The sequence below is a fragment of the Lynx rufus genome, unplaced genomic scaffold, assembly GCF_022079265.1.
Source record: "Lynx rufus isolate CCGP_SWC_20201006 ecotype Redwood Valley unplaced genomic scaffold, mLynRuf1.p SCAF_5, whole genome shotgun sequence".
In the NCBI taxonomy this organism is placed as follows: Eukaryota; Metazoa; Chordata; class Mammalia; order Carnivora; family Felidae; genus Lynx; species Lynx rufus.
This window is the reverse complement of record NW_025814867.1, coordinates 93832041-93904129: the sequence shown is the minus strand read 5'-3', so window position 1 is coordinate 93904129 and position 72089 is coordinate 93832041.

Genomic DNA, 72089 nt, shown 5'->3' with positions numbered 1-72089 from the left:
GAAGATATTTACAAATGACATGAAAAGGCTTAGTATTCAAAATATACAAAGAATTTATCAAACTCAACACCCAAAAAACAAGTAATCCAGTTAAAAAGTGGGCAGAAGACATGAATAGATATCTTTCTACAGAAGACATACCAGTGGCCAACAGACACATGAAAAGATGCTCAACATCACCTATCATCAGAGAAATGCAAATCAAAACTGCAATGAGATATCACCTCACATCAGTCAGAATGGCTAAAATTAACAATACAGGAGGGCTGCCTGGATGGCTCAGGCAGTTAAGCATCTGGCTTTGGCTCAGGTCATGATCTCACAGTTCATGAGTTCAAGCTCCGCGTCAGGGTCTGTGCTAACAGCTCAGAGCCTGGAGCGTGCTTCAGATTCTGTGTCTCCCTATCCTTCTGCCCCTCCCCCACTCAAGCTCTGTCTCTCTCTCTCTCTCTCTCTCTCTCTCTCAAAAATACATAAACATTAAAAAAAATTTTTTTTAAATACAGGAAACAACAGGTGTTGGTGAGGATGAGGAGAAAAAGGAATACTCTTATACTGTTAGTGGGAATGCAAACTGGTGCAGCCACTCTGGAAAACAATGTGGAGCTTCCTCAAAAAGGTAAAAATAAAACTACCCTATGACTGGGCACATGTACCCCAATGTTTAGAGCAGCGCTTTCAACAATAGCCAAATTATGGAAAGAGCTTAAATGTCCATCAACTGATGAATGGATAAAGAAGATGTGGTTTATATACACAATGGAATACTACTTGGCAATGAGAAAGAATGAAATCTGGCCATTTGTAGCAAAATGGATGGGACTGGAGAGTATTATGCTAAGTGCAATAAGTCAGGCAGAGAAAGATACCATATGTTTTCACTCATATGTGGATCTTGAGAAACTTAACAGAAGATCATAGGGGGAAGGAAGGGGAAAAAAGTTACAGAGAGGGAGGGAGGCAAACCATAAGAGACTCTCAAATACACAGAACAAACTGAGGGTTGATGGGGGGTGAGGGAGAGGGGAAAGTGGGTGATGGGCATTGAGGAGGGCGCTTGGGATGAGCACTGGGTGTTGTATGGAAGCCAATTTGACAATAAACTATATTTTTAAAAATAAAGTAAAATTTCCTAAGTAAAAAACAAAACAAAACAAAAAACCCTACCCTATGACCTAGCAATTGCACTACTAGGTATTTACCCAAAGGATACAAAAATACTCATTCAAAGGGACACATGTACCCCATGTTTATAGCAGCACTGTCAACAATAGCTAAACTAGGGAGAGAGCCCAAATGTCCATCGACTGATGGATAAAGAAGGTGTGTGTGTGTGTGTGTGTGTGTGTGTGTGTGTGTGTGTGTGTAATGGGATATTACTCAGCCATGAAAATGAATGGTAAGAATGAAATCTTGCCATTTACAATGACATAGATGGAGCTAGAGAGTATTATGCTAAGTGAAATAAGTCAGAGAAAGGCAAATACCACATGATTTCACTAGTATGTAGAATTTAAGAAACAAAACAAATGAACATGGGGAGAAAAAAGAGATAAGGGCAAACCAAGAAACATCCTCTTAACTTAGAGAACAAACTGTCAGTTACCAGAGGGGAGGTGGGCAGGGGGATGGGTGAAATAGGTGATGGGGATTAAGGAGTGCACTTGTTGTGATGAGTACCAGGTGATGTATGGAAGTGCTGAATCACTAAATTGTCACTCTACTAGCAAACAGAGTGATTCTCAGGAAGGAGATGATTATATCAAAAGTCTATGGACAAACTGTGGTCATTATGGGTGTTCCAGAGATTGGGGAGCATGAGACGAGCTGCTAAAGGGAAAGAATCCTAGGGTGAGAAGAGGGGCACTAGTGAAAGGTCCATTGTATTGAATTTGGGCAGATTTTAGAGCCTTTTATTGTTCGGAGTCCCATTCAAGTAGCAGCATAAACTGAAGCAACATTAATGTAAACTATGTTGTCTCCCAAAGCCAAAAATACCTAAAAGATGTTGAGCCCATTTTAACATTTGTGGATGTCCTTGACATTGGGGATGGAGTTGCCCCCAGACTGCCAAACAATTTTCAGTAATTTAACAAAGGTAACACTGCACTATATGTGGGGCAACGGCTCATGTCCTTTGTGAATATTAGTATGTTTTGAGGGAATTTGTCAAGTGAATCTCCCTGGAGGAGAAGTCATCAGTGTGATGTCCTCTTGTGCTTCTGGAGGAAGCTGGATATGGTTAAGATCTTGCTAGAAAGACTGTATGCAATAATAGGGCTATTGTATCCCTTGGACAGCTGGGTAGAGGTGTTTTGTGTCCCTTCAAAGATGCAGGCAAGCTGCTGCTGAAAGGGTGGAAACAGGCTCTGAACAGAACATATTAGCCAATATGACTGCAAAGTATTACCCGTTGCTGATTACATGGTGTCAGCAATTTCAATAATATTGGGAAGGATGCTTTAATGGGTAAGATTATTGCATGAAAGTTACGGTAACCGACTCTTAGGCACTATTCTTTCTTTCCAAGTTTAAGAACAGGTCAAATTGTGCTGTTAAGTGAAGAAAGAGTAGGAATAATTACCCCTTCTCTATAAAGGTCTTATTTATGGGTTTTAATTCTTTAAGACTCTATTTCAATTTACATTGGGCAATATTAACTATTTTAATCATGGAGTAGGGAGGAGGTCAAGGAAGTCCCATGTTTCCAAGCCTTTTCTAAGTGCCAAAGATGTAGTTTAATTTCATTCATTACACGTTGGGTCAGAACATCCATGCTGACTATGGGATATTTTAGAGCAACAAATGCTATGAACATGGGAAATTTAAGCAGATAATAGTTCAAATGGTTAAAGTATGGCATTCCTTTTTGTTCTCTGTTTTACATTTTGTAATTCCCTGTTGACTGTAGGTGTATCTTATTAAAATGTTGTAGGACCCCATGTACATACAGGGTTACCTTGTTTAAATTTATTGGGATCCTCAGGTATAAGTATAATTTGACCCCAGCATCAATTAAGGCCACAAAAATGCATTTCAGCAGATGTTAAAGTTAATTCAGAACCTATGTAGTAAAAGTGCAAAAGTCAATCGGTGTCTTCTTATCTTTTTGTTACATAAATTCTTTTAGTACAGTTTGGCTTTCCAATTGAGTCAAACTGTAGACTTCTGATTCAGTACTGTTACCTCTCCATATACCCAAGTACTTCTTTGTTGGGAGTTTTTTTGGAGGTTACTACATATACCTCATGGAGATCCTGTCTACCCTGCTTATATTTATAAATGTCTTCCTCCAAAGGGCCTCAAATAAGTATTATCAAGACTAGGAGCCTGAGGCAATGGTGGCTTAATTTAGTCAGCTTTGAATTAACCCCTTTGTTTTGCCACAAAGTGCCATGGGTGTTTTTCTCTATAATCTTGAAGTATTTGGGATGCACCTAAACTATTGGGATGCTTAAAGAGACATTTATAGCTCTAACTGCTTGCTACTGCTATCACCAGAAACAAAATTAAAGAATAATAAATGTTCTTTAAATTGACGGATTAGCAAGAAAGACTATTTAAGTACCAAAAGTAAATACGTCTAACTCTTGTAAATAAGATGAGCTATAACTTCATATTTTGATGTAAAATTCATGAAGTATAACACATACCGAAAAACGTTCACGTCTCAGGTACACGTCTTTGTGGACTTCACTTCTGGAGAAGGGATGCATTCATTTTGTATTTCATCAATTAATCTGAAATTAATTTACCACTAAGAGTTTATTGTAATCCTCAAATTCAAGGCTTGAAATAAATTACATTAGGTTAGGGAGGTGAGTGGATAGTTACCAATGCAAAAGCTTAGGAAACAGAGAAAATATAAAGAACTAATCTTATATTTATTGAGTCAGGAATGGAAATACAGATCTGTTCAGAGAAAATAGGTAATCCCCCATGACACATATAATATTTGACACTACAAACTCTTCCTAAAGAAACCATAGCACATACACACACTCCCACCGTGCTCTATGCTTTCTCTGTCTAAGGAGAAACACATGAGTTCTACGTAGCATAAATGGCAAAGAGATATAATACCATTCACTGAGGTAAACAGCTCTAAGGGATTTGATCTGTTCTATCAACCCACCACCATCTTGAGCTTCCTCCAGTTAAGTTTTAACATAGTGAAAATTCTTCAAATCACCATTTGATTAAAAGTGTGATATTTCCCATTACACATGGTAAAGCAGTACTAGCAATAGCAGGTTTTCATCGCCACCATGAGATACAGTACCATTAGGACACAGCTTAAAAACTTCTACGGCAATACATAGTTTACATATTTAATAAAGAATATATGAAGGTTAAAGTTTCACAGTGATATACTTTTCGTAGTGGGGGGAAAATACACACATACACACATATATACTCCAACTCAACTTTCTCCATCATCCCTAGAAAGGCACTAATAATGTGTCCTTTAAAGTTTGGGAATGGGGGGGAACCATCCTTATTATTCCCCTACAAAACTTTCTCCTCAAACTGGAGATTCACCTAGCGTCAGAAGCCTAGAGTCACCGAAGAGCTTTTAAAAAAGTTCTTCAAAAACAAACTTATAAGCTACTGCTAGAGAGTAGATTAACAGCTGCAGATCAAGCAGGGAAACAGCTCCACCCAACCCCACACTACTATGCACTACTAGTCTACTGCCTATGGCTCGGCCATTTCTTGCCAAGGTACACATAAGCTTGTAGAGAGCAATGAGTGAATATTTTTATAAGCCATCAGATCAGCTCTATCTGATGTAACTTTGTGTAATAATGAAATGTTGTATATCTGCACTATCCAATATGGTAGCCACTAGCCACATTTGGTATTAAGCACCTAAACTGTAGGCTGCAGAAGCAAAAAAATGGAATTTTAATCTTAATTAACTTAAAAGCAAATATCCAGGGGCGCCTGGGTGGCGCAGTCAGTTAAGCGTCCGACTTCAGCCAGGTCACGATCTCGCGGTCCGTGAGTTTGAGCCCTGCATCAGGCTCTGGGCTGATGGCTCAGAGCCTGGAGCCTGTTTCCGATTCTGTGTCTCCCTCTCTCTCTGCCCCTCCCCCGTTCATGCTCTGTCTCTCTCTGTCCCAAAAATAAATAAACGTTGGAAAAAAAAAAAAAGCAAATATCCGCATGAGGCTAATGGCCAACATACTGGATAGCACAGTTTTCCATTCTTCATCTTTTTATGGAGCTAAACTACTTATCATGCATGTATTCCTCACACCAGGAACTGCAAACTGGTGATAGATGGACCAAACTTGGCTGTCAAATGAGTTTGGTTTGGTGATCAGGGCATTTTTTACTTTTAATGTAAATTAAATACTTTTAGACAGGGTACTCATCAGTTGACTATTATATCTAACATTTCTTGTTCTAAAGGTTTCACATGTATTAGCTCAACCTTTACAACCTTTATGTAAGTACTATTATAACACACTATTTTCCCTAGCCTGCAAATAAGAAAAATGATAAACAGGGATTAAAAGATTTGCCAACTTACTTCTAATAAATGATAGAACCAAATTTTGAATACAGAAAGTCTGGTTCCATGGTCCATGCATGCTCTCAATCACCAGGCTCTCCACTCCTTGCAGGTTAGCTTTTTTCTTCCAATCACTTTTAACCTCACAAGCAACATATTTCAAACATAATTTCTTCAAAGTAATTACTAGTCTCCACTTCACCCTTGTTTTAAGGAGTGAAAGTAACTTCTACTTTGAACCAACCGCCAACTACTAGCAAAGGTTACAGTGGAAAATGTCCTGTCTACAGGCAGAAAAAAAGAAGATGGCTGGTTTTGTTATGGATGTGAGTAGGGGGTCAAGTAACCAGCATTCCTTTCTTTAACTCCAAGAAAGGACATCACCCTCTAAATTTTTTTATCCTTCCTACTCTCTCTGGGCTACTGAACCTCTTCCAGGTTTCCACTTTGACTAGGAAGACATTAGCAAAATGATCTAGGTTTACAGCAGCTGTGCACCCCTCCTCTTAAATTCAAAGGTGCTAAAATCCAAAAGTAGAAATTCAGAAGAAAAGGAAATCCTAAACTTAACACTGCTTAGTCTACAATCACTTGCAAATCACCTCTTTTCTTATATTTCTTGAAATCACAGACATTGCTGCAATGTTCTCTATAGTATTTCACAGGAAACCTTTAAAAAATTCAAAGTCTCACTAAAGGAAGGGTTAAAGTTCACAATTAACATTGCCAATAATGAATGCCATTGTTGTTCCTTTATAAAGGAAAAAGAGAAATAAATCAAAGTTGACAAATGTGGCAGTGAACCAGAATCCAGAAACGATAATTACCATCACTGTGGCCACCATTCATGCTTTAGAAGGAAACACAAGGGGTTATGTCGGCCTATTTTGTGACTAAATTTGGTAATTTAATCTCTCCTTTTTCTTACTTTATCACAATGTACTCAGAGATGACTTATATGAGGACTGTGGCCAGGAATCTTCTAGTCATGCATTTCATTCGTCTCCAACTTTCCCTAGTTGTTGGAAAAAAGCAAGAATGAAGTTATAAGCAGCAACATAAAGAAAATCATTACAAAGGGATACATGCAAATTCACTACAGTATCATCAAGAAATCTAAACATTTGGTAGTTATGACTGTTTCTGCCACTGGAATGAATTTAAAAAATGAAGAACACTAGATTTCATTGCAGTGAGTAAAAAGCTGAGATAATGACAACTTCAGCCAGTGACCTGAAGGATTAATAAGTATATTTTATAATAGATGTTCTTCAATACATTACCACCATGAAAGGAATTATTATTATAATAAAATAAAACAGAAATGCAGATGAACAGAGAAGAGGTATTTACTAAGGGCAAATTCTGTCCTTAGCACTGAGTCAAGCACTGTGAGGAACACAAATACAGCAAATGAGACTCTCCCCATTAACAGAAGTCATCATCCCATTTCATACATTCCAAGAACTAACTCCTCTCTTGGTTCCTAGCAATTTTATTTCTGCTGGATGCTATGGACTACAGAGGCACCTGCAAAATATGTGTGGGGGAGACAAGGTCGCCTTACCAATAAATAAAGTTGGTCATACCAGATTTCACTGGATGTTAAAGAATGCACTTTGGAGGTATTACCTGGATTAGGCATGGAGTACAAATAGACAACAGCCCTCCAACAGGTATAGATTGTTCTTTAAACAGGGACCCAATTTTGATGTTCTCTACCATGAGTTGCAGGCCACAGGTCTCTGCTTAGAGAGGACCTAAGCCACTAAGAAAGATTTCTGATTTAGATTACATATGCTGCTGGTTGTGAGAAAAGGACAAGGCTGATATGGCTGAACTCAAAAGGGAAAGACTGGATAGTCTGAGTCATGAGTGAAACCTGAACAGGAAGAAGAATGATCAAACAGCAAGGAGGGAGAACCATACTCCAGACAGAGGAAAGAGTGATGAATTCCTCAGAGAAACATGCCAAGAATTACTCCTCATGGAACAACAGGTAAGTAGTAACAACCCAGGATAATGTGACCCCATCAAAGAAGTTACTACCATGGCCATTTTAGGTGTTTGTCCTTGTTGAATACATAGGAAAGCAACTCCTATGAATAGTGAAAGGTGTCTCCTCAAAGTGAAAAAATAGACAATAGGTGTACAAAATTTTTAGGACAGTAAGGTCAATGAAGTCTTGATAGATAAAACAGGGCTGTGTGTGTGTGTGTGTGTATGTGTGTGTGTGTGTGTGTGTGTGTGTGTGTGTGTGTGTGTGTGAGAGAGTTTTAGTTGTTGCTGTCATTATTAATAACAATGGAATGGAATGGAGTGGAATGAAAAGGTGATATACAGGTAATGCCATTCAGTCCTTTATCAAGGCTCCCAAAAGATCACGGAAATTAAAACTGTCTAAATATCTGAGGTGCCTGGGTGGCTCAGTCTGACTCTTGAATTCAGCTCAGGTCATGGTCCCAGGGTCATGGGATCAAGCCCCGTGTCAGGCTTCATGCTGAGAGTGGAGCCTGTTTGGGATTCTCTATCTCTATCTCTCTCTCTCTCTCTCTCTCTGTCTCTGTCTCTGCCCCTCCCCACCCCATTTGCACATGGGTGTACACTCTCTATAAAAAAAAATAAACTGTCTAATGCACTTGGAAAATGTTCCTATTATTAGGACCGGTAATATCATTTTAAGGAATCTACCCATCCCAAGGAAACAATCAAGAATGTAAAGGTTTACAAGAGACAATCTTTGAGGCATTAGTCCACTGTCTTCCCAGGGCTGGCCTCACTAATATCATTCCTCTCTTAATCTACCAACCCTTGTCTCTCTGCCTTTGGATTTTGCCAGTGGTGAGAGGCCAAACCTAGTTGTGTGGGACCCCAGGAGCCAGGTGCTCTTGCACCCCTGCACACCAGCTACACCAGGATTCAAGTCAGGCCAGTATCATGTGAAGAGCCTGGTCCTGAGTTATAAGAGCTGCGTTTAAGCCCTGGGAGCTCTGTACAAGTCCTCGAACCTCCATGGACCTCGTTTTCTTACCTGTAAGACGTAAGACAGGAGCTGCCTCAAAACTCACAGACTCCTTTCTCAAAAACTCAACTCTGCAGTGATTCGGGCCTTCTTCTGAAGAGAACAGCCTCTTAATGAGTGATGAAGAACCACCACCAGACACTTTATTTAGAGGACGAGACCTATGTGATCCAAAGACATCTGGTACAAATTTCAAGGGGGCTGTTGTCAAAAGGAGTTGTTCAGATGTTCTGTGCCCCATAATCTTCATACTGTTCACTGCTGGCTGCATTCCTTTAGGACCTGTGGCCTGGGTAGATGGCAACCCCAGGAAAGTGGCCTATCCTACAGACAGCAGGGGCCAGTTTTAAGGCCAGAAGGGCACCCTCAATGAGAATAAGACCATTTTGTTTTACTTTAACTTATTCAGCTGTACCAGCCAGTCCATGGTGGTAAAACTACAGGGCCCTACCACACAGATCTGTGTCTTCAAGTGCCCAGAAAAATTTTTAACCTACCTGGAAATACAATTTATATACAGAGCACACAAAAACTATTGAATATACCACAGCCAATTCTGCGAGTCCACTTTTAAGCCTGCAAAGACTCTCACACAAGTTTCCTGAATCATGATTGTCCAACAGCGATCTTCCCAAGCAAACCATTTCTCCAGAGACTCCCTGACTGCTCTACTAAAAATGGCACTTTGACAGTAGGAAATAAGACAACATTTGAAGATGGGAGTAGAAGGACAAGAAATGCTATAGAACTCCAAGCAGATGCAAATTGTATCAATAAAATCCTGATACAAGGGCAATTGGAATGAAAATATCTGAAGACTGTGCAGCAAGTTGGTATTGGATTCTCATTGGCCTATCACCATGTTTCTTGGGTGGGTGTTTGTGATACTCCTGAGGTTCATAGCTGGATTCATCTGGGTCTTCATGGTGGGTGCGAATGGAATTATAGGCTTTGGAATATGGCACTGTTACCAGGAATACAGCAAACTTCAGGGACAGCCAAATTCTCACTTAACTATATATGACGTCAGGATTCAGATTGATTTAAGCATGTACTTAACTGAAACAATCACGGTTCATATTTAGTAAGTGGGTTTTAAAAACCAATTTTATTAAAGTTATAATAATTAAAGAGAATCTTTTTGTCTAAAGGAAATCTTGGGTTCAGGTAATCTGTTAAATACATATATCACTGATATCATTAAAGTAAATGTGTCTATGAGCTTATGGGCTACAATAAATGGAAAAGTCATTAGGGGAATTTATTATATAATCTAAGAAAATATTACTTTATAATGATCTCATGCTTTTTCCCTTCAACTCAAAATGGTTTGGATGTGGATATTTATAGCCATTAACTTGACATCCAAGAAAGCTGTTTTAAAAGGAAAAAAAAGTTTCATTTTTCAAACTTATTTTAAAAACACATGAAAAAACTCAGTTTTTTTTGGGGGGGGGACCTGGGTGGCCCAATCAGTTAAGCATCTGACTTTGGCTCAGGTCATGATCTCATGGTCTGTGAGTTCAAGCCCCACATCTGGCTCTGTGCTGACAGTCAGAGCCTGGAGCCTGCTTCAGATTCTGTGTCTCCCTCTCTCTCTGCCGCTTCCCCACTCATACTCTGTCTCTCTCTCTCAAAAGCAAATAAACATTAAAAAAAAAACTCAATTTTTTCATAGTTAGGACTTTTAAACCATTATAGTAATTGGAATAAGTGACAAAATAAATTTACATTTTAAAAAAAAACGATGCAAAGATTTACTAATTAGGTATATTACAGGATTACTTAAAATAGTGACATTTTTAAAACAACCTAGATGTTCAGTGGTAGAGAAATGATTCATAAACATACTATTTACAGCTGTATTTTAAATGCTTTTAAGAACAGAGGGTATAAAGAGGAAATGGTCATGTTATAATATCAGGTGGTAAAAAGAAAAATATAAAATTCTATAAAAAGTACTGTATCAAATACTTACATGTAAAATGTATACCATAAGGCTGTGTCATAATGCATAAACATCCAATAAAGAAGTTATTCGTTTTTGCCAGTTGATTAATTTCTATTTTTAATAGCACCTGCTTCTCCTAGCCATAAATCATATAATTTATTTCAGGCAATTTGGGGGGAAAACCATAAAAGCAGAAAATGAAAATAAAAATCACCTGTAAAGTCACTACTCAGAGATGAAGACTGTTGGTGTACATTATTTCTAATCTTTTCCCCATGCATTTATTACATTAATCTTATTGTCACATAGTGAGGTTACAAATCTATTTTTGGCAGGGCTTATTTTTTGTGGTAAAATAATACTAATTTATTTTTGAAACATTAAGTTGGACAAAGGAAATGCAGCTTCTTTTATTTCTATAGCTGATCTAATCACCCTTAGGAGCCCCATCAGCAATCTTTCCATCTCTTCCAGTGTAAACAAAGCTTCAGCTTAAATATTTACCTATTCAAAATCTGACCTGCCAAAATTGCTGATTTATTACATGGTCCCCTTTGGAAAACTGAGTATCGTTAGGACAGTCCCTGGGGGCTCTCTGCCACCCAGTTCCTGCCTCATTCAGGAAGAGCAAAGGAGACAATACACGATGAGGCTCACAAGATTCTTCTGACCCAGTGTCTCCTGGATATCGCGGCTGTTGTCAGCTCCAGTATGGCTCTCTTCCTTGGACTGGTTCCCGCTGAGATGTGACTGGTCCTAGGCTCTGTGGGGATGGCCTGCTGGCACTCATCCTGGTGCCTGTGGTCTCAGACAGCTGGCTCTGGCCATAAAGCCCTACACAGAGACTTCTTGACTCCAAGGCTGGGCTTCTGCAAGTCTTGCACACTCCCACACCATTCTCATTTCTCAAAACTCTCTGTACTGTATGCTAAATAGTCAAGTTTACTATATATAATTACAGCTCAAAAAAACAAAAAATCAAAGCTGTTATTTAAAGCAGTAAAGGCAAATTTGCCAAAAATGTTCACTTTGGCAAAAAGTCTCCAAAATAATTAACAATCATGAAGAAGTCAGAAAAAGAATAGCAAAATAAGCTCCAAAAACAAAAGAAAAGGAATTTTTAAGTGATTCTAAGGTTTCCAGCTTGAGGGAAATATGTGAATGGCAGGACCCAGTGGTGTAGGAAGGAAGGGTATAGGAGTGACTCTGACAACACGGGGTGTGCTGTTTACATCATCAATATAAAAATAATAATAAAGTTGGGAGTGCCTGGGTGGCTCAGTAAGTTAAGGATCCAACTTGGGCTCAGGTCATGATCTCGCGGTTCGTGAGTTTGAGCCCTGCGTCAGGCTCTGTGCTGACAGCTACGAGCCTGGAGCCTATCTCTTCGGATTCTGTCTTTCTTTCTCTCTCTCTGCCCCTCCCCTGTCTCCACTCTGTCTCTCTCTCTCTCTCTCAAAAATAAACATTAAAAACTTTTTTAATAATAATAATAAAGGTAACTAAAATCCAGTTTGCTTCTCCTCGTCACCATGAAACCAACAATTCTAAACAATGTCACTGATAAATTTTTCTCTGAAAAAAAATGTGTTGCTCTAAGTTCAAAACAGGTGCTACGGTTGCTGTTAAGTTTTCGTAATAGATATCACCTCACGCCAGTCAGAGTGGTCAAAATGAACAAATCAGGAGACTATAGATGCTGGAGAGGATGTGGAGAAATGGGAACCCTCTTGCACTGTTGGTGGAAATGCAAACTGGTGCAGTCGCTCTGGAAAACAGTGTGGAGGTTCCTCAAAAAATTAAAAATAGACCTACCCTATGACCCAGCAATAGCACTGCTAGGAATTTACCCCAGGGATACAGGAGTACTGATGCATAGGGGCACTTGTACCCCAATGTTTATAGCAGCACTCTCAACAATAGCCAAATTATGGAAAGAGCCTAAATGTCCATCAACTGATGAATGGATAAAGAAATTGTGGTTTATATACACAATGGAGTACTACATGGCAATGAGAAGGAATGAAATCTGGCCCTTTGTAGCAACGTGGATGGAACTGGAGAGTGTGATGCTAAGTGAAATAAGCCATACAGAGAAAGACAGATACCATATGGTTTCACTCTTATGTGGATCCTGAGAAACTTAACAGAAACCCATGGGGGAGGGGAAGGAAAAAAAAAAAAAGAGGTTAGAGTGGGAGAGAGCCAAAGCATAAGAGACTCTTAAAAACTGAGAACAAACTGAGGGTTGATGGGGGGTGGGAGGGAAGGGAGGGTGGGGGATGGGTATTGAGGAGGGCACCTTTTGGGATGAGCACTGGGTGCTGTATGGAAACCAATTTGACAATAAACTTCATATATTGAAAAAAAAAAGTTTTACTAATATTATATGTAAACTTTGAGTTGGCACATTTTTATTCCACTGTATTCTCCCTGGGAGTTATTTCACAGAAATCACTGATTATAAGGGATTTACATTTACATAACCTACAGGCTGGCCTCCCATTCATGTTCCTTTAAAAGGACTGGAGCTGGCTTCTGGTGCAGTTCTGTCTCCAACTACACAGTCCTGTGTTTGGACAGTAGATGCTCCATAAAAATGATGCCTGTAGTGATTGTAACAGAAGAAACGCACTTGAATAATTGCAACTCTGTCCTTCTACCTTCAAATCATTCTCTGAACCTTGCAGAGTTCACTCTTGGAAGTGCTTCTTCACAAGCTTTCTCTCCTTTTCCCAATTATTACATCCCCTCAATTACATTACTATAAGTTACAAGTTTTCCTTTTTGTATTATAATATTTATTTCTTTTGTTAGTGGTTTGATTATATGTTTCAGTAAGAAAAATTTATTTTCTGATCATTACTACTATTTCTTTCATTTCATGATTATTACTGAAAACAGTTTTCTCATACAGGAAAGGGGGGTGTTACTCTGGTTCTCTAGTACTGTCAGTAAGCCACTGGTGGGACCGTTTACTAAAACAGGAAATACAGGTAGAAGAAGTGTCTGGGGGAAAATTATTTGGGCTCAATTTTAGACTCTGAGTTTGAAGATTCTGAGTGGCAAGCAGATAAACACGCCCAGAAGGTAGCCACAATTACAGGTAAAGAGCAATCTCTAGAAGTCTGAAACAGGTGAGCCAGTGAAATCATGCACTGAACAAAAGATCAGTCAAATAAATGACAAAAATTAAAAGCCAGAACTTCATGGTATAGCCACATTTAGGGGTAGGCAAAGGAAAGGGCACTGGGGAAAGGAGAAGAATGAATGAGTGCAGGGGTAAGACTAGTACCTGGAGTAGAGAAAAATAAGGGAAGAGTAAGTAAGCATAGGCAGAAAAAACTATAAAATCAAGTTGTATGTTTAAGTCAATTTATTATGAAACCCAAAACCCAACAACATTGGACTTGGCAACCAGGAGGTGTTCCGTGATCTTTATAAAGGCAGTTCCCAAAGGATGGTAGGTCTGGCCACTTTGATGAAACATAAATCTGCATAATTAGAATGCCACATTCCCAACCCTAGGTGGACTTCAGTGAGCTACATAAGGAGGTCCCTGAACCACATACCTCAGGATTATTTGAGGCCACTTGTTTAAAAATGCAAATCCAGGGGCACCTGGTTGGCTCAGTTGGTTGAGTGCCTGACTCTTGGTTTCAGCTCAGGTCATGATCTTGTGGCTTCGTGGATTTGCACCCCACATAGCTGGCAGCACAGAGCCTGCTTGGGATTCTCTCTCTCTCCCTCTCTCTGCCCCTCCCCCACTCACTCTGTCTCTCTCTCTCTCTCTCTCTCAAAAGAAATAAATAAACTTAAAATATACATATAAGTAAATAAAATAAAATTGCTGATTCAAAGACCATACTCCAAACATTCAAATCAGAATCTCAGGAGGTAAAAACTCAAGACTAGCTGTCTTTTAATAAGTCCCCCAGATAATTCTTATGCATGCTTAAATTTTTATAAACCTCTTTTCTTTTAATGTTTATTTTGAGAGAGAGAGACAGAGCATGAGTGGGGGAGGGGCAGAGACAGAGGGAGACACAGAATCCAAAGCAGGCTCCAGGCTCTGAGCTGTCAGCGGGCTTTAACTCCAGAACCATGAGATCATGACCTGAGCCGAAGTTGGACACTTAATGGACTGAGCCACCCAGGCACCCCTGCATGTTTCACTTTGAGGACCACTGGTCTAAATGCTCTTCATGATCCATTCTACCCCTGACATTCTGCAATTCAAAAGTTTTCTCTCTCTGAAAACAGGATGCTAAGGCAATGACCACTACAATCCACCCAGAAATAAGAAATTACCTGATGAACATACAATAACCAGAAGTACTCAGGGCAGAAATAATATTTTTGCTTTTCATGTACATCAATCTGTTTTGATTACGTAGTGCCACCATCGTGATGATCATTCTGCTGAGGAAGTGTTACAGCCATGCAGGAGAGCCACCTTCATGTGTAGCTAGGAGACCCACAGAGATGGGGATGGTGGATGGGGAAACTTTGTGAAACAAGAATGAAAGAGAAAAAGTTCTTTTTTTTTTTTTGAAATGTTTTATTTATTTCTGAGAGAGCTTGAGCGGAGGAGGGGCAGAGGGAGAGGGCAAGAGGGCAACAGAGGATCCGAAGCTGGCTCTGTGCTGACAGTAGTGAGACTGATAAGGGGCTCGAACTCACAAACCATGAGACCATGCCATGACCTGAAGTTGGACACTCAGCCAACTGAGTCACCCAGGTGCCCCAAAAGAGAAAAAGTTCTGCTTGGTGGACTGAGGTGCTAAAAAGAAGTCATGCAACCTAAAAGCACTACATTACTGTTATTAGATACCTTCAAAAGAAATTGTTATTGACTTTCTTTTGGTTTGGGGAAAAGAAAGCTGTATTTCTTCTATTCATCTATATATAGAAATAGTCCATTTTTTATCATATACAGAGGCAGAGAATCAATGTTTTTCCCCTTCGGGAGGCTACAATTTTAATTAATATTCCCTAATTGACATTGACTTTAATTGACTGATGCCAGTCTCATGATGGGTGTCTCTGCCAAGCTTCCTGGGCCAGGAGCATACCGCGCTCCATTATACACAGAAACCTTTTGTTTTCAGTGCTCTCTGATGAGGGCAACACTCTTTAGGTCTCAGAATACTGGAGCCAGAAAGATCTGGAGAAGCCATCTAGTTCAGACTTCCATATACGGTTTTCTAAAATCATTCCAACACTTCCCCAGCCCCCACACAAATATAGGATCTGCTCACTTGCTGCTCACTTGCGTCCTTCCGGTTATTTTCTCTTGACTCATTTGTAGCATTCTATACATTAGATTACCTTGGGAAAGACAGTCTTCAGGTATCATTACATTATATTCTTGGTTACATGTTTATTTTGCAGATTTCTTTTTCTTTCTTTCCTTTCCTTTTTTTTTTTTTTTTTTTTTTTTTTTGTAATGAGAGAAAACATGAGCGAGGGAGAGGAGCAGAGGGAGACAGAATCTCAAGCAGGCTCCATGCTCAGTGTGGAGGCCAACACAGGGCTCAATCCCATGACCCTGGGATCATGACCCAAGCCGAAATCAAGAGTCAGACGTTCAACTGACTGAGCCATCCAGTGCCTCTGCTTTGCAGATTTCTAAATAAATCAGCAAGAAAGTGGAAGAGAAGTTAAAAAGTTAGATGCATTCGGGCACCTGGTTGGCTCAGTCAGTTAAGCATCTGACTTCAGCTCAGGTCATGATCTCACAGTCCATGAGTTCAAGCCCCATGTCAGGCTCTGTGCTGACAGCTCAGAGCCTGGAGCCTGCTTAGGATCCTGTGTCTCCCTCTCTCTCTGCCCCTCCCCCACTTGCACTCTGTCTCTCTCACAAAAATAAACAGTAAAAAAAAATTTTTTTTAAGTTAGATGCATTAGATATGTGATTGTGTATTAACCAGAGCATTCCATAAACAGTAAACATACACATAGAAAATGGGTAGAGCAAAGGAGGAAAGGAAGGAGGCCCGGGTCCACCAGCATGTCACAGGCTGAAAAGCCCCTTTGAAAACACCACCTTACGGTACATATACACATTAGAGCAAATACACAGATTTCTTAGAGGAAGAAAAGCAGGGCAAGGGGAAGAGGTGCTAATGCAAAGAAGGGAAGACATTTTATACTTTTGACTAGCTATTAGGGTTTTTGTTTTGTTTTGTTTTTGTAGACTTTCAGCATATGGGCTCTTTCATAGATAATGCAACATATTTTAATTCCAAATAAGATCACTTTTAAACCATCTCACACAAATGAAATTTTTATCCATTTTATGAGGGCTTACAGAAGATTATACAAAAACTCTTTCTTGTGTTTGAAATTCTTCATAAAAAATGTTTCCTTACAGTATCTATTTGTTACCCAAATCCCACAGCTCACAGCTAGAATACAGTAACAACAGTTTATGTGGTTCAGATTGACAGTAAACCATCCCTTAACTTTTTTCTGACCCTAAACTCAATTTGTCATAAATTTATTTAATTTATTTTTTTACAATTTCCATGTACTCTGTGCACAAGTAATTTCTCTTCTTTTAAGAAAGGTTATGCGCCTTGTCCAGAGCTGACTAGCCACAATCAGATCTTAGATTTAAATCTTGAATCTGTTTCCTGGTGACAGAATCATTTGAAAAGCTGATGAAACTCAGGGACCAATTCTCTTCCCAGAAAGGCCCACATGTAAATATACTTTGGCATACAATTTTAGAGGATGTAGATACCCCTACGGCAGGAGCCTCTCATTTAGATGAATCGGTACGTCTTCTAAGGAGCCACACTGAAGTTCTAACTTGCGTCCCACAAAGCACCCCAGAGTTCTACTGGGGTTCCATTCCTTAGATAAATTCATAAGAAAATAAAAAGAAGGGGGTGCCTGGGTGGCTCAGTCAGTTAAGTATCCGTCTTTGGCTCAGGTCATGGTCTCGTGGTTCAGGAGTTCAAGCCCCATGTCGGGCTCTGTGCTGACAGCTCAGAGCCTGGAGCCTGCTTCAGATTCTGTGTCTCCCTCTCTCTCTGCCTCTCCCCCACTTGCGCTCTGTCTCGGCCTCTCAAAAATAAATAAATATATATTTTTTAATTTCTTAAAAAGAGGGGCGCCTGGGTGGCTCAGTCGGTTGGGTGTCTGACTTCGGCTCAGGTCATGATCTCGCGGTCCGTGAGTTCGAGCCCCACGTCGGGCTCTGTGCTGACTGCTCAGAGCCTGGAGCCTGTTTCAGATTCTGTGTCTCCCTCTCTCTCTGACCCTCCCCCCGTTCTGTCTCTCTCTGTCTCAAAAATATATAAACGTTAAAAAAAAAATTTTTTTAATTTCTTAAAAAGAAAAAGGGAAAAGGTAAGAGAAAAGAGAAAGAAAATGAACTATTTGTTGAACATCTAATATGTGTCATAAATTATAAATGGAAGAGCTCTTCTCTTGATTTCTACTTCCAATTCTTTTTTGGCTCAAAAATGAGCCAAGGTTAGTGTTCATAGTAATCTTACACAAGATGTGTTTAAAAAAAACACACCCACTTTCCTATAGAAGTGACTGTGATTCTTGGAGAGAAATAGTCCCAAATTATCAGAGATCATACATAAATATGTCAGTGTTATTTTCTAAATGTAGAAAGTCTATGTGAGTTGCACTGAAAATCCAACTGTTTACCAAATAATTTTTTAAGAGACAGAGAGAATATGCCAAAACTTTTAACAGATGGGACCTCTAGGTGCTAAAGTATGGTGGGTAATTTTAATTTTCTCTTTTATACTATCCTATATCTACTAAAATTCCCCCAAAATAGTGTAGTTTATGTTTTGAATTAAGTAAGCACCTAAGAATATGTTTACTGCATAGCAACAGAAGCACCATTTTAGAGAGATGGAAGAAAGGTGAGGAAAGGCCAACGTGCTTTATGCTCAGCAGCTGAGTTCTCAGGGTGGAAAAGGTCACAGCCTTCCAAAAAGACCAGACCAGGAGATTAAGAAAGGGGAAGAAAAAGGGCACAGAAAGGAGAATAAGAGAGAAAAGTGAGAAGAATTTCATGGACAGAACTGCAGTAGTGCCAATCAATGAAACTCGTGTGGTACAAATACAATCAGAATCCGTTTCACTGCACACAAAATCGGTCTCCTTTTGTGTACGAAATGCAGAATACAAAACCAGCATCAGGTGCCTCCCCTCTTACTAGATTTTACCTTGCCAGCCGCCCTTCAGAGCCCATCACAGTTTTCGGCAAACAATGTCCACAGGCTGAGTGGCTGCTGTGTGGCTCTACAGGCTCTCTTCCGCCCAACCCGATGCGGGTGGACTCACCCCCACGTCACCCACCTGGGAAGCAGCCAAACCAGGACAATTCCTGCACTCCCTGATCACGTGTGGTCCCGCAGCGTGGCTATACAGTGAGCTTCCTGTCACGTGGTCCACTGCCTGACGAGGGACCCTGCGAATGACCACCGGTCTGGCCACTGGCTCAAAGCATAGTGCGGAAACGACACTGCTGGGGCTTTTCGAACAACAAATGGGGCAACTACAAGGGAGTTGGTCCCCAAACTAGTGAACTGTAAACTGCGCAGGGATAGGGACCAGGGCTATCTTACCAGCATATTTAACCTTGCAAACATATGTGCTGAGCAATTATTTAATTAAGTTCACGTGAAGGTTAGGGAGCATGAACCACTATGCTGGGCACTTTCACACGTATCATGCTCACAAAGGACCTTAACCAGGCAGGTATTGTTATCTCCATTTCACAGGTGAGGAAACATCTCAGACTAAGTATTCAGTCCAAAATCACCTAGCTCATTTGTGGCAGAGAGCAAGGGTGTTAAAAGGCCCCTGACTCCACACTGCTTTCCCTATGCCACGGCTTCTTTAGACTGAGTTATTTGGTTTATCTTAATTATATTCTATACCAGCTAAAAATCGGAAATGATTTGGTAAGTCTACCAAAAGACATCTGGCGTTCCTGATTTGTTTCCCCTTTCTTTATCAAGCATCTGACAATGTGCTTACTAGGGAATTTAAAAGGCAACTTTCACCTCCGTAGCATGATTCTCCCATGATGTACATATAAGGATTTCCAGACTCAGGTTAGTACAAAGGCAGCATTAGGACAATATATCAAAGATTATATATTTACACAAATCAAAAGCAGCCAGATTACATGAATAAGGACCAGATTTACATTTAAGACAGTCAAGTGATAAAGTATGTGCCACTTCCTAGTCATTATCATCCAATTTACCTCTTCATAAACTGTATATCCACTGCTTAGCCACGCCAGCCCAGTACTCCTCTCTCTTTGACTTCCATTCCCAGGACATCTCTGAATGTACAGGGCTCTGCCTGCACAGGAGGTGGTAACACGGCACCATGTGTAGAAGAGGCAACTGCTCCCACCTACCTACCTCTGTAATTCTACCCAACAGATAAGCTGAGAAAGGGAAAGGAAAACAAAACAAAACAAAACAACAACAACAAAAAGAGTACACTCCAAAGTTAACTCAGGGCCGAAGGAGGGCTCTAACTCAGCCATACTGTTGTATTCTCAGTGAGAGAACATGAATTCTAAAGGTTACTAAAAATATGGGAATGCCAAATAGACTGAGTTTCAAGAATTAATGCCTAATCATCTAACTAAAACACAAAATATATATAAATATGAAACCTGTCAAGTAAATGCCTAGGTATTCCACTCATTATTTGGCAGTAAAAGAGGAACAAGTTTTTAAAAGCCACTGAGCATAGTATGATCTGTGTCACCTCTCTCCTCTGGCCTTCCTCTACATTCTCTATTAGGAGACATGACTTCATAGGATCTGAGGCCTCAACAAATTGACTACGTAAAACAAAGGATCTCACTTTCCACAGCTATATGTCAAACATGAACACAAAAATTATCTTTTAAAAATTAAATATAAGCATCTCTGAAGGAAGCTGCCTCCACCTCCTGCCTCCCTTACCCTCAGATGCCATGCTGCACGCCCAGCAGTGCCCAGCCTCCTCACCTCCACTGTCTGCCTCCTACTTAATTTCCAGGTCTCAGCTCAGACATCACTTCCTTAAAGACCCCTCTCAGAAAGGCTTCCTAGGCATTCTGTTTCAGGCACCGGGTGCTTTTTCTCCTCAGCACTTATTGAAACATGTGAAATAAGTAAGTGAATGAATAAGCAAGTAAATAAATCTAGTTGTACCGTTTTTTCTTTGTAGAAGTTTTCTATTTATTTTTTTTTTATTATGCACTGGCAAGCAGCACCACTGAGTGAGGGAAGGATTCCCCCCAAAGTTAATGCATGTTCTTTCTTGTTATTCTCACAATAAGGACACACTCTCCAAGAACCTTACCGTGACAGACTATTACCAAGGTCATTACCAGTAGGAAAATGTGTGTGTGCACGTCCACGAGTATAATTTTTTGAGCACTTCTTAATAAAAAAAAAAAAAGTATCTCAAATAAGATTGCCTTAGAGTATTACAAAGCTCAAATTACTTGTAAGGGATCATTTCAAGTTAAAAAAATATTAGATGTACTGTATGTTTTTATATATGAAGAAGGATACATGTTTTATAGGTAATCCCCAAAGAGGGACATATGACCTCCTTCTGAAAAATGGGTTTTGTGCTCTCCAATGGGACAGGGGAAAACCAATGCATTGTTGGGGGAGGGGAGGGCAGGGAAACAGGATAGCATCTCTGTGTGCCTGAAGCCTCTCAGGTTTCTGCTCCTTCCTTCCCTGGGTCTTCTGCCTGTCCTGGGCCTTCAGGGAATCATTACAGCCAGGGAAGTGATATGGAGAAAGAAGATCCAGCCTCTCTAACATCTAACACAGGAGGACCTTCTATGAAAAGGCTCCTAACATTGAATAAAAAAGAAAGTACAGAACAGAGCAGGAAAATACCTTAGTTTCTTTTAAGCAAACGTGTGAAACCCAGAACTAAAATCTGTGATGAATTTTCTTTTTAGTAGGCTCCAGGCCCAGCGTGGAGCCCAGTGCAGGGCTTGAACTCACAGCCCTGAGATCAAGACCTGAGCTGAGATCAAGAGTCAGACGCCTAACTGACTGAGCCACCCAGGCAACCCACAAAATTATTCTTTGAAGTTGTGTCAAAAAGGGACCTTAATTAATGTCAGATAAGTCTTCATAATTAAAAAAGTTAAGATGGAGCATTAGCTTTCTTTACCCTTCAATAACTTGGAGCGAGCATGAACTCAAGATGTTAAATCTGCGATGCCTATACTCCTAAGGCCTTTGTGCCTAAGTACACCACTGCACTAGAAATACTCAGAGTGCTTATTTAGCTACCCATTTTTAAGTGACTCTTGAAAAATGAGCACCATCAAGCTTTCTAAAAATAGAGCAAATCAGCTTTGTTTTACTTTTCAGAGACATGCACAGTACATCCACCCACTGCTTGTTTCTTTAACTACCAGAGTGGTAGAGATATAGAAATATATAAAGAATAAAACAGATAAAAGATAAAATTCATCTCATGCACAATGTAAGCAACAATGCTTTCTATCCTATTAATTAATGAATAATTTTTCACTATCTACTCTATGTTCACCATGTGCTAGCATTCAAGAGAATGCAAGAAAAATATGGTTGCATGGTCCATATTCCTAAGAAGCTTATCATCTAGTTGGATGTTAAAAAAACAAAACAAAACAAAAACCGAATGGCTATAGAACAAAAATCAAGGAACAAATAATATGTAACTAGGTGCTGAGTGGTATTGTAAATTTTTTGTTTAAACCAACACCATTGTGAATATGAAGATAAAGGCTTTTAAGAGGTAGCATAATCTGGGCTGAACCTTGAAAAGGGATAGGATTTAGACCAGCAAACAAAGAGAAGGGAAGGGGACCACACCTGTCTGAATGTCAGTAAGGAAGAGAAATATAAGCAAAGAAAAAAAGGCTGTGTAGGAAGCTAAGAAGTCATGTGTCAGACTGAGGCTAATGAGGAGACTGGCCTTCCTACAGTCTGAGCTGGAGACCATCGGGAAACAATGGGGTAGAACCAGATTACAAAGAATCTGGATATCCAGGCCATGTATCACAAACTGCCATGGTAGACTCCTCTACTAAAAGCAGCACGATTACAGAGGCAGTCCTGGAAAGGAACTCATATAACAGATACTCCTGCAAAGCACAAACAGATGAAATCATAGTTTCATAAACAGATGAAATCATAGTTTATGTCTGTATAGGTAAGCTTCATTTTCCATTTTAAGGCCCCATTCCACTTAACAGCAAAAACTCAATTTCAGTCAATTCAAGATGATCTCAATTTCTGGTCTCCTCTTTCTCAAGGGTTACATCTAAATTGCAGAGGATTACAAAATGCTAGACCTGGGAGTTGTGGGGACAGGACAGGTGGAGGTCATTTACCCCTGCAAACATCTGAAGCTCTTCCACCAGCAGGTCTACCCAGATCCTTCCTTCCTCGGTGCCCCTAAGTCATCCTTGCCATAGAAACTGGCAAAGCTGTCTCAGGTCCAACCAAGCAGACAGCTCTCATGGCCATCTCTCCTGTTCTCTAATCATGCTGGGCACAGGAGGTCTCCAGGCCACCATTCCAAGCCTGGCTCTTCTGAGGAAGGAAAGAACTGATTTGGAATCCTCCAGACCAATTCCCTTTATGCCTGGGACTCGACTTCTAAAATTCACAAGTCAAGAATTGGACTCTTTGGTGATGTGTTTATCTTTTTCTTAAAAAATAATTCAGACTGCCAAATTAGACAAAGTGTATGTTTAATAGGAAACAATTGGAAGAGGCACTGGTTAATACCTCAAACGTTATCACATCAAACTAGGCAGGAAGTAAAGAGGACCTGAACCAGGGTATCTTTGGGAATAGAGAATTAATAGGTGAGCTTAGAGACACTAAAAGAATAAACTGTCAGGAATGTTTGACAGAAACAGAGGATACTGAATAAAAAAGGAAATGAAAGCAACCCAGGATTTCCAGCCTTTGAGATTGGGACAATAAATGCATTATCAAAACAGAAGCCAGTGTAGAATGGAAAGGTTCTAAATTTGGTTTGGAATTATATTCACACAGGTTTTTCTAGTTCAAGGTGATGATTTTAAACACCAGCATCAAGCATGCACCCTCGTTCGTGGCTCAGGTCTTGATCTCAGGGTCATGAGTTCAGACCCACACCAAGCATGGAGGCTACTTAAGAATAATAAAATACCAGCAAAAAAGGCCTCAAGACTTATTCTAAGAGTTGGTACTGTAGGTACTGAGGTATTTCTCAGTAATACATTCACTACTATGGCTTTCAAATACTATCGGATTTCAAATACCTTATGAAAGAGAAAGCACAACTAATCTTTTAAATAAGTATTTAAAATTTCAAACACTAAAATACGCCCTTCCATTCACAGTTCTCCATTATGTGGTCCCTTCTTAAGTAAGAACAGGTCCATAGATTATTTTCTCTTTGAAAAATAACAGTTAGCTGGAAAATAGACTGAGAATATTGCTGTGCTATCTCTGCAGCATTTGGGCCGTTAGAAGCAGAATGGGCAACAATAATGCTGACAATAACAAACACTGGTCCCAGATTTACACACCCTCCCAAAGCCTAAGGCGAGTCCTGGTGAGCCTTGGAACTGACAGATGTACCTACTGACTGCTACCTCATTAACTCTGCCCAGCTGATAACTGGAAGAAATACAGGTAAGAGTCAATTAAAGCACAGGAATGACTGAAGTACACCAGAGGCACTTAAGGCATGCTATGTTGTTAGGGGCAGAGAGACATTTTTCACATTATAAATTATTAGGTCAGCGTCAGTCAGATTAGCAAACTTCAGGGAGTAAAAATTCAGGAAATAAAGACCCAAAGGAAAACATCTTAGGTTTATGCATGCACATGAAAAACAGAACATCAAAAATCCAGAATTATGTCAGGCCATGTTGTTTGATCTTAATTCTGAGATGTGTTTCCTCATTTCAATAACACTGATTATCCTAAAAAGAAGTGACTGGAAGAATAAAGTAAAATAGAAGACTTGAAAGTATAGTTAGGGGATAAAGGAAATTTACCCTTTCTCCACTCACCACCTTTTTAAGCCTTCCCTGGCAAATGAACATTTTCATGTATAAATAAAAATTGAAGAATGACATGTTTAAATTAACATGCTCCCCAAATAACATACAAACCGTAAGAAATTCTTAAATAATGGGGCGCCTGGCTGGCGCAGTCGGTTAAGCGTCCGACATCAGCCAGGTCACGATCTCGTGGTCCGTGAGTTCGAGCCCCGCGTCGGGCTCTGGGCTGATGGCTCGGAGCCTGGAGCCTGTTTCTGATTCTGTGTCTCCCTCTCTCTCTGCCCCTCCCCCGTTCATGCTCTGTCTCTCTCTGTCCCAAAAATAAATAAAAAACGTTGAAAAAAAAATTTTTAGAAAAAGAAATTCTTAAATACTGAGGGTTACTAGAGGGGTGTTGGGTGGGGCGATGGGCTAAATGGGTGATGAGCGTTAAGGAGGTCACTTGTTGGGATGAGCACTGGGTGTTATATGTAAGTGATGAATCACTAAATCTTACTCCTGAAATTATTACACTATATTACACTGGAGCTTCTTTACACTAAATTTTGGGTTAGATTACAGATTTTTCAGTTTGTTCCTATCCTTCTCTCCAGCCCCAAATGGCCAGGACTAAATGGTCAATTATATACCTCTAAGATCTATAAACAAGAATCTAAATGCCTGACACCTCATGGTCCTCTAATCTAAAAACACAGGAAAAGCCACAATCTCTTCAAATTATATTTGTTTCAATATAAGGTTTAAATGTATTCAAACTGAAATATTAAACTATCATCCCGTTCACATATTTTCAAGTCACTCCCTTACCATTCTCTGCTTTTTCTGTTCCCCAACGTATGTATCACCTCCTAACATACTACACATTTGATTTGTTATGTTCAATGTTTATTGTCTGTCTCTCCCTGCTAAAATGGAGGCTCCATGAAGGCAAGAATCTTCACATTTTTTAGATGAGAATACTATTCGATAAATAGTTGTTAAATGAGAGGATTTCATCATCTGTGCAAATCCTGACACTCTATAAATCTGACATTTGGAAGAAACAGAGTCCATGTGCCTGAAACATAAAGTATGGGCACAAGGCTGGACAGCTATGTCCTGGTCACTTTGGGCAGATGCCATCACTGAATTTATAAAAGCTATAGCTAAATGCTCGGGGAAGGTGGGGGCGGGTAATTCAAGGACAAATGGAACAGTTTCAGATATGCAGACCATGGTCTCACTGTCATAAACTAAAGGCAAATTAAAGAGTTCAGGAGCCCCTGGAGAACTAAATAAATTCTTTAGTAAAGAATTAACACTTTCCTCAAGTAGGGTTGGGATAAGGCATAAGTCATGCCACAATGAAATACTGAAGCCAGAAGCCTCCAGGTGTTGCTAGGACCTAGGTAAAGGTACATTACAGTGTGAAAGACATCACAAGCCTGGTCTACTCTAGCCATTTATACCAGTAACCCTCTATTGTCAACACCTCCTTTTCTTTCTGCTCCTACGCTCATTCTCAGTCCCTCGTTCCCAGTGTTTTGTTCTTTCTGCTGCTCTCTCCCGCAAGATCTCTCACCCAGGCATATGCTCCACCCCACAGCAGCAGAACTTGTCATATGCAGAGAGGCAAGCAGGCCTCTCCTGCCCACCACCATGTGCCAAGCTCAGCGGTGGCCTGGCACACATAAAATGAGTCCTGGTCTAAATAGAGTAGAGCATGGACAGCCCCTAGAACTAATTGTTCCATGCATACAGCACTGGGCACACACCCAGAAGCTAACCACACTCAACGCATCCGGGATGAATCCCCTCAAAACTGGAAAAAAATGGCTTTCTCTGTCAACTGCGTGAGCATGGTACACTTCAATAATACCAGGACTCTGACAGCAGATTTTAAAAAGAAATGAAATAAAGACCCAACTCATTTCTTTAGGCTGACTTGACTACCTGAGTTCCCAAAGACCTAGTCCTACCACTACTCGAAATTCAAAACAAGATGGGTCATCTTGATCTCTAAAGTTTCTTCCACTTCTAAAGTTCTATGGTTTAATCACCACCAGCTTTTCTGCATCCACTACATCACAAACAACTATTCTGAGCACCGTGAAGACTATACAAGAGCAAATAGTGGTAGAAAATAATTAAAATAGTGGAGTACTACATTAGACCTTAGAGAAACAACGGGGTTTTCAGACAAGACCAACAGCATGAGCAGAGAAGCAACAGCAGAGATGAACATGAAACATTTTTAAGGCACGGAAGATGCTAGACTAGCTGGAAATAGGATACAAGCAGGTGAGCTGAGGGTGATAATGTGGGTCAGGCTCCCTTCAAGGTACCCTGAATGGCAGGATAAGAAGTCTGGTATTTTGGGCAATACAGAACCTTCATAAAAAGAATCAAAGATGAAGTAATACTTCATAAAAATGTATTTGGTGGCCAAAAGTAGGTTGAATTGGAGTAAAGACTCGAGAAATATCAGTGGGAAAAACAATGCAATAGTTGACTTATTGGGAATGTGTTATTAATAATGCTATTAATTATTAATTATTACTAATGTCAATTGCAATGAAGACAAAGAAGGCAGAGAAGGAAACAGAGCAGGAAGAAAGAACTGTCAGCCCGTACAAGAAGCCCCTTCTAAGGGCACCTGGGTGGCTTAGTTGGTTAAGCATCCAACTCTTGATTTCAGCTCAGGTCATGGTCTTATGATTCCTGGGACCGAGCCCCATGTCGGACTCTGCACTGACAGCACAGAGCCTGTTTGGAATTCTCTCCCTCCCTCTCTCTCTCTCTGCCCCTCCCTTGCTCTCCCTCTCTCTCTCTCTCTCAAAATGAATAAATTAACATTGAAAAGAAGAAGAAGCCCCTTCCAGGATATGGAATGCATATTAATCCTAGGTAGGTGTGTGAAACAGCACTGCCATCCTATCCAAAGGATCCCTTAGTTTATGGTGGTTATGGTTCCTAATCCCCTTGCCCTTCTTCAGTGTTCAAATCACATTCATGTGACAGGCTTCCCAAAAGGGTTTTGCACATCTCTGATTAACACTGCCTCTTTTCATTCCCCTTGCTCCTTTTCTCCATCCCCTCCTTCCACCCAGTTCAACGTCAAAAATCTGGAGAGAGCTTTCCACCATAATCCCCAGACCACAGGGCCCATATCCTCTCTTTCTTCTACAATCTTTTCTTTTCCATCATCTTTTGAGCTAATCTTATTAAAAATTTACTTGTCGAGGGGCACCTGGATGGCTCAGTCGATTGAGCATCTGACTCTTGGTTTCAGGTCAGGTCATGATCTCATGGTTTCGTGGGTTCAAGCCCCATGCTGGGCTCCATGCTGATGGTGCTTGAGATTCTCTGTCTCTCCTTTCTCTCTTCCCCTCCCCTACTCGTGCTGTCTCTGTCCTTCTCAAAATAAATAAATAAGCTTAATTTTTTTTTAAATTTACTTGTCGAGATAGCTAGTTACCATGGTGATAAGAAGGCAACATTACAGATAATGCCCTTATTCTCTTACTAGCTTAAACACTTTTCAGTTTCCATCAGTTTACCTAAAAGATTAGGTCATTAATCTCCAGTCTTTCAAAATAAGCCTGCAAATAGCTCAACCCTCATTCCAAGACCAATATATAGTGCAAGCTTCATCCTAATTGCTCTAATTACATGAAGAACATAATGAGATACAGCAGCAGATGGCTACAGATTAAATGTGACAGAGAAGAAATGCTCCTCTCTCTCCTATTGAAGGAAGTTTGCCGTGAAAAAAATTATTTTGTTCACAAAGCCAAATCTATGTTTTAAAAATTGTTATCCCACTTTTCTATTTTCGTCAATAGTACCTTTCCTTAAAAACAAAATTTACTCATTTCATGTTGGTTTCTCTTACTATATTTAACAGAGATAAATTTGTACCCCTACTGAACAAAAGAAGATGTGCTCATAAAAAGTTTTTTGTCAGAGTTTATATAATAAATCAGACGCGTCTACAAACCTGCTCTATAATCTGAAAGATGTATTCTATCAAACAGAGAATGGGGTGGGAGTGTCTTTAATTGGGGCCTAACAACAAATGGTGTATGTAAATCACTGTTAGCCCCAGCTAACAGTGTCAAACTTCCAGCCACTGTGTTAATCACTCATCACTTCAAACTCAATGTCCAAAAATAAAGTCAATATTTTGCCCTTAAAAATAAGTTTCTTTTCCCAACTTCTGTCTTCTGGCTAATGGTAATAACGGGCTCAAACCTTGGTGCTATCCTTTCAAACCCCTCATGCTATTGCTGGAACTATCAAATAGGGTCCTGTACACAGGAAATCCCTAAGTCGTGACCCCTGAAATCACCAGCATCATTGAACTGCCAGGGCTCTCTGCACCTACCCCCCCCCAGTACGTCCGAGGAGCATCTACCACTGCTGCTATGATCAGGGGGCTCCAACAAAGTCCCCATGCCACGACAGAAACTGAGTGAAAGAAAAAGGAATAAGAGTCCTGCCACTAGTGAAACAAGAGGGAGAGTCAAACTTTTCATCGCCGCCTGAAGACGGAGGGGATTCAGAACACTGGATCTATCTAGGCCACTCCATTCCCCAAAGTGATAAGCCTCTTACTTCATTCCTAATATCACCTCTCTCCAGATTATTAGTGTGTATCAATGTTCCTACTGTCATGACACTCCACAGTGGACCAGGAGAGATAAAAAAATCAAAAATCGTAGGAGGGTCTACGCTTCCCCCCCACACACAATGTAAAACTCCAATGTCGTATCAGAAAATATTCTCTGTAGAAAAGAATAGTCACTGAATTTTATCAGCTGCTCCAACGCAGCACTGCACAATCTTTTTGTTGTTGTTAAAAAAATTTAGGAAACATCTGTTTGCATGTTCTTATGTTCTCAAAGGCAGACATTAGGGTAATACAATATATATGTGACCACTGATCCAGTAATGCTATGGGTCAAATATTTTTTCACACATCAATTTCCATTAATAAATGAAGTTGTTCTGCTTAGACCTCTAAGGAAGTCACCTCTAAATACTTGGCCTGTATTTTTTTTCTTACGCTTTATTCTAGTATTTCTTAGCCCATCTTCGTTATGAGTTAATCTGAGAAATACATGAAGGATTGATAACTGAAAAGAGGAAAATGATACAGAAATCATTTTGAGAAGCCCTAGTTATTGGTGGCAAGTGTTTGAAGATACTTGAAAACTTGTCCCAAAAACCAAATCCATTTACCATTTTGTGTGTCATGCCAGGGAAGCAGAGAAACTACCAGAACAACGGTTGGCAACACTTTGCCACTGGGCAGGTTTCACCTCAAGGGTCACTTCACCATGTTTATGGATGGCCCATGTTTTATCCCCAGCCTTCATGTAATTCATTCACTAATAAAATTATTAATCACTATTCCAGAATATACCTGCTTTAAGTTTAACAAGATAGATGAAGGTTTTTTAAAAATTTTTTCTATTGTAAGATATGGGGCAAGAAAAAGAAGGGTAATGAATTGTATCACCCAGACATGAGTTTATATGAAATCCCTTCCAAAAAGAAAAATTAATATCCCTGCCCCAACCCTGTTTGTTTCCTTAATAAAATCCTCTCTTCTCTCCTCCTTAATAATCTTCATTAAAAAGACCTCTGCTAAACTGACCACTCAACAGTTTCTTCTATTTGGTGTTGGTGTTCGTCTCATCAATAATAATAGCCATATTACATTAACCCATACAGGCTAAATTATGCCTTGGCAGCAAATCAACTCTGAAATCTCAGCAGCTTTATACAAAGTCTATTTCATGTTCACACAATATCCTCTATGGAACTGGAAGCTCTCTTCCAAACAGTGACTCAGGATTTGGTCACGTATCATCTTGTGATTCGCTCATCTCAACATGTGGGTCTCCACAATCCATCACTCTCACTTACAGTCTACCAGTTAGAACACATATGTGGCTCCAACCTAACTGCAAAGAATGCAGGAAAATGAAGCTTCAATCTGGCTCCAAAGAGGAAAACAGGGGGTCTGGGTGGCTCAGTCTATTAAGCATCCAACTCTCAATTTCAGCTCAGCTCATGATCTCAAGGTTGTGAGATCAAACCCCACATTGGGCTCCATGCCAGACATTGAGCCTGCTTAAGATTCTCCCTCTTCCTCTCTCTCTGCCTTTCCCCCACTCACACCCATGCTCTCTCTCTCTCAAAAAAAAAAGAGAGGAAAATAAAACACAACCAGATTAACAAGTAGCATGGTCTTTGTCATAGGAACTACTTACTACATGCCTAATTAACTACTATGCACCTAGAAGTCCCTATATATATTAACATCTTTAATATCTACAACTGTCCATAAGATAGTTACTATTATTATTACCCCACTTTTATAAATGAAGAAATCGAGGTCCAAAGAAGTAACTTACCTAAGTTAATAAGTGACCTAGCTGGGATTCAGCAGTGTACCCAGAATGCACTATGAGACACTGCTTCTCAATATGCAAGACACAGTGCTAGGCAGTGTTAAGGATATTGGTCTTCAAATACCTGCAGGGCTATCACATGAAAGAAGTATTTACATCTATTCTGTAAGTCATGAGAAGACAAAATAAAAGGCAGTACTAAGAGAAAAATTAAAGTGAAGGACAGTATTATTGAGGGTTTAGGATAAGCCAATGCACTGGTCTAGATCCATCCAAGCACTCCCACAGTGTGGGTGTTGTTATTCCAGTTATACACATGAGAGAAACAGACTCTGAGTTTCTCTAAGAGAAACTCAGAGAAATTAAGTAGCCTGGCTAGGATATTGGCAGAGCCAGGACTGAAACCCACATCAAACTGGCTTCCAAACCTAAGCAATCTTCCACTGTATTCAATACTCCATAGAGACAGTAGATACAATCTCAGTCTACAAATCACATGGTCAAGAAATGTAACTGTTTTTTAAATTTTTTTTCTGTGACTAAACTTTATTTCATTTGTGACCCCCATTTAACTGAGACAGAAACCTGATCTTTGCACTTCTGCTCTGATGTCTCAGGGAGAAGTCAACATACCTCTAGAATTCATCAAACCTTCCTAAATGTTTCTTGCAAGCACAATGCCAACACCTACACTCTCTCAACTGACTCTCCTTCCTCAAATAGTCTACAAAATTGTTTTTCCTGACTTTTCCAAATTGTTTTATACACACACCCAGACTTTGTAATTTTTGAAATTCAAAAACTAGACACTCGCCTCTTCTCTGCATTCTGCTGAGGTGTCTCTTTCCTCCCCTGATAACCAGAAAAAGTAAAACTGTCAGAGGGCAGCAGGAAATACCAGGAACAGAAAGCATGTTGGTTAACATATCACAATATCACCCTGTTACATAAAGGAGGCCTTTTGATAATTAAATAAGCTGTATGAGACAGTGAACTTCCCTGTACAAAAATTATTTAAGGAAAGGGTGGTCAGTCATGTGGCTAGAATAATATAGGAGTTTAGCATGTATATTCTGGGTGGGTGGGGGGAGTGTTGTGCTTGGACCTAGAATATTTTTTACCTTAAAGGAGGGAAGGAGGAAAGTAGGAAGGGAGGGAGGGATGGAAAAACAAAACAAAAAAAAGACACACATAATTTCGAGGAAGCCAGAAAAGAATCAGTGATTTTCTATGTATAGTCAAAGGGAAGAGGTACGAAGGGACCGATTACCATAAAGCACAATACTGACGTGAGAATAATTGAGGAAAATATGTACAGACCACAAAGGAACAGAATGAGAATATCCAAGAATGTGATTTCCTAAGATCTTCTGAAATAAGATGAAGTCTGTCCTCCTAGCTGAGAAAAGGTAAAGGAATGGTAAGGGGAAAGGTGATGGTGTGGAAGATTATCTAAAGAAATTCGAAGCTGCAAGAACTTTATCTGAATACTGTCACTCAAGTAACACCTTGATTCTAATCTAAACCTGCAGAGCCTCCAGGAAAAGGCAGGCTGTGCCAAGGGAAAAGACAAAAAGCCACTGTGGCTGAGACATTTACATTTCTCCGGTTATAGCCTAGGGAATACATCCTGATTTTTCTAATAATTTTCTCTAAACTTTTGTCTGAGAGCTAATAATAATAATAATAATAATAACAATAAATTACTTTGAAGCACTCCCAGAGGCATCGGAAGATATGCCGTGCCACATTAAAATGCAGCTAGGAGTCATGTAAAGTATCACATTAAAATGTAAGACCCTTCAAAATTCAATCTTATTTAATTTCAAAGCAGTATTTCAAACCAAAAGGCACTATGGGAATTGAGAGAGAATAAGGAGATAACAGTATTCTATCTCAATTTAGGAAAGAATTGAGATAGAAAGGGAGGTGGTAATCTACCAGGCATTTTTAACGACAGATCCATTTGTGATATATTATAAATTTCTGTCCCTCTGTCACAATGCAAGGACAAAGGGACCATTTTACTTTTTGCTTCCTGTGTAACTATTAACAATTAAGTTTAACATGAAAAGCTACACTGCTGGTGCTGACCTCCTTTAAGCCCTAGACCCATATATTGAATTGCTTACTGGTCTTCTTCCCCTTGGACCACGTTCCTCAAGCAGAACAAATTCAATTTGTCCAAAACTGGATTGATCATCTTCTCCCAAAGTTGGATCTTCTTCCTTTATTCTCCATTCCAATGCATCCAAGAACATAGACATTCACCCAGGACATGTTTAGCATCCTTTAAAACAAGGAAAGTTTACCTCCTACATTGCTTACCCCCTAAATTGGTGGTCTCCTCTTTATCTCTTCTGCCATTTGTTCCTTCTGTTCTGGCCCCTCATCAATTCTCCTCTGAACCCTTGCACCGGCCTCTTAGTATACCTGCCCCTGTTTCACCTTGTCTTCCGCCAGTACATTCTGTGCACCACCAGTCCCAGAGGGCACTTCCAACATGCAAATGTGCTTATACTCCACCCTAGAATAGATCCTTGGGATGAATGGACCTCACTCTCCCGTAAGGGATAAACCAAGTTTCTCAGCAGGACTCAAAGGCCTTCCATGAGCCACCATTCATAGCTTCCCCTTCCACTACCAGCAGGTCACACACACAACTGCTACAATGAAGCACACCTGAGCACCCAGCTGCACTCCCTGTGCCACTTTATGCTTTTTTGTCTTTCTTTGTGCAGTTCTCTCTTCAACAAGCCATAGTTCAAAAACCCATTCCCTAAGGGACTCCTCCCTGACTCTTCCCCTCCTCTCACTTCTGGACAAAGTGTCTTCCCCCTGTATTTACACAGCAAAGCAGCCCTGACTCCACAGCACCTACCACACCCTACTGACTGTCCGCTTGCCTCAGACTACCAGTAGCTCAAGGAAGCGGTATTCACCTCCACTCACAGTGCCTAGTACACAAGAAATGTTCACTGAACTAACTTCTTTTTTCATCAAGTGACTCGATTTTTACTTGATTCTATTTATAACATTTTCTGCCTGTTTTCAATACAGTACAAGTGAGAGATTTACAGTAAGTAATATTTTGTATGCTCAACTTAACAGGAAAACAGAAAGGAACCTTTGCTAAAGCTTTCCCCATGTCAGTAGTATACCATGCCGAGTATACACTTTCACATGATACTCAATGTTTAAAGTTGCTATGTAAGTTAAGCAGAGGCAGTATCTTGTTTTTACAGAGGAGAGGATAATAAACTTTCACAAGGTTACATACAGCTCAAAAGTGGAGGGGTCAATATTGGAATACAGGTTTTATGCCAACTTAATAGTGCTCCTCCCGTTGAGAGAGAACAGAAGGATTCAACAGAAAGAAAAGAAATCCAAAAACTGAAAAAGGAGAAAATGTTCTAAGTTCTCCTCCAGTCTCACAATTTTGTCTTTTCTCCACATGTCTCAATAGGATGGGTGACTCTGGGTAATGGGGGTCATTGTAAGACCATGGCTATCACTTAGAACACCGTGTTAGGGAATGCTAGGGTCAGCAGTTCAATAAACTTATGCATTAATTAGTTTCGTTCCACGAGACATCCAGCCACTAAACTTCTAACCCTTGCAAACCATCTCGCAATCACATGGACTAGGAAAACGTGTAAGCGGCTCAGTTTTAATCCACCACCACCATTACAAATACAATTCAAAGTACCAACCTCCCTAATGGTGCCTGCACACTGGTACATGAAAGCTATCACAGAGGCTCGAAGCTCAGCTTGGCAAACAGAATGCACGATGGAATGCCTGACTAGAAAAGCTAAGTGGGGGGGGGGGGGCATTTCATATTTCATATTTCATTCCAGGCGGTGAGGACTTCCCTCCTTCAGCAAATGGGTGAGGACGAGCTGCCTCTCACACTGTGCCCACACCACGCACACCCTAGCCTGGGGACATTCTGGGGCAGACTATGGATACTAAGGAATGTGAGCTTAATGTAGAAGTTACGGCTCCAAGCAAAGACTACAACAAGACCACTCCCCCCACTTCTGCAAGTCCTGCCTGGTAGCATGGTGTCATAAAATATACTTGGCCTACTCAGCAGAGGTAATACAGCCCCAGTAAAGATTGCAACGGCTACTAAACAATGTCTGTAGTGGGGAGAACCAAAAAAGCTACAATCCAAGGACACCAGGCAGAGATCCCAACAACAAGAGCCTTGAAAAAGACAAGGAAGAAAAAATGTAGCAGCAACTTGCTGGGCATGTGACTTAAGACTCTTGGCAGGCTGCCTTGCTGGGCTGGACAGAATGTGGGCAGAGAATTCACATCTTTCTCCCCGCTGCCAGAGGCCAAGAAGGCCCAGACAGAGGAATACCAAGTCAGATCCTTCATCAAGCTAATAATCAATGAGAACTTCCTGAGGAAAACAATGAATGAATAACCACAACTCTCATGTTTTACACATGCATGTGACTAATCTGCATTACTCTAATGGGTTTAGGACTTCCACAACTTGAAACAGTTCTGTAATATATTAATTAGGTATCAAATATACAACCAATGCAAGGGTTCACACCTGGCAAGCAGATTGCTGCACAAAGCTCTGAAGCAAAAACAAAGAACAGAGTTCAGCTTAACATGTCACCCACCAACATTAATAGGGCATGAATTGAGACACTGGGCCAAGATCAGCTAATACAAAGACAAATAGGATGTCTTTGAGGAAGCTACAGTATTCTAGGGGACGTGGGAGGAAAAAGCAAAGAGAATGTCAATAAAATAAGGCAACTGCTGGCACAGGATGTATAGGGTAGTATATGAAGACCACCACTCAAGAGTTAAAAGACCAAAAGCGAAGCAAGCAAACATCAACCCCCACAAGGACCAAAGGGAAGAGTTACAAAAAAAAAAAACCCTAGAAATAATCTAATCTGGATTTTCAAATGAGGACCCAAGTTACAAAAGGTGTATGACTTGTCCAGCGTCATGTGGTCAAGAGCAAAGCCTAGGCTGGAACTCAGGTTTCCAGTGCTTTCTACCACAGCAGGTGGGGAGGGGAGTTCCAGGCTTCTAAAGCTAGATGAATACAACTTCAAAAATGCAGATTCTAGGGGTACCTGGGTGGCTCAGTTGGTTAGGCATCCAACTCTTAACTTTGGCTCAGGTCATGATCTCACGGTTCATGAGTCAAGCCCCACACTGGGCTCTGTGCTGACAACGCACATTCATATTCTCTCTCTCTCTCTCTCTCTCTCTCTCCCTCCCTCCCTCCCTCTTTCTGCCCCTCTCCCACTTGTGTTCTCTCTCTCTCTCTCTCAAAAATAAAAAAGAAGCATCTTTTAAAATGTAGATTCTAAAGACAACTTGACTAAAGCACTGTGAATAAGAATGAAGGGAGGGATGTGAGGGCTGGATCTCCAGAGAGGGGAGACCTGGAAGACAAGGGCATCTGCATGTGGTATGTCAGTAAAACCAGAAAAATTAAAAGCATTTCATTTTTAACTGGCCATAAACATTCTCCTCAAAGCAACTATCTGCTAACAGGCTGCTTCAGTGGTGTTACTAGTTTAATCCTCCCCTATTGCAGACAGTATTTTATCACTTATGCTGAGACTACAGGGATGTTTTGCGCACAAGATTTCTTAGAGACTGTGTATCAAACACAACTGCATCTACTTGAGAGTCCGCAAGCCTTTTCCTCAGCAGAACTTCTCTATGACATCATGAAGTTCAAAGCAATACCCGCATAAGCTAATATAAAGCTCTACCCAAGTTACTCTGCAAACCAAAATGCAAGCCAGTTGTCATTACAAGGTAAAGAGATCAATGCTACACTTAATTTATTCAGCAAAATTTACTGATTAACTCTGTGCCATGCACACTAATTTTAAAACCTTATAATCTTAAAGGTTATAAGGTGGGGAGGTTAGGAGACAAAGGATAAGAAGGCATACAAAGGAAAATACAAGAAAATTAAGATAAATAAGACACAGTCCCTGTCTAGTGAGAAAAGTAAATGTCATACATGCAAAAACTATACAACAGTTTGATAAATGTTATAAAGCAATGCTATTCAAAATGTGGCCTGTGGACACATGCCAACCCCTGAATTGTTTGTTGTCAGTCTACAAGAAAATAGCAAGTTCAGAAACGGAGAGTAAACATTTAGAAAACTTTATAGCAATTTTTTTTTTAATTTAAATTCAATACAGTGTAGTATTGGTTTGAGGAGTAGAATTTAGTGATTTGTCATTTCCATACAACATGGATGGACATTTGAGCTCTTTCCATAATTTGGCTATTGTTTTTTTTGGGGGGGGCAGATTTAAAATCCTCATTTTTTTTTATTTTTTTAATATAATTATTGTCAAATTGGTTTCCAAACAACACCCAGTGCTCATCCCAACAGGTGCACTCCTCAATACCCATCACCCACTTTCCTCTCTCCCCCACCCCCCTATCAACCCTCTCAGTTTGTTCTCAGCATTTAAGAGTCTCTTATGGTTTGCCTCCTTCCCTCTCTGTAACTTTTTTCATCCCCTTCACCTCTCCCACCCCTGCCATCTTCTGTCGAGTTTCTCAGGATCCACATATGAGTGAAACATATGGTATCTTTCTCTGCTTGACTCATTTCACTTAGCATAACACTCTCCACTTCCATCCATGTTGCTATAAATGGTCAGATTTCATTCCTTCTCATTGCCAAATAGTATTCCATTGTGTATATAAACCACATCTTCTTTATCCATTCGTCCGTTGATGGACATTTAGGCTCTTCCCATAATTTGGCTATTGTTGAAAGTGCTGCTATAAAACCTTTATAGCAATTTACCAGTAATTTTAGGTCTGTTGAATCTAGTCATTTATAAATGAGGCTTCTATTTTGTATGTCTTTTTTACATTTCATGTTTCTTGTATTTCATTTTTATTACACTTTTTACAAAATGTCAGCCCACAAATAGTTTGAGAAGTAATGCAATAAAGTGACATACCGCTAGCACTACATGCTGTCCTACACATATGATATGAGCACATATGAGGAGAAAAACTTGTGAGATTTAACAGTGGCTCCAGAGAGGAGATAACCTTTAAGCTATAAGGGATAAGTGGGGGTTAGACAGTGAGAAGGGAAATGCATTCTAGGTGAAGGAAGAGCATCTGAAAAAGCTTGGGGGTCATAAAAGTGGATGGCATGTTTGGAGCATAAACTTTGAGGCATAGTAATAAACAGTGTAAGTGCAGGAAGTTAAGTTACAAAGAAATTGCAAGAGACTTGCATGACTTTAACGTTTAGGCTTTGGGCTTTTTACCTAAAACACAAGAGGGAACCACTGAACATTTTTATTACCCAGAGAAGGCTGTATTTGTATCTTCATTCAAGTCATTCTGGCAGCAGTATGGTAGATAGATTTGAAGGGAGACAGAACAGAAGGAGGGGCAGATACCAGTTATGAACATACTGGAATAATCTAGGTGGGAAGTAAAGAGAAGCTGCATTATATCAAGGAAAACAGGCAAGAAAGAATGGCTTAGAGAAACGTTTCAAAGGTAGGAATGTATAGTATTCCTCGCTTACCAATAGGTATCAAAATCTACAATTAGACAGTTGTTCATTTAATTCAATAGGTGGTCTGATTATACAAGAGGGAGAGCAGTAGGAACAAGGATGAGTGGGTTACTGAAAGGAGAGAAATCAGGATGAAATGGGAAATTCTAGAATGAAAATGTGAAAGTTCACTAAATACAAGTATGAGGTGTGTGCTGCTGAGAAACGGGAGGTATCTGGGGTGAAATGTGAAATTCTAGAATGATATTGGGCCTTGATAACACACACACACACACACAGAGAGAGAGAGAGAGAGAGAGAGAGAGAACAAGGAAAGAGGTATAGCCAACACATTTGTTTTGCACACTCCATGTAGAAAGCAGTATTTTAGACACCATGAAAGATAAAAAGAGAATAGAGAGATAAAAAAATACAAACAGTTCTTTCACTACTGACCCCAGAACAACTCTACGGTCTCCTGAAACCCCCTAGTTAGTTCTGGACCACAGCTGACCTGAGGTACTTAACTCAGTAAGTATCAAACCAAGACTCATCTTCAATCCACAGAATCCTATGGGTTCAGGGAATCTCTAAAGGGAGGTGGGGGGAGGCAGTATAAGACAAGTGTGTGTGGTGCTGCCTGGCAGGGAAGGAGGTTTCTTGCCTGGAAGAAATTAATATGCCGTGAAATGTCACTAGGGAAAATGTGAGTCCCTCAAATGAAAACTGTTGAGTCAGCCAGAGCCTCTGGAGCTCCCAATCTTCAGAGACCCAGAGATAAGCTTCTCCCTAGAATAGCTTCTCCTTCTCACAGATTTAGTGAGTCCCTGAAACTCAGTGACTCTTGAGAGAAAGCAACAGTGGAAGGGAGTGTGGCGCAAGCATATACCATTTTTCATGGAATATTGGGAAAAAAGTCTGTGGTTAGATGTAAGCCTGTGGTTAGATGTAGTCAGAAACAAATCAAATGCTGTTCTATCATGGGTATTTATACCCCTGTTTGCCACAATTAACACACATGGGGATTACCACTTATCATAACACTGTCGTCCTCTTGTTGTGGGACAGGCCCAGTCTCCATGTTATGGTGGTCCGATTGTGTTTTATCAGGCTCTATAATAAGTGCCTGCTATATTTCAGGGCACATGATTTTACCAAAGGATACAATAGACTTAGCTTTATATCAACTTCTACTTCATTCTTGTCATGAACTAGGACAAAGAGCCCCTTGTGTATCTTTACAGCTGTATCTATACAAGTGAAATTCAGCAATTAACCTGTGAATTTAATCTAATTATTCAACAAGTATACAAGATTAAACAGTTTAATTTACCTAAAGAGTAATAAGCTTTTAATCTACGATCATCAGCTGCCACTTCATTTTAGTTTATAAAACATAATGTTGCCCGTGTCTTTGTAAAGTGGCATTGGATATAAGACAAATGTTCACATATAAGAGAACATAAAACTATCTCCAAACAGCATTAATTGCCATCTTGTTATCAGAAATGAACAAATTCTCAATCAGTGCTTACCCATCTGCAAGACACTTTTGGGAATCAACAGAAAACAAAAAGATCTAATTATCCACAAGGTCTGGAAAAGACAGAAAACAGAATCACTTAATACCAACAGTGTATGGAGGTAAGCAAAGGAGAAGCTCTCCATTCAAAATGTCCAGGATCCTCTGCAAGCCCTGTACAATGCACCAGCATGGAGACTGATGAATAAGCTTCATTGATAATAGTGACTACGTCACGGCTGGCTGAACATTCAGTCCACAAACAGAAGGCTTCTTGTATTTGCTCAAATCAACCATAGGAAAGTTTTAGCCAAAAGACTGTTATATTCAAATGGAAATCAGTACTTTCCAGCAAGAAAGGACAATTAGCAATTCCTTAAACTGGCACTCAGAGGAAGAGCAGGGAAATGTACCAAAAACAATCACAAACAACCTATATTCCAAAATGTGAAATAAGTAAGAAAGACTACCACAGTTAGCATTTTGAAAACTGCACACAGCAGACCTAAGTCTGTATATTACAGGTCTCAAATCATCAACCCACTGGTAAACTTCACCCAAATACTACCCTTTTGTAAAGTGCTTGTTCCATACAAGTTAAAACCATAGTCTGAGATTCCAGGGCATAGTTAATTTAAATGGTGTTCCCTGAACACTAAGTAAAAAAGCACAAAACCTGTTTGTACATTCGAAAAGCCTTTACTCACCAGATTAACAGATTCTAGCAAATACCTTTCCAAGATTGGCAGGGCAAATAGCCACCATCCTCATCCCCATTTCCAAGCACACATCAGTTTTGGCCTATTTGACCTATGGATGGGGTGTTGTGAGTCTGATGCTGGGGGCTATAACAAGTCCACAGGCTCCCAAACAAGTTACGATTGAACTTTAAAAAATTCAGGGGAAAAAGACAGGCTCAAGAAATTGCACCAGAGTTAATCAATGATTTTTTTAAACATGATACCAAAAGCACAAACAACAAGAGAAAAAAACTGATAAATTAAACTGGGTCAAAATTAAAACCTTTGTGCTTCAAATGATACCATCAAGAAAGTGAAAAGACAACCAACAGAATGAGAGAAAATTGTAAATCATATGTCTGATGAGAGGTACAAATCTTTAATTTTAATAATAAAAAGACAACCCAATTAAAAATGGATAAAGGGCAGGGTGCCTGGGTGGCTCAGCTGGTTAAGCATGAGACTCAGTTTTGGCTCAAGTCACAATGTCACAATTTTGTGAGTTCAAGCACTTCATTGGGCTCTGTGCTATAGTGCTTGGGATTCTCTCTTCCTCTCTCTCTGCCCCTCCCCCATTCATACTGTCTCTCTCTCAAAATAAATAAACTTAAAAAAACTTTTTAATGGACAAAGGGTTTATGAATAAGACATTTCTAAGAAAATATATGAATGGCCAATAAACATATGAAATGATATTCACCATTATTAGTTATTAGGAAAATGCAAATCTACAATGAGATATCACTTCAAACCGGCTAAAATGGCAAAATAAAAAGATAATAACAAGTGCTGGGGAGAACGTAGAGAAATGGTGTGGCCACTTTGGAAAATAGTTTGGCAGTTAAACAGAGGACTACAAGATCCAGCAATTCCATTCCTAGGTATATATCCAAGAAAAATTAAAACACATCCACTCAGAAACTTGTACATAAATGTTCATAGCAGTATTCATGACAGCCAAAAAATAGAAAATCCAAAGGTCCATCAACTGACAAATGGATAAACAGAAATTTGTACATCCATGCATGTAATATTATTCAATGATAAAAAAAATGCTAAAACATGGATGAATTTCAGAAACATGCTAAGTGAAAGAAGCCAGTCACAAAAGACTACATATTATATGATTCCATTGATAAGAGATGTCCAGAACAGGAAACTCTATAGAGGTTGCCAACATTCTGAAGGGATGGGAGAGACTGGAGAGTGACCAAATGGGTACAAGTTTTCTTTCTAGAGGGATAAAAACATTCTAAAATTAGATTATAGTGAAGGATATACAAATCTGTATACTGAAAACCATCAAATTACACACTTTAAATGGGTAGATTTTATGGTATGTAAATTATATCTCAATAAAGCTGGTATTTTTTAATCGTGCCAAACTGCAAACCTTTATGCACTCCTAAAGGCTGTCCTTCAAGCTACCTGATACCAAATTGGTCAAAGTATACCTGAAGTAGAGCAATTATACTCACATCAATCTGTGTTTATAACCCAAGCACTGTCTAGAATTGGACTGGCTCTGAGAGCAACACAGAACCCAATATATACATTTCAAACACTTTGAATTTCTATTAATTACCAAAGCCTCGCAACACTTGCTACCAACTTTGGCTCCATTTACTTCAGTAAACAATGACTGAAGCCACCACAGGCCAACGATTATGTTTAGAATACAAAGACAAAAGATATAGTAGGCCCAACCCCCAAGGAGTTCATAACCTGTTAAGTCTAAGACAGAGAAGTAGGCACATGATTCAAGTTCAGGGCTCTATGTGCAAATTACGGGGATGAGCATGGGGCAGAGAAATAGAACAGAGAAGACAGTGGTTTCATCTGGAGATGACACACAAATGATTCACACGAACAGTGACACCTGAGCAGGGCTTCAGAGGCTAGGTAAACAGGAAGAGAATGGCGTGGGAAAGGGGATGGAAGGAAAGCAAACCACACTGAAGGCAATGCAAAGAAAAGATGTATGAAATAACAAAGCAGCTTGAAGGACTGAAAGAAATTAGGAAAAAAAAGAGTGAGACAAGTCATGATGAGACATGTCAGATGATGGCCAGGGTGAAGAGGACACTGACAAAAGGAAATGTACAAGGGATACCTGACTTTCCTAAAGATAGTTCAAACATGAACTCTTGCCCCTCTGCCCCAGACCTGTTCCCCAGTGTCCAGTTCTATCATCTCCGACTAATGCTGGTGCTTGAGCCAGAAACCTGGGAATCACCTTTGACATCTGCTCCCCCAAGCCCCCCACATTTAATCTATCAATCACCAGTGCCACTGATTGTAATTCCAAAATCTGTTCCATTCATCCACCACTCCCTCCCTATTCACCAGCACTGTACTTGATTTCTCCAACAGCCTCTTCTTCAGTCTCCCTGCCACCATCCTTAATTCACTCGAATTCATTCTACACACAGAGATGATCTTTTCAAAGTGTCAAACCTTCATTAAATCCCCACTGCACTAAAGTCTAAAGATGGGGAACATACCTTGTTTTATTCACTTTGGGATACTCAGTGCCTAGTACATTGAAAGAATGAAAGAGAGAGGATCAGGTCTGGGGCGAGATGATGAGTACAGGCCTACTCGGTTTGAGCTGTCTAGGAATGTCCAAGTAGTTACCTTGCTGGCAACTGGCAATATGTGCCTGGATCCCAAATGACATTTGGCTTCACTATTTCAAGACTAACATAGGCAGAATTACCTAGTAAACAGGACTAAGACTATTTTAGATAATCATGAACTAAGTTAATAAAGCTTGAAGCAAGCTCAGCTTCTTAGGAAAGATTAAAGTATCTCTCTAATCTGAAATTCCGCAGTTCTGGGTCAGGTGTAGGTTAGCATTTCAAGGACAACAGAAAACACAGATCTGGCACTAGATTAATGGTGGGATTTTTACAAGGAACAATCTGGTAGCAAAGCCTATGATTTGGCCACTTCCTTCAAACTATTTACCCAATGTTTCTGCCCCCCTGTTCCCTGTGTCCTCACCAATTCCCAAATGGCTTCTCTGTCATTCATTATAAATAATTCCTGACTCTCAGACAGTACACCTGGGGTGGTACCCAGAAGTACATATTCTGATAACGACACCAGGCAATGTCTCAGTCTGGGGATGCCACTAAGTTAACAGCTTAGAGAACAGATACAAAGCTTATCTTCCTTCCTCTCTCCCACTGACCCTGGAGAGCTACCTTTGAATGTGGGTGCTGTAAGCGTTTTCAGAAATAATTAAATTATAATTTACTGTGGTGGGATTCCCATGGCACTGTGCAAAGCATTTAATATAAAGTCCTGTACATGACAAATAAATGCAAAGAGCTTCCAGAGAGTTTCTAATAAGTAACAATTGCTTTTCCAAATGCAGATATAGAATACACTGATTACAGCCTCCAATATCCTTTTTTTCTCCTTAACTTTCCCCAATATCAGTGTTTGTTAACTACTATATACAAACCTTTCAAGTTCAATGAGATCATGATAGCATCTATCTCTACATCACTTTTTAAATCAATATATTAAATAATTATTCAATTGTCTCAACTTTTAAAATAGAACATTTTGAGGGGCACCCAGGTGGTTCAGTCAGTTAAGCGTCTGACTCTTGGTTTTGACTCAGGTCATGATCTCACAGTTCTTCCTGAGTCAGAGCCCTGCATCGGGCTTGTGCTGACAGCACAAAGCTTGCTTGGGATTCTGTCTCTCCCTCTCTGCCCCTCCTCTCTCTCGCTCTCAAAATAAATAAAACATTTAAAAAATAAGTAGTAAAACAGCACATTTTGAGAACTTCTGTCTATATATCCAAGGAGCATGTACAACAGTTAGTAATGTAAAATTAGTCAGCTTGTGATCGTGTCAGTTGTTTTCTATTCAGGTGATCACAGGCAACAGCCTGGTGGATTTGGTAGTCTTAGGTTTTAAACTCCTTTATGTTTAGTCATATGTCATTTACTTTGTATCTGTAAAGGACTACTGGTTAAAAACAGAATATAAGAGTTATTGAAATATGGAATATTGAGATATTGAAATATAAGTAAAGAACACAAACATTAAATCCTACAACTTTAACTAATGACAATTTTTACCAGCTCTGGATATTGCATCACCTGATCAAATTTCTTACATCTTACAAAAAAAAAAGTCTCCAATACTTTAAAATCCAATGGGAAAAAAAGGGGAAAATATGGAAAATATAACATCACAACTGGCTTTTCTTTTACAGGGAATAAGATTGCCTCCATTATGTGTTATTTGCCAGAAAAGTACTTATGAATAGCAATTTGAAAAGTTTTATCTATTAGTGTATTTTAGAAGAAAACCTCAAAATACATTTTTAAAAATAAGAATACCAGACTTGCAACCACTGAGTGATAAACTAAGGTTATTATTTATTTTTGATGTCTTGACACAACCTTAAATTTCAATATGCACTTTACTATATTCATTCCCAAAAGGACATCATCTTAAAATCTGACAGTGGAGGGGCGCCTGGGTGGCGCAGTCGGTTAAGCATCCGACTTCAGCCAGGTCACGATCTCGCGGTCCGTGAGTTCGAGCCCCACATCAGGCTCTGGGCTGATGGCTCCGAGCCTGGAGCCTGTTTCCGATTCTGTGTCTCCCTCTCTCTCTGCCCCTCCCCCGTTCATGCTCTGTCTCTCTCTGTCCCAAAAAAAATAAATAAAACGTTGAAAAAAAATTAAAAAAAAAAAATCTGACAGTGGGGTTTTATTTTATGTGACTAATTTAAACTAAATTAAGCAACCTTGTTATACATGCAAATGATATATGCATAAATTTACTCATTTTAGCATTGTTTAAAATAGTATAAAATACTGGAAACCACCTAAGTATCCACCAGTGGGGGAACAAGTTATGGCACATCAATACAATGAGATGTTACACAGACATAAAAGAATAAGAAAGCATACAGTAAAGTGTGCTACTGCTTGTGTAGGAAAATGGGGTGGGTTATAAATGTATTTGATTGTCCATGCTTAAAATAACTCCAGAATGATACTTTTTTAAAAAACTAACAACACTGGTTACCTGTGGAGGGGAAACTTGGAGGACTGGAGACAAGAGAAACTTTTCAAGGAGTATTATTTTATATTTTTTTGAAATTTGATCCATGAGAATATATAATCTATTCCAAGACAGTAATGTTTAAAATAAGTATTTTTAAAAGTAAGCCAATACTCTTATAGAGTATTTTAAAAGAAATGAATACTTTCAAAAATGTAATACGCAATAACTAGTTTATATATAATCACATAGACAAAAATATTTTGTAGAAGAACAATCGCAATCTGTAATCTTAAAACTGCTCAATACATGCCCTCTTGAATCACATGGAACACAGTAATCTTAGAGTTAATTCCATCTCCAACCCTCTTCATGTGCCATCTATGGTTGAAATAGCAGCTACAATGGGTTCCTTCATTTTCTCAGGGCTACAAGGAAAAAGCAGTACAAAATATGAGCTTCTTGACAAATCCCCATAAGAAGTGACTGAGAAAAAAATTTTTGAAAATATTCAATTTTTCTAATCATACTGTACACCACTTGTTAAATGGAAAAGTCAAATGTCTTTTCATTCATAATGCTGCATTAAATCATATATTAAATATAAAATTTATAACAATACTTAATAATAGAATACCCACTTAAGACTAATTTTATCTTAATCACATCATCTTTTATTGCCCCCAAATGACAAAATGCCTTTTAAAACTTAATTCAATAGGAGCTTCTTGAGAAATAGGGTCTCAGGTTCAAAAAAAGGTGAGAACAAAGCAATCTACAGTACTATAGATGTCTACAGTACCAACGACCAACTGACAGCCAGAGTTACCAGGGAGCAAAAATCATAAGTCTAAAAATATAAAACAAAACTAACAAATAAGGTTGGCTGTTGTATTCACCATCCAACCTCAAACTGGTATTCCCATTCTTCATCTCTCACTGAGTTCACAGCCAGTCTTCTAAAGGTTCACCTTTCTTGAGCTCCTTCTCCTATCCTAACCTTCTAACTCTTGACAAACACCTCACTTTTCACCTGCACCTAGAAGAAAGTGAAGGAATTCTCTCGCTGTCAACCAGAGCATCTGTACTTTTACCTGCCCTTTCACCTTCCTCTCCCATCCACAGGAGGCAGGATAACTCCTTCCCTGCCTTAGAGCATCTTCCACCTCCATCAGGACCTCATCTGAGCCATCATCCCACCACTTCATATTTCAACTGCTCCCTTTTCTTTGGCTCCTTCCCTTATGCTTTCAAAACAGCAAAGACCTTTCGTTATTTTGAAATTTTTCTCTTGATCCTGCTCTGTCCTCTAACTATTGTCCTATTTCTGTCCTTTTTCTGGTCAAACTGCCCAAATATGGAATCCACATCCATTACTGCCTCCTTCTTCCCTCAGAAAAGATATGCTTAACTTTCAAATCCTCTACTAAAATAGCCTTATCAAAGTTCCCTAATGTCTGCATAATCACTGAATCAAAAGTGAAAGTGACCTTCAAGCTTATCTACTCTTTTTAACTTATTATATGGGTAAGGAAGCCAAGAATCATGAGAGGTTAAGTTGACCAACATTATACATGCATCAATGTGGGCTGACATCTTGACAACCTTCCATCCAGAAGAATATACATTCCTTGGTTTAAAAAAAAGAAAGAAAACAAAACAAAATCACTAACTAAAAAAGGCAGGATGAAACCTACTCAAGATGATTTCAGACCAGCATCACATGGACCCACGCCCTTCCTCTGGAGTAGAACCTCTCCACGCTGTGTCTCAAGTTTCCTCAAAAAATTAAAAGTAGAACTACCCTACGACCCAGCAATTGCACTACTAGGTATTTATCCAAAGGTTACAAAAATGCTGATTTGAAGGGGTGCATGCACCCCAATGTTTACAGTAGTGCTATCAATAATAACCAAATTATGAAAAGAGCCCAAATGTCCTTTGGCTGAAGACTAGATAAATATATACACCGTGTGCACACACACACACACACACTATATACAATGGAATATTACTCAACCATCAAAAAGAATGAAATCTCGCCATTTACAACGTGGGTAGAAGTACAGTGTATTATGCTAAGCGAAATAGTCAGAGAAAGACATCATATGACTTCACTCATATGTGGAATTTAAGACACAAAACAGGGGAAGGGAAGGAAAAAATATGATAAAAACAGAAAAGGAGGCAAACCATAAGAGACCCTTAAATACAGAGAACAAACTGAGGGTTGCTGGAGGGTGGTGTGATGGGTTAAACGGGTGATGGGCATTAAGGAGGGAACTTGCTGGGATGAGCACTAGGTGTTGTATATAAGTGATGAATCACTGGGTTCTACTCCTGAAAGCAATACTATACTATATGTTAACTAACTTCAAATTAAATAATTTTTTTTAAAAAAGATCATTTCAGGTTTCTCCACAAAAGAAAAAAGAGGAGTCACAACTGTAATCTGAAATGAAAGTCAATACAAATATAGCAACAGATAATTCAAAGTCCATTTCAATTGACTTTAGAATGTCATGAATTGCACTTCATGAATTCCTAAGCATCTAAACCAAATAATAAAGTTCCACTGTGGAATCTTTTCAGGAAGGAGTCTATTCCTCTTCCTTTACTCCTCCCTTTGCCATGAACATGCCTACAGGACACAATCTAAATCTGGGTGTCGAAAGACCCTGCATAGAAACTGAAAAAGCCATCAGAGAAGGAGAAAGAAACAGAGAAATAAAAAGAAGTTTCCAGAAAGTGGAAGTGGTCAACAGAGCCAAATGCTAATACTGTACATTCTTTCCCTGACAGACCACTTTTTGTACACTCTTAGTCATTCTAAATAAGTCTCTGAAGTTTTCCTGAATTAGGGCTTAACGTCTTTTACAAATAAACATGCCCAGCTGAGCATGAAGAGTATAGATTCCTCAATCTACTTGTGTTCAGTCTCCCTGACTGTACATTTTAGAGGCCAACCTACAGTCTTAGAGTAAAATATTTGAGATTCTACTACCCAAGCTTTTTCCCCACCCAACACTTCTTCCATAACACTCCTTGAAACATCCATATAACTACCAAAAATATATAATAAATGAGGACTTTAAACAAAGAACCAACAGAAATTAATAGATAAAAAATTATCTTGCCTATACTCCTAGCTTCTCCAGATATTTCCATTCCCACATAATTGGGAGGCTTCATAGACTTACTTGCTTCACTCTTTACTGTTCTATCACACTACTGTCAGCTACCCCACAAACTTAGGAAGGCAAGGTACTACAAGAGACATCTGCCTAGAAATATACAATACCTAGATTTCAAATTAAACAATTTAAACAGTAAAATAATATATTACTGGTAAGGAAACATGAAGACACTATTTCGTCATGATTTGGGATGTTAATTTAATAATTAATAAGCAGAATGGGGAGAGGAGGGAGAAGAGTGATGAGCAAAGCAGGGGAAGGGTATGATGGAAGGATGAGAGATGAAGGGGAAACAGAAAAAGCTTTGAGAAGAAGAGTCATCCTACAGGCCACCCTCTGAGGTTCTGTGTGGCATCTGCTTGTTCTCCCTTCCTTCAGACTCCTATTTCAGAGTCAGCTAGATCAGAGCCAGGGGCCACCCCTGCACAGTGCATAAAGTGTACCCAAGAATAGGGAGGGCTTCTTCTGGCATGAGGTCACAGAGATTCAACTGGGATTCCCCAGCAGCCTTGTTTACAGGGAATAAATAAGATAATACAGCAGGAAACACGCTCACTGTGGCCATAGCACCTGGAAACTAAAACTCCAATAGAAAAACTCACCAGCTTTTTGGCAGAAGGATGGGAGCCATTCCTAGGTTAGCAAACACCAAGTCACTTTTGTTAATAACTCAATACTCAAGCACAGAATCCAAAAACAGGCCATCTAGTTACCTTAAAAATAATTTTAAACTCAAGGGATCGTACTGGTTAAAAGTGAGCTAAAAGGTCATTCAACCTAACCTCCCTTCTTAGAAGTTACTGAGATAAAGATACTTGGGGAAAAATCATTGCAAGATCTACCCCTGTCATGGAAGAGTAAGCTTCTAATGAACTAAAATTCCCACAAATAACAACTAACACTCTGGACAATACAAAAAACCACCACCTGACGGCTCTGGTAAGTGAAGAGAAGCCAACATGCTTGGAAGGGAAGTCTAAACTTGGAAGAAGTGACCAGCATGGGACGGGGTGCAAGTCTGCAGCTTTGCCCTAAGAACAGCCACAGTCATGGTGCTAAACAGCTAAACTCCCATTTTAAATTTTTTTTTTTCAACGTTTATTTATTTTTGGGACAGAGAGAGACAGAGCATGAATGGGGGAGGGGCAGAGAGAGAGGGAGACACAGAATCGGAAACAGGCTCCAGGCTCTGAGCCATCAGCCCAGAGCCCGACGCGGGGCTCGAACTCACAGACCGCGAGATCGTGACCTGGCTGAAGTCGGACGCTTAACCGACTGCGCCACCCAGGCGCCCCTAAACTCCCATTTTAAAACAACACAACCTCTTAATGATCAGAAGAACCTGGGAAAGTAGCTCAGGGAAACCAGAGCCACCAGACGGTGAGGGAAAAGCCTGGAAAGAAGAGAGTCAGAGAAAGTGAACATCAAATTCTGTGTAGAAATTCTGCCCAAACCTCTGGCAGACACTTAAAGCATCTAGATGCATGGGACAGACCAAAATTAAACTGTGATATGAGCCACGCTCACTGTGGCCACAGCACCTGGAAACTAAAACTCCAACAGAAAATTCACCAGCTTTTTGGCAGAAGAAATCAGAGCCCAAAGCAACAAAGGCTACCAGGGAATGAGGGAGAAACCCTGCAAAAAATGAGAAGCAAAGACCCCTAAATTTTGCATAAATACTGTCCAACTCTCTGGCTGACGCCCGAACCACACATGTGCAGGGCAGGCCTGAGACAGCCTGAAGTAAGATCTGAGCCACCACCACCACAGGCATGACAGAGCTTCCTCTTTGAGTCTATCCAGTGTAAATACCTGCTTACGTACTTCAGAGCAAGATAACAGAAACAGAATCGCCACGACATAACATTCCAGAAATACAACCTAAAATTTCTCCACGTAAAAAAGGCTAAGAAAATGTGGTCCATTCTCAAAGGAAAAGACAATCAACAGATATTAACCTCAATACAAAGCAGATCCTGGAATTATCAGGCAAAAATTTTAAGCTAGCTATAATACCTATGCTCATCAATAACAAAAAAACAACATACACTTGTAATAAATGAAAATACAGGAAGTCTCAGTTTAAAAAAATAGAAAAAACAAAAGAAAAAATTTAGTATTGTAAAAAAAATCTGAAATTTAAAAATTCATTAGGGGGCGCCTGGGTGGCCCAGTCAGTTAAGCGGCCGACTTCGGCTCAGGTCATGATCTCGCAGTCCATGAGTTCAAGTCCCCCATCAGGCTCTGTGCTGACAGCTCAGAGCCTGGAGCCTGTTTCAGATTCTGTATCTCCCTCTCTCTGACCCTCCCCCATTCATGCTCTGTCTCTCTCTGTCTCAAAAATAAATAAAAGTTAAAAAAAAATCTTTTTTTTAATTCATGAGGTAAACTTAAAGGCAGGAAAGTGGGGGGGTGAAGAAGAGGGGAAAAATCAGTGAACCTGAGGCAAGAATAATATAAATCAGCCAAACTGAAGAGAGAAATAAAAGCTTTAAATATGAACAGATTCTAAGGAATATGTGTGCCAATTTCAAAGTGTTAGCATACTGCGAATGTACTTCAAGAAAGAAAAAACAAATGGAGCAATGAAAACTGACAATAAATATCCACAAACCCCCAAATCTGGTGAACGACATAAATTTACAGATTTAAGAAACTCAGCGACACCCAAACAGGGTAACTTCAAAGAAAAGTAACCTAGGAAAAATCACAGCCAAATGTTTTTTAAACCTAGAGAAAATCTTAAGAGCAGAAAAAATAAACATTACATAGACAGGAAAAATGATTCCAATAACCCCAAACTTCTTATCCAAAGCCACAGAAGCTCAAGCCAGTTGAACAGTATCTTGAAAGTAACAAAAGGAAAAAAAAAAAAAACTTCCAGCCTAGAAATCCTATATTCAGCAAAAATACTCTTGTAGCGTGAAAGAGAAACAAAGATATTTTCAGGTAAAGGAATGTAAGAAAATTTGTCTGAGCAGACCTGCACAGTAAAAATTGCTAAAGAAAGTTCTTTAGGCTGAAGGCAAATGATGCCAGAGGACAACATACATTTTCATGAATGAATGAACGGCATCATAAATAGTTATTATCTAGGTAAATATAAAATATTTCTCTCTTAATTTAAAATTAACCATTTAACACATAAACTGCCTTTTGGGTTTATAATACATGCAGATATAAGACATATGACAATAATCACATAAAGGACAGTGGAAGTTACAATAAATGTACTTCTATGTTTGCAAAGTTTGCATCGGTATATACCATGACAAGTTAAGGATGGACATTATAATCTCTAGAGCAATAACCAAAAAATAATAATGTAAAGAGGAATAGCTTACAAGTCAACAGATAATTAACAGACTATATTAAAAACCAAGAGGTGAATATATGCTACCTATAAAATATGTATGTTAAATATAAAGACACAGATTGAAAAAAATGAATGGGAAAAGATATACCATACAAATGATAAGTATAAGAAGTATGAATTATATTAATATCATATAAACAAACTTAAAGACAAAGAGTACACCCAAAGATAAAGAGGGACAATTCATAATGATGAAAGAGTTAATTCACCAAAAAGTCATAATAATCATAAATGTGTATGAGCCTAATAATAGACCTTCAAAGCACATGAACCAAAAATTGGCAGAACCAAAGGGAAACAACTAATTCCACAATCACAGAACATTTCAATACCCACTCTGACCAACTGATAGGAACCCTGGAAAAAAATTAATAATGAAATAAAGAGAGTCAGAATAACACTGTCAACCACTTTGACCTCCAATATCTGAAGAATACACATTGTTTTTAAGTGCACATGGTACATTCACCCAGAGACAGCATGTGCTTTCCATTAAAATGAGTTCCAATCAATTTTAAAAGAATGACAAGAGGGGCACCTGGGTGACTCAGTTGGTTAAGCATCCCACCCTTGATTTCAGCTCAGGTCACAATCTCACGGTTAGTGGGTTCGAGCCCTTCATTGGGTCTCTGCACTGGCAGTGTGGAGCCTGCTTCGGATTCTTTCTCTCCCTCTCTCTCTGCCCCTTCCCTGCTCTCTCTCTCTCTCTCTCTCTCTCAAAATAAATAAACATTAAAAAAAAAAAAGAATGACAGCATATGAAGAATGTTCTCTGATCAAAAAGGAATTAAATTGGAAATGAATGACAAAAATATATCTAGGAAAACTCTCAAGTGATTGGAAATTAAATAAGACACCTTTAAGAAATCTATTGGGTCGGGGCGCCTGAGTGGCGCAGTCGGTTAAGCGTCCGACTTCAGCCAGGTCACTGATCTCGCAGTCCGGGAGTTCGAGCCCCGCATCAGGCTCTGGGCTGATGGCTCGGAGCCTGGAGCCTGTTTCCGATTCTGTGTCTCCCTCTCTCTCTGCCCCTCCCCCGTTCATGCTCTGTCTCTCTCTGTCCCAAAAATAAATAAACGTTGAAAAAAAAAATTTAAAAAAAAAAAAAAAAGAAATCTATTGGGTCAAAGAAGAAATCGCAATGGAAATTAGAAAACATTTTGAACTAAATTTAATGAAAACTACAACATATAAAAATATGTAGGATGCAAGAAAAACAGTGTTTACAGGGAAAGGTATAGCAGTACCTGCTTATGTTGGGTGTAAAAAGGTCTAAAATCAGTGACTTAAGTTTCTACCAAAAGAAGCTAGAAAAAGAAGATCAAAGACAAATAGAGGGAAAGAAATAAAGATAAAAGGCAATTCAATGGGGAAAAGAACATCTTTTAAACAAAAAGTATTGGAACAACTAGATATTTGCATTTTGAAAAAACAAACATCTACCTTACCTCACAACATAAGTTAATTCAAAATTAATTTAAAATGTAATTTAAAATGTACAGAAAAAAATTAATTCAAAATGTACTGCAGACCTAAATGTAAAAGCTCAAACTATAAATCTTCTGAGTGGGAAGCTATAGTTAAGCACATTCTGCTTAACTATATGTGCTTCTGCTGCGGAGGGACCCTAGGGTAGCAGGTGGAATGAAGAGAGGACAGTGGTACGGCCCTCCACTCCAGGAGGGTGGGAGAAGATCCATTTCCAGGAAGTGAAAGACACAACATAAGTAGAATCTCTGAAAAGAACCTTGAGGCCAAGAGATTGTCAGAGATTCCTGGAGACCTCTGAGAAATATGGAGAAACTGGCAAACTATCAGGGGTTAGTCTCTCAAGGAAAATCCACCAAAAGGGAAACGGCAAAGGTCTGCCATGCTTAGAATTATTAATTACGACATTTCTCAAACCTTTATGAAATTCCCAAATAAGTGCTACACCATGATTTTACATGCTTTATTAAATGTATTCATAATTTATATCCTCCCCCAGAGGCAGCTTGGTTTAGTCTGTGCTCAGATGAGTACCATTTAAGTGAAATGGAAATTTCTTCTTTTACCATGTTAGCTAGATTTCCAAGATAATCAACACCAGAACTAGCAAACAGACACAAATGGCTAGATTTCAATCTCAATACAACACTATTCACCTTTCAATTATTCACATTTATCCATATATTAATAAAACAACCACAAATTTAATGTTTATTTTTCCTTTTTATATTTCCCTCATTCTGAGAAGAAAATACCCTCTTTACAAGTCTTTACCTTTTGGGGTGGGGGTTTTCGATAAAGCAAATAAAAGATTCATTGAGAATATGTCTCTCTCCTTGGACCTAATTTATCAACATTTATGATGATTCTCACATGATCTTGAACTAGCACAACAGCCTCTTAAGTGATCTCCCTGTCCCCCACCTCCTGGTCCACTTCCAATCCATCCTCCTCCTGCTACTAAAGTCAGATTGCTTAAAAGAGCCAAATTGCTTAAAAGAGCCAGTAAGCAAGTTATTTCTCTTTAAAACCCTTAGGCAGCTTCACACTGCTCACAAGATAAAGTCCAGATCTCTGGTGCTTGCCTATCCTTCCAGCAAGAGGCTAGCCTCTTCTCCCCTTGAACTCTACCCTCCAGTCATGCAGAACTCTACACAGCTCCCAGACTATTTTATGCCCCTGTAACTCTGCTAGTCTACTCTTTTTGCCCACAAAAGCTAGCTCTCACAAACCCTCTCTCTGTCACATTAACCCCTTACTTCCTGAACTCTTACTTATCCCCAAAGATGAAGCTTGTGGATTCGCTTCTTCTACAAACTTGATCATTCCACTTCCTTTGGTGTGGACTTACAGATCATTTTCTGCTTTCCCTCCTGTGACTTTGGAATAAAGGTGGTTCTACCAACATATTCAGTTATATAAAATGTGATTCTCCATACAACTCATACTCCAATGAGAGGTGATATGTATATACAAACTTCCTCACTTGTCTGGATTTTGCTTTTTTATGTCCTTGGATCATTGTTGATCTCAACTTAACTATAAGATACCAGAGAGAAATAGTATATTCTAATAGGGGCAGGGTGGCCATAAAAGACTTAGTTCCTAAACAATTTGCCTAATCAATCATGTAAATTGAAAACATAAGATCATATGATTCTTTTGTCAATGTTTATTAAACATCTACTTATATGCCAAGCACTGTGCTAGGTTCTAGGGACACAACATTACACAAAATAAATTCTAGATAATTTACAGAAACAAAGAACTTTAAAACTCAAAGGTACATAGAGACCATTGAGTCTAGTCTACCCATTTGATGGTAGAGGAAGTGTCTTACCCAAATTCATCCAGCTAGTTAGTTGCAAAGGCAAGATACAAGAGACTTCGCAGCTAATATCTCTTTCTTATTTTTTTTTCTACCAGTTTGAAGGAATTTTGAGTAATAAGACAGATTAAACACTATTTTGGTTTAAGATATTATATAAATCTCAATATTTTAAAATAATATTAATCTATATGTGAAAAGAGGCTTGAAAGCGGTGACATAAAACAAATCTAAAGGGAATGAAATAACAGAGACCCAGAAGTGGGAGCTGAGATTCATCTAAGTCAGCAGATGACATCTATTTGCACTCGTTAGCACTGCCTGGCATGTGCTACACCACCCCCTCGGGTAATTTACATTTTTTTAAAGCATGTATTTCTAAATTTAGGAAGTTAGGATAATCAGGGTGGAAAAGCCCATCTGTTTGACGTTCACTCCAGCTGCTGCAGATTCTGAAATGAAATTTGAGTATTTTCTTGTCTGTTTCATCTTACCCAGTCTGGAATCTGAGGACATTCCAGAAGCATAAAAGTCGCTAAGGGCAGGGTATCCAATATGTTTTCGTGGTATTTTTGTTGTTGCTGTTGTTGTTGTTGTTGTTGTTGTTGTTGTTGTTTTGGTACACACACACCTCCATTGTGCTTAACTAACCTTACCACAATCACAAAGCACACCCACTATTTATACACATCTGTGTACGCTCATAGTATATTTACATTTTCTAGTGTAACATTTTGTTGGGCTGGTGAGGTGACAGGGACTGAAAGACAGTAGGAAGAGACCCTAATGCAGTTAAAATTAATTTGCACAAGACAGAAAAAGTAACTCAAGTATTGCTTGGCTATATTACTTACAAAGAGCTTTAACTTTGATTCTGATCCAAACTTTGCCACTTAAAAGCTGTGTAGTTTCAAAAAGATTACTTTACCTCTCTGGGTTTCTTATTATATAACATGCAAGAAGAGAGGCAGGAGGGGAAGGAAGAAAGAGCTGAGCAGAGAAGAGAAACCAGGAGACTGAAAGTCTGTATGACAGCTGCATGAATTTTCACAGGAAAGCCTCTATTAAGTGTAAAAAACTTTCCCCTCTGGTTTGAAATTATCAACATTAAACCCAGAAGCAAATCAATAAATACTAATTTATACACCTTTTTATGTATCAATAAAGTGTATGAGTCAACTGTATCAGAAGCTAAATAAATATTTAGTAAATACTAAAGCAAGTTGGAAGTATTTTTAAAATAAATACAATTCAAACAATTTTGCATTTTTAAAGTAGAGAAATGTAAGAAAAAGAGAAGCAAACATTATCTAGGGTGATGTTTATTACTGGTGATAAACATTAAATGTAATTGTTAATAAAGCCTCAAAAAGAGAAGTGTAAAAGCCGATCTAGAGAAATAAACATTTCCTGTATCCATAAACCTTTCTTTCCTGAATACATTCACCGTGTAAGGTACTGGGGTATAAACAACACGGGATCAACAGGAAGTAAAACCCGTCCTGGTGACAGGAATCAGTTCCGATTTCTTACAGAAGATCTACCTCACCCAAAGCAACGAACAAACTGCAAGCCTTTTCGAGACAGAGACCCAGTTCAGGCTGCAGCCAACACAACCTGTGACTTCACTTAGGAAACTGCTATATACCTGGAAAACACAACAATCATAAGGCTGTAAAAGCTTTAAAAAGCTTGTTTACCTGACTTCAGGAGATTTAGGATCTTAATATAAGTTTTTTGTGTCAGTTACATTATTCTCAACCTACCAGTATTTTATAGGTGAACAAACACTTCCCTTCAAGACGAAGTAGGGACCTGAAGAAGAAACTTTAGTGCTAGATCATCTTTTCTGCCCTAGATGTCGTTATTCTTGCCTCTGCTATCGCCCCCCCACCAAACTTACAACAGTGCCTACCGCATAGCAGGCCCTCGATGAATACTGAGTGAATAAATAACAAGTGTTTTTGAAAGTAGTTTGATCATATCAAGGGCTGAGGGGAGACAGACTCTTGCCGCATACGTACCAGGCGTTCAGGACATCTCTTCATCCAGTCCAGCCACTCGTTGCGGAGGGATGTAGGCCTCTCTTCCCAGATGAAGAAAAAGATTTCAAGGTTAAACAACACACTGACCAAAGAGAAGAAAACATGGAACCTAGTCTACCTAAGTGAGCTGGGGTACAGGTGCTCAACTTCTCTGAGAGAGACAGGAGGACATAAAAGACAGCTATCTGAGACCAGGCAGAAAGGTCAGGCCAGGAAGGTTCCCAACAGGATGAGCAGAAGCAGGGGGAAAAGCAGACATAAACACAGAGGTGTAGGTGGCTGGACCAGAGTCAGGCAGGAGGCACAGAGTGTCCCACGGGACTGCAGAAGTCCGAGAAAGAGGCGGGAGGGTCAGGACCTCATAGCAGTGATGGATAGGGGCCCTCAGGCCAGAGAGATCAGGGAAACCAGGGTGCTATGTGTCATGGGTTCAAAGCTTCTCAAAGTAAAAGCTGCTTAGAAATATGTTAGTATAAGCAAATAATGGCATGAACGTTAGGAACAAAGATTGATGGCCATTTATGGTAATTTATTAGTAAAGCTGTCATTCCTAATTCTTTTTAAAATCATCTTCAGAAATCTAAAGGGAATAGCCAATTTTCACCAGAAGGAAGAGAACATTACAAATATAGAATTATTGACTATGCAGGAAAATGTTTAGAACGCTGAAGCACATAGTTCAATGTGTACAGATTACATGCATAATAGAGCTTCAAATGAGTTACCATAGCTACAAAAAGATAATTAATTTTGAAAAAACAAAAGAAAAGAGATATCATTAGGGGCAGTTTTCAAAGAGCTGAAATAATAAACATGGCATCCAAATTTAACTCACATTACTTCCCAGCAGCAGCTAGCAACGCTCCTTTCCAAACGGCCACTTCTGCTGTGGTTCCGCACCCCACCCCTTCCCCCACAGCCCAGCAAGCCAGGCCTCTGCTGTGCCAGTCTAAATCCTATCCAGATGCTGGGAGACTCTGTGACTTCCTACCTGTTCCATAAAGTCTCTCTGAACTCCAGGTGTCCTTGTAGCCTGAACTGTAAAATTGTCACCTACTATTTATGAAACAAACACATATTAGGCACTGGCTGTGTCCCAGGCATAGTGCAAGGGATAAGGAAGGAAGAGCAGGATTAAGCAAGAGGTGAGTGTATAGGTCACAGTAAACAGGTGTGGGCTCAAGTCTGAACAATGTTCTATGGAGACAGGAGAGGAAGAAGCCAACTTGGGGAGACCGTGTGGGAGGTGACATCCAACCTGCATCCAAAAGCATAAGCATTATTTCCCAGGCTCAGAAAAAAGAGGAGGAAGGAGGATTTCAAGGTGAAACAACAGTATTTTCTTGTTCTCCTTTTCCTGAAGCAGGGAGAATGTCGATTTTAGAAACCAAAGGACATGAGCTGTAACCTTATTTCACGTTTCTGAACACCAGTTTCCTTGTTTATAAAATGGAAACAATGGACCGCTGTGGTAAATATTAATTATATAATGTATGTTGAAGGACTAGTACTAGACAAGAAGAAGGTGGCGGAGGAAGAGAGAGAAGGGGTAAACATTTTTAAGACTGGCTGATATTTTGGATGGCTCAGTCAGTTGGGCATCTGACTTCAGTTCAGGTCATGTTCTCACAGTTCACGGGTTTGAGTCCCACACTGCACTCTGTGCTGACAGCTCAGAGCCTGGAGTCTACTTCAGATTCTGTGCCTCCCTCTCTCTCTGCTCCTCCCCTGCTTGTGCTCTGTCTCTCTCTGTAAGTAAATAAACATTTTAAAATTAAAAAAAAAGACTGATATTTGATATTTCAGAACAAAGACTAAAGTGGTCCTCTTAAAGGGAAAAACAGCTGTGCTGGACTCGCTTACTCTTACTTTATAGTTTAGTGTCCCATTCTGAGTTTCACAGGAGGGGGCACCATGATCTTTTCATGCTTAGGGTTCCAAAGATCTTTTCAAGCCCTGCTCACAGATCATATACATGCTTCCCAAAGTCTTCTCCAATCAGGTGCTAGAATGGAGACAAAAATCATCACAAAGTCAAACGGAGCTTAAAGGAAAAACTGTAATCCACTTACTGACTGTCTGAGCCTGGCACAGTAGTAGGCACTTTACATATTGCCTTAATCTTCCAGGCACTTAACTCAAGGTACTGAAATTCATTCTATTCTACAACTGCACAATTTCCTTACTTGGAAATAGGGAGAATACTCATCGATCTCACAGGCTTGTCTTAGAATTGATGAGTAAATATAATAAAGCACTCAGGTAATGAATGGCACACGGGTGGGTACCCAACAATGGCAGATACAATCTTAATGGAAATTTGACATCCAGACTGGAAACTTGTGACAGCTTCAAATCAGAAGAAATGTGTGTGCCTGAAAGAGGGATCCAGAAGTGGCAGTGACAGCAGAACTGAAGCTCATCAGAGCTGATGTTGGCTTACCACACTGTGGCACGTGTGCCCAGAGCCTGTTCAACCCCCGTGTTCCAAGCTGTTTAACCACATTCAGTTCACTGCGGGTACCTCAATACCGAAATGCCTGCCAAAATCCAAGTATTTAAAAAAAGCACTCTAAGTGATCAAGTGAATAAAGAGGCTTTTCTTAAGAGAAAAGATCATTTATCGAGATTCAATAAACCACAGTAGTACGGTTCTTGCAATTGCTTACACATTTGCTGCCATGTTGGTACATGAGCTTAAGTTAAAAACTAGGACAGAGCTCAAGACTGGCACATCTGGCCAGATGAGGACCCTAGATTCTGCAGGACTGGCCATGTATCTAAACCAAATGTTAGCAAGAGGATAGCAATAAGTAAATTTACATTCCTTTGTGAACAAAGAAGCATGTGCATAAAAGCAAAGTCTATTTTCTTTCAAGCTGATACACTCTTCTTACTACTTCCTACCCCACCAACCCACCCCAAAACTAGATGGGTGGCAGGGGTTGGGGAACAATAATAAATAATATTTTTTTAATGTTTATTTATTTATTTTGACAGAGAAACAACACAAGTGGGGGAGAGGCAGACAGAGAAGGAGACAGCGAATCCCAAGCAGACTTCCATGCTGTCAGCGCAGAGCCCCACACAGGGCTCGATCTCACGAACCACGATATAATGACCTGAGCCAAAATTAAGAGTTGGATGCCACCCAGGTGCCCCAAACAGCCTTTTTAAGTAATATTATAGAGATGTCTCTTTTGGATGGCTCAGATAAATGCTCAGTCTTTTAGGTTTCTTTCCCCCGTCCTGATTTTCTTCCAGATGGTATCTGACTGCCTGAAGGATAGAATCCTCCAACTATCCCAAGGCAGAGAAGAAGAGCTGTGGCCCTCATATCTACACAAAGTTTCCGGGGTCTTCCCTGGATTCAGATCTAGGGGGACTGAGGACTCCCAGAGTGGTAACCAGTAAGTTACAACCAGTCCTGGGCGGGAGTGTTCTTTCTGGTGGTAGTTGTAGCAGTGGTGCTGAATGGAACAGTGGTAGGTATGTGCCAGCTCCCATCTTTATACAATGGTCCTCTCATCTTGAAATTCCTGTACTCATAGACTTCCTCAGACCTCTATAGGTCCCCTTACCAGGATACACATACACTGCTAGGTCTCTTACACACTTCATGAAGGCCCTGAGGACCCAGGAGCATTGCCACAGACTCCACCTGCTTCTGCCACTGCCTCCGTGCCATCACTCTAGCACATGTTCAAAGTGGCCGGCTACAGAACCTGCAGACCCCGAGAACCAAACCACCCAGGAAAATGGCACAGATCGGTCAAAATAACAATGACAATTGAACGGGAGGCTATACTTCATTCATACCCTAAAGAAACACATTATAACATAATGAGCTGAATCACGTTTGTCTTTTAGACTAAACCATGGAGTTTTGAGGACTGGACCCTACTACACTTTTTCATCTTTCTACCCAAGATTCCTGGAACATAATAGACCCTTCATTTTTTTTGTCATTTTATTTTGCTTTTCCCTTAAAACTGTTTAATATAGAAGAAACAGAGGTGATTTGCCTCATCAGCTGGGATAAAGACCAGACAGGCAGTGCACAAAGCCATTAACTATCTGAATATCATATCTTCTTCCTCCTGACATTTCAACTATCACATAGCTGCACTTCTATTTCCTCACACAATTCTGACAAGGGTTCCACTATTATTCCTTTTCTGATTCATATAAATCTCCAAATTATAAGTGTGCTTACAACTCTCATTACACATGTATTAAGCTCCTCAAGACCAGGTACCATATTGGGGTGATGGCTGGCTCAGTCAATTAAGCATCTGACCTTTGATTTCAGCTCAGGTCATGATTTCATGGTCATGGGATCGAGCCCCATATCAGGCTCTGCACTGAGCATGGAGCCTGCTTAAGATTCCCCTCTCCCTCTCTCTCTGCTCCTCCCGCCGCTCACAATCTTTCTCTCAATCTCCTTCTCTCAAAAACAAATAGAAAATAAATAAGTTGAGATATTCTCCCCCCAGAAAAAAAAAAGACCAAATGCATACAACACTAAATTTTGCATAAAATTTCTATGCCTTCTCTGGAAACCGTTTTTGGACCATAAGTTCAAATTCCTTGTACAAACCAAATGTAAGGTGATGCTATTACGATGTAAGATACTCAATAATAGGAAAGACAATTATACAATTAAAATTATTATTTTTAAAGGAAATCACGATACAGTGGTAAAATGAAGATCATGAGATTTAGAACATAACCTCAGCTCTGGATGATGAAGATGACATTAATGAAGCAGGAGATGATGATGATAAAGATGGCAGAGAAAACAGAAGAAGAAGAGATAGCAGACCAAAACCAAAACAAAAGGAGAGAAGAAAATGATTCTGTAAAGAGGAAATGAATCCTATTTACAAAAAAATGAGTATTATTTACAGATACCATTTACAAATAAAAACAAATTTCACAGTATTCTGTTTGGGTCCCTTGTGCCTTTTGGGAAATGAGTGTTTATGGCTCAACCATTGTTAGCAAGAATTTACTGATCACTTACTATGTACAAGGCATTGTACTAGACCCTGAAGGTAAGATGAAACATAAGACCATATCAAAGAACTTACCTAACCAAAAAGACTGGATCAATCAATCTGAGTAAATCAGTCTGGGTAAATCACCACCAAAAATTAAGTTTCAGTCCCTAACTCCCAACTCTCATCACACACCCAAAACATCAATTCCAGGAGGGCTATCAGTCAAAATATAAAAGGTAAACAGTATGGCTTATAGAAGAAAACAGAGAATATCTTTATGACACTGGGATAGGTAACAAATTCTCAGCCAAGACCCAGAAAGTAGTAGTCAAAAAGGAAAAACTGTTAACACTACTAATTAAAATTAAGAACTGTTCTTTAAAAGATATCAAAATAAGTGAAAAGGCAAGTCACAGAGTAAAAGAAGATTTTGCAACACATGTAACCAATAAAATTCCAAGAAACATTTAAAACCCATACAAATCAGGGAGAAAAAAGACACATGGACTCTCTAATTTTAAAAACTCACAAAAACCCAAGGGTTCATCAACAGATAAATGAATAAACAAAATGTAGCATATATAAACACTGAAATATTATTCAGCCATGAAAAGGAATGAAGTGTTATCATACATGCTATCACATAGATGAACCTTGAAAATGTTATGCTAAATGAAATAAGCCCGTCACAAAAAGACAAATACTGTATGATTCCACCTACATGAAGTAGATAGAATAGGCAAATTCACAGAAATATAAATAGATTTGATATTTCCAGTGGCTGGGGGAACTGGAAAACAGGGAGTAACTGTTATTCACTGTTTATAAAGTTTCTGTTTGAAATGATGAAAAAGTTTTGGAAATAGTGGTAATAGTTGCACAAAATTGTGAATGTGCTTAATGCCACTGATTTGTACACTTAAAAACAGTTAAAATAACAACTTTTATGTTGTGTTTTACCACAATTCTTAAAAATTAATGACACATTATACCAAAACCACTGAGTTGTAAAATTAATAATGTAATATACCAAAAACCACTGGATTGTACACTTTAAATGGGTTAAATTATACAGTAGGTGACTTACATCTGAATAAAGCTGTTATTAAAAAAAAAAAAAAAAAAAAGAAAACTGGCAAGGGGCACCCGGGTGGCTCAGTCAGTTAAGCAGCCAACTCTTGATTTTGGTTCATGGTTCGTGGGATCAAGCCCCACACTGGGCTCTGTGCTGAGCATGGAGCCTCCTTAGAACTCTCTCTCTCCCTCTCTCTCTGCCTCTCTCCTACTTGTACTCACACACACTCTTTCTCAAAATAAATAAATAAACATTTTTAGGGGCGCCTGGGTGGCGCAGTCGGTTAAGCGTCCGACTTCAGCCAGGTCACGATCTCGCGGTCCGGGAGTTCAAGCCCCAAGTCAGGCTCTGGGCTGATGGCTCAGAGCCTGGAGCCTGTTTCCGATTCTGTGTCTCCCTCTCTCTCTGCCCCTCCCCCGTTCATGCTCTGTCTCTCTCTGTCCCAAAAATAAATAAACGTTGGAAAAAAAAAATTTTTTTTAAATAAATAAATAAACATTTCTAAAAACTGGGAAGACCTGGGGCACCTGGGTGGCTCAGTCGGTTGAGCGTCCAACTTCAGCTCAGGTCACGATCTCGCGGTCCGTAGGTTCGAGCCCCGCGTCAGGCTCTGGGCTGATGGCTCAGAGCCTGGAGCCTGCTTCTGATTCTGTGTCCCCCTCTCTCTCTGCCCCTCCCCCGTTCATGATCTGTCTCTCTCTGCCCCCAAAATAAATAAACGTTAAAAAAAAATTAAAAAAAAAAAAACTGGGAAGACCTGAGCAGACAATTTACATAGGAAGATACTTAAATGGTCAGTAAAAGGGGAAATGGTGAGCAACCTCATTAGTAATCAGGGAAGTGCAGAGCCTTACAAACACACACACACAATGTGATACCATTATTCCTCCATCATAATGGTTAAAGTTAAATAGATAATAGTGTTCATAAGCATGTAGAGGAAACAAAACTTCCAAACACTGCTAGCAGGTGTAAACATCAACACAACCACTTCGCGAAAATGGCAGTACCTACTAACGCTGAATATACTCAATTTGTTTCTTAGGTGTATACTTAACAGAAATGCACTCTGGTTCACAACAAAACACATGTATAAGAATGTTCACAGCAGCATTATTCACTGTAGACCCAAAATGGAAAGAACCCAATGTCTATCAGCAGTAGGACAGATGTCAATATCATGGTATATTCATACAATGAAGTGCTCTACTGTAATGAAGGTGAAGAAACTACAGCTATACCTAATGTGGATAAAGTGCATAAATAATGTTGAATTTTAAGAGCCAGAAACAAAAGAGTGCAGAATGAATATGGATGATTCTATTTATAAACACATATGTGCATTTACCTAATTAGCTAGTATATACGAAGCAGAAGGGCAAGGAAAGGTTTTGTGAAGACTAATCTAGATGTGGAAAAGCTGAATCCGTTCCCCTGTCACACTTGGGATTACTGCAAAGGAGTAGGGGGAAAGGGTTCCACTATCCTCTACTCCAGTCAAAGAGAAAGCTGGCATGCCAACTTCCACTATGTCAAGACAATCCAAGTTGCGAATTCAGAGGAAGTGCTCGAGACTGCAAATTATTTTTGTGTTTGTGGTCTTCATCATCATCAGTTTATAGAATATTTGTTAGACACTGAAGGAGTAAGCAGATTTGATTTATTTTAATGCAGGCAGATGGCTTGGTTGTGGAAATTGTGAAGAGATTACTGAGCGGCTTCCTCAGATCAAGGACATTATGGAATTAAAGGCCCTAAGAGACCTTGCTGGGCCAGGTCCACGTGACTCACAACCTTACATGTTCTTATTAATGAGAAAGACAACTCAACCCCTTGAACTCCAAATAACAGCCGGGGGGGGGGGGGGGGGGGCAGGCAACAATTAATTTGTCCAAAGAAGTACAGATCTTAAGACAGAAACCAGGAATATAGATTGATCAAAGGGCAACTAAAACATGTCATGCTCTGAGGACACTGAAATCACAAACTAGTTAGAATTAAAAGTTACAATTTCAGAAAATATATTCATGAAAATGAGCCACGTTTAAGTTTCTAAAACTGAAGTGGCTGGTATGCAAAACTCAAGAACCTTCTCTACTCACATACTTTGGTTTCAGGAAAAATTTAATGACCTGTAAACAAACTATACTTACCAAGATAACTTAGTAAGCAGCAGGATGCCTGGATGGCTTAGACAGTTAAGTGACCAACTCTTGATTCTGGCTCAGGTCATAATCTCACAGTTCATGAGTTTGAGACCCGCATTGGGTTTTGGATCTTCAGTCTCCCTCTCTCTGTTCCTCCCCTGCTCATGTTCGCTCTCCCTCTCTCAAAAATAAATAAATGTTAAAAAAAAAATTTTTTTAAGATAACTTAGTAGGCAGTGAGTTTATGAATCTCAGGATTATTTTGAAATTTCTGCCAAAGTGACTAACTCTATCATCCACTTTGGAGACCACCTGGCTTTGTATAGAAATGTCCTTTCATAAAATGCAAAGAGAACAGGTGGGAAACACCATCAATCACATATAACCTAGAGTCAGAATCCAGAGGTGCCCTGGTTAACCACACCCCTCCGAAGCTTTCCATTTAAGTATCACTACCCTCCCTGACTAAAACTCCCTGGTTGTTATTTTTTAAAAGCTCACAGGCTTTTCACTTTTCATCAACAACAGCATTAGAAAACATCTGTATTTGTCATATAACCCCACACAGATAAAATTTAGACACCTATGCCTGGCTTACACAAAGAAAAGAGAAAAGCAGAGAAAAGTCACAGAAATCAAGCCAAAGGGTCAGAATACAATGACTGTGGTAAAAAGATTTCTGTCATATATATAGTCTGCTTACCACTGACCGTCTCTTGACACACACAAGATCTGCCTATGATAGAAAGGATTTAGGAGAATAGTTATGTACAGAGTTTGAACCAAAGTGAAAAAAAAATCAATTTTAAAATAAAATTTAAAAATAAGATTCTTTATATTTGAAACCACTTTTCATAATCTTTCCACAACAGATGAGGATGGGTTTTTTTTTAAGATTTTTTTTAAAGTTTATTTATTTTTGAGAGAGAGACAGAGCGCTAGGAGGGGAGGGGCAGAGAGAGAGAAGGTGAGAGAGACACAGAATCCGAAGCAGACTCCAGGCTCTGAGCTGTCAGCACAGAGCCCGACGTGGGGCTCGAACTCACGTGCCACGAGATCATGACCTGAGAGTCAAAGTCAGACACCTAACCAACTGAGCCACCCAGGTGCCCCCAGATGAGAATGGTTTTAATTAAAGAAAAGTCTCGTTACATTTATGGAGGAGAAGGAATAGAAAGTCAATTAGCTATTTTAGGGCAAGGCTTGTAAATATGTTAAAACTAGCCATATATTCTCTCCAATTTATTTTATTGCCAATATTCTTAATAGTTGTGAGATTACAGAGCCAGAAAAGAACAAGATATTACCTCACCCAACTCCTTTATTTTGTAAATGAAAGCAAGCCTCGGGGAATTGAATTGTAGGATGCTCCCAAGTCACACCTCCCACTGGTACTCCCTGGATAGACTCATCTCTGACTCAAGTTAGAGCTCATGAATCCACAATCCTTACAACATAATTGTCACTAACCAAGCAGTTTTCTTTTAAAAAAAAAAAAAGTTTATTTATTTATCTTGAGGGAGAGAGAGTGCACAAGTGAGGGGCAGAGAGACAAGGAGAAGAGAGAATCCCATGACCTGAGCTGAAATCTAGAGTTGTACAGTTAACCAACTGAGCCACCCAGGCACCCCCAAGCATTTCTTAATGCCAAGCTCTATGCTAGACCCTTTAGAGATGTGTCATTTTATTTAACTTAGTACTTAATGAAGGCCATCTCCACTGTACAAGGTAATCAAACTCAAGCTCAAAACATTAAAACATTCCCAAAGTCATAGCACAAATAAATGATAACTCAGGAATTTAAACCCAATATGTCTGACTAAACTAAAGCCCACACAATACTATTATCTCCCCCCAAATGCTAAATAATTATATCCAAACAATTCTACTTTGGGCAAGACAGACTGAAGAAATACCTACACAAACTTACAGGTTATACATACAAAGATGTTCACTACAACATCATTAATATCAAAAAATCAGAAAAACATAAATGTCCAACAATGGGGAAATAGTTAAACTATGGCATATATATGCTATGATATACTAAACAGTCACTAAAAAGAATGAGGTAGATCCATGTAACAGATGTGGAAGAAGACCCATATTAAATTGTTATATTTTATAAGTAAGTTGTAAAACAATATTTATGACATTATTTGTTTTTTTAAAAATATGAGAAATGAGTAAATTGGGTTTAGTTTAAATAAGTTGAATTTCAAATTTTAAAAATTATGTAGAAAAAAAATAATTTAATATACAGATAGTATCTGAGATACTAAATAGAAGATATGAAACGTAGAAATATCCAGAAATAGGGGCGCCTGGGTGGCTCCGTTGGTTAAGCACTGACTTCGGCTCAGGTCATGATCTCACGGTTTGTGAGTTCAAGCCCCGCGTCGGGCTCTATGCTGACAGCTCAAAGCCTGGAGGCTGCTTCGGATTCTGGGTCTCCCCCTCTCTCTGCCCCTCTACTGGCCCTGCTTGTGCTCTCTTTCTGTCTTTCAAAAATAAATAAACATTAAAACAAATAATTTAAAAAAAAGAAATATCCAGAAATACAATATAGGAAAACAGATCTGAAATGCAGGAAGATGTGAGTAGGCAGACTGAAAAGATATAATATATATCTTTATATATAGATAGATATAATATCTCAGAAAAAACTGATAAACACAAGCACATCAAGATAAATTATGGTTAACCTATTGAACTATAAAAATATAGAAAAGCTTTTTGACATCCAGGTACAAAAAGTAAATCACTCTCAAGAGAGAAAAATTAAATCTAGACTGATCTCAGACTTCACAGCAACAGTCAATGCCAGAAGATATGGAATAATTTCTAACAAATTGTAGGAAAGACGTTTTGACTCAATAACATATGTATACAAATTCTCTTTCAATTTGGACAGAAACAGGCAAACATTGAAAACATGAACTAACGCAGAGAACAAAGTAAGCACTGAAACAATTCTAAATGATAGACATCTATCTGTTTATCAAGAAATAAATCATAATTATCAATGTTAAAATGGACATATCTGGGTGGTCTGGTTTAGAATGGTATGTTGAAATATTGTTTTCTCGTGCTTTATACTGTTTGAACTAACTTAAAATGAACATGGATCCTTTTAATACAAAACCTGAGGTCTGTACTTTTCAAGCACAAATAGTATTCCATTTAAGTAAATTAAAACAGTCAGAATTGATATATACTTACAGAAACAAATCGACATTTGACTGGATCTGAGAGTGGGAGAGTTAACTGCAAAGGCCCATGGGGGAACTTTTCAGTGGTGGAAAGTTCTACATTTGACTCTTACACAGGTGCATAAATTTATCAAAACTACATAATATTATACTGAAAACAGGAGCATGTTACTGTAATTAAATTATACTTCAATAAAACTGACTTAAAAGGCAATATGAGTAACTCACGAAAAATTATCTGGTGGCAAAGTGGTTGTCAGTCACATACAAAACACATACACACACACACACACCTACCTAGGGGCTATGATTACTTTCCTACCAAATGCAATCAAACAGTGATTTTTGAACAATTAACTTTGAACCTAGATTTTAGGTAGAGGGTAAACAAGATCTCCAAAAAATGTAAATGACTGGTCCTCTATACAATCTACAAAGATCCTCAAAAAAGACAAAAAAAAAAAAGTACATGGACATGCAGATTTTGTTTGTCATTAGAAAAATGTCTAGAACAATGCACAAGAAAACCAGAGAATTCGGTGGGTGGAGGTAGGGTATGAGTCAATTCTTAAACACTTCTGCATTGTTTGAATTTTTATGCCTAGGATATGTTACTTCTGTGATTAAAAACGTATGTAAAATACAAAAATAAAGGATTTTAAATAAGTTTATTATTTTTAAATAATATACGCATACTCTATTTAATGCCATCCTACAGAATATGCAATAACTGTTGGCTATTTGTCTCAAAAACAATGTTCAAAAAATAAAAATAAAAATAATCTAACATTCCATTACAGTACACCAGAGTTTCAAGTACAGTCAGTATGGACTCAATGGGTTCTCCAAGATCCTTCCAGAAAATCTGTGAGGTAAAACTTATTTTCTTAATAATGGTAAACTGTTATTTGCCTTTTGCCTGTGTTGACATTTGCACTGACAGCGCAAAGTAGTGGGTGAAACACTGGTGCCTTACCACACTCAAGGTACTGACACTAAACCATACTCAGTCATTGTAGTGGGTCTTCACCATCATGTGCTCACAGTGAACAAAGAAAATCCAGTTTCACTGAAGAATGTCTTCGGAGAAACAATAACAGCAATTTTATTAAATCTTGACCTGTTTATAATTTCCTGTATGACAAAATGGGCAGTACGAAACATACATCATTTTTGCAGCAGACCAAAGCAAAATGGCTGTCCCAAGGAAAAACACTGGTGCAACTCCTTGAGAGCAAAGCTGAATGAGCTAGTCGCTGTTTTCATGGATCAGCATTTTTATTCAAAAGAACAATTCACAAAATGCAATTACTCAGACTTAGGTATGAGGCACACATTTTTGCAAAACTGAAGAAAATAGGACTCTCACTTCAAGGGAAATAACTGGCAGGTGTTCTTTTCCAATAATAAAATTTGGGGAAATATTACAATTTTGAAAACTTGTATCTGCCATTGTAGCTTAACAGCTTCCCAATACTTAGAAACTGTTTTGATGAGATCAATGGTGATATTAACAAATGTGATCTGTTAGGTAATTTAATGTCTGTCAATATTTGTAAAATCTTTATCAAAGAAGCAATATTTCCCAAATTATCAATGTATAATGTACCAAAAAGTCATGCAAGAATAAAAGATCCATTCAAAGTGCAAGATAAACCAATGGATTTCAGAAAACAGAGAAAGAAATGTTTACTGATATGGTTTCAATTCTGCATAGTAACCAACTTTTAAAAAACTAGTTCTTATTGAATTCTGGTAAATACCAAAGAGTATCCAAAATTATTTGAAAATGCTGTCAAAATATCCCTTCTTTTTCCAACTACATATCTGTGTAAGGCAGATATTCTTCATATATTTTAACCAAACCAACATATCATAATAATTGAATGCAGAAGGAGATTGGGGAATCCAGCTGTCTTCTAATGAGTCAGATATTGAAGATATTTCCAAAAATGTGGAACAATACCACTCTTCTTGCTAGTATTTTTTGGTTTGGGCAAAAATTCTTACTTGTCACAAAAATATTTTATGTCAATATACAATGGATTTATTATTGTTTTTAAATTGATTAATAAATATTCTTAAATGTCCTCACTTTTAATTTCTAATATGGTAAATATCAACAGATATAATCCACATAAACAAAAGCTCAATAATCTTTAAGGCCCCAATAATCTTCAAGGCCAAAAGGTTGAAAGTCTTTGTAGTACAGCATTAACATATTTTTCACATGTCCTGCATATTGTTTTAAGTCCTGGCTAACAAATGCTAGCATGGCAGTCTGTATTTACACATGAGTAATATGCATAAGTGAAATGTACTACAAGCTTTCTTAACCAATGAAAGCCTAAGATGCTAGCCTGATTGGAATGTGTTCTGCAACAAGTGACGTTTCTGACACTTGGGCCTCTCTTTTTGCCATGTATTTTGTGTTCTGGCAAACAATCCTGACAGATGGGGCTGACAGAAGTTGCATAACAGGTAATGATAGACCTGGTCCAAGGAAACAAAGATGAAGTGTTATAACAGATATGGATGTTACTTAAGGCATCTTTGAGTACATGATCAAGGATGTCCCTATGAGTAGAAGACTTACGAGATAAACATCAGCAGACTGATTGGGTAGTCCACACAGAATGAGCCCCAGCTGGGAGAAACTACGTGTGGAAAAGAAAAAGGGAAAGGAATGGAAGGGAGGACACTGGGCAGTCTCCCTTGGGCGCAGGTTATGATGCCTCCACATGGGGCTCATCTAGTTAATGCTCTTATTTCTAAAAGAACTTCTCCAGTACTTTGTACACATGGCGTGGGGAGGGGGAGATTGAGCTTAGACTACACAGGTGTTATTGTTTTTAATTACCTCTGTTCTTGGGAGACTAGTTTTAACATACAGGCCCTAAGGACAAAGAA